Source organism: Eublepharis macularius, chromosome 5 (assembly GCF_028583425.1).
Source record: "Eublepharis macularius isolate TG4126 chromosome 5, MPM_Emac_v1.0, whole genome shotgun sequence".
Taxonomy (NCBI): Eukaryota; Metazoa; Chordata; class Lepidosauria; order Squamata; family Eublepharidae; genus Eublepharis; species Eublepharis macularius.
Genome location: NC_072794.1, coordinates 19,208,109 through 19,274,052, shown reverse-complemented (window position 1 = coordinate 19,274,052; position 65,944 = coordinate 19,208,109). Strand labels below are relative to the sequence as shown.

The 65,944-nt window shown below is 43.2% G+C and overlaps 1 protein-coding gene across 1 annotated transcript; it reads right to left on the bottom strand.

Moving 5' to 3' along the window:
- Window positions 1-5,314: 5,314 nt before the first annotated feature.
- On the bottom strand, window positions 5,315-18,586 carry LOC129330278 (vomeronasal type-2 receptor 26-like). Its single transcript, XM_054980316.1, has 5 exons — window positions 18,315-18,586; window positions 17,070-17,361; window positions 13,766-14,595; window positions 9,826-10,007; window positions 5,315-6,225 (listed from the first exon to the last, which is right to left on the bottom strand). The coding sequence occupies exons 1-5, from the start codon at window positions 18,584-18,586 to the stop codon at window positions 5,315-5,317; spliced, it is 2,487 nt and encodes an 828-aa protein (XP_054836291.1).
- Window positions 18,587-65,944: the final 47,358 nt, after the last annotated feature.

The following is a 65,944-nucleotide window of genomic DNA, read 5'->3' as shown; positions in this document are numbered from 1 at the left end:
GAAATCATGTACGCAATGCTCACAGAAGACCAGCCTGGATCCTCCTGACCTTGCCTGGATTTTGCTCTTTCAATACATGCATTGGAGGGGGGCGGGGAAGAAGGGGAGGGAATTCTCCGACTGCTGATGGTTCCCTTTGCATACTCAGCAACGGTTTACTGCAATGGCAACAGTAGGTGCACCTGATTGGGGAGGGGAGGGGGGGTGATGGGTTCCTCTTTTGAACCCCCCCCCCACAAAGGAAAATCCCCCCATGCCAATGTTATCAAGTTATTAAGACGCAAACAGTCCAATGCTGATGGCATTAAGATATCATTCCCCGCCTTCTTCCTCCTCTCTTTGAATCCTATTTAAAGCCCTGTAAATCCTTGCTAATCTTCAAGATTCTGGCCATTTTTTATCCTTCCTTTCTCACTGCGCCAAAGAGATGCTGCCTTACATTGTGTCCCCCCCCCCCCCCGCATTAATCCTACCTCTTCTAAGAAATGTTTTCCAAATAATTGCGCAGAGGCTCCTTCTATTGAAACCAGAGAATCTCACCTCATTTATCGACTGTCCTCGGCTCTTCACGACTGTAACTGTAGAGGGTGAGGAGGAAGCCAAAGGATGCAGGATTCTGAGTGTCTGACTCCGCTGTGATTACAATTCTTCGCTCTCTGCCGGAGGATGTGGGGAGGTCCACCCCAGCAAAGGCCACCTGCTTCCCAAATTCATCTCTGCAAGACAGATGCACATTGGGGCGGATGGATTAAGGAGGAGGAGGAGGAGAGAAGAGTTAATTTGCCCTTGTGTTCAGTAGCCATAGCAAAAGCCAGTCGAATCCCTGCTTGCAAGGGGAGGGTCTTTGGGATGACAGGCAGGTGAAGGAGTCCTTCTCAGGGCTTACAGAAATGCTTTAAAGCAGGGGTCAGGCGGACTTCATGTCTCCTATAGATGAATTTGGGTCCCTTTGAACAACAATCCCTTGGATTAACTGATGCATTTTTAAAAGTAAAATTGTTTAAGAACATCTGAGCGGAATAATCGTACAGGTTTTAGCTCAATGGGTCAAGGAAACATGCCTACGTTTGCAGGTGAGGGGAAGAAAACATTTTAAAGAATGAAATCGTATTTGCTATGGACTTCTGATGATCTATACCATCCTCAGTAAAGCCCTGAGGATCTTGGATCTTGAAGATCCAAATGGTATGGTGGGATCCATGGAGAGGCAGTATAGTGTAACGGTTGCATGTTACATTATAATAAAAATAATATAATATTAACATTCGACTTATATACTGCCCTTCAGGACAACTTAATGCCCACTCAGAGCGGTTTACAAAGTATGTTATTATTATCCACACAACAATAATCACCCTGTGAGGTGGGTGGGGCTGAGAGAGCTCTGAAAGAGCTGTGACTGACCCAAGGTCACCCAGCTGGCTTCAAGTGGAGGAGTGGGGAATCAAACCTGGTTCTACAGATTAGAGTTGTGGGGTTTTTAACCACTACACCAAACTGGGTCTCAGGATCTGGGAGACCCAGGTTTGAATTCCCACTCTGTTGTGGACGGTTGCTAGGCGACCTTGGGCCAGTCTCCCCCTTTCAGCCTAATCTACCTCACAAGGTTGTTGTGAGGGGAAAATGGAGGAGAGGAAAATGTTGTAAGCCACTTTGTCTATTAGGGAGAAAAGGGGGGTACAAATTAAGTAAAAACAAATCTTCCCACTGGCTTTGAAGAGGCAAGGGTTTAGAGCAGGGTGGCATGACGAGTGTGGAGAGAGGGGGGTTTCACCTTCATTCCTACCATCTTTGAAAGCTTTGCTCTGAACCAGGTCCAGATCTGTGGTCAAGCCACCTAAATTACTGTTTGGGGTGGGATGGCATGAGGGGCTTGCTCCTATCCATTAGGGTTCCAAGGGGCAACAGTATCACCTGCGGCTCTGGTTTCCAAATGAACTCCAGCAACATAACATGTGAGGAGGCAGTGAGTTCCAAGAGGGGATGCCATTGTCTCTTGCATCACTGATGGCTGGAGAGCAAGCTAACCCCCACCCCCCCAGCAACATAGCATCAGTGCTTTTCTCATTGCAGGGGACAAAATACTTCATCTCATTCTTGCTTTGGTTGCCTTGACCTCCTAAAGTATGACAAGCAGCCTTACAAGACAGGGCTTTCTCCGGAGTGGCCCCTTGCTTTAATTTTGCCCTCCCTGTATCTGTCCATTTGGCACCAAACTTGACCTTTGGGAACTCACTGCTGATTTTGCTGTTGTTGGGTATTATGTATGTATATTTTTTCTGCCTGCCTCTATACGATGCCCATGAATGTTTGTTCACCCTGTCCTAAAGATATAGAGGAGTGAGTCCCCACTCCAAAGTAAATGTGTACTGGATTGCAGCTGCACACTATGATTTTTTTAGAGGTTTATGTGGGAATACAGCCCCGTGGCACAGAGTGGTAAGCTGCAGTACTGCTGCTCAAGCTCTGCTCATGATCTGAGTTCGATCCTGGCGGAAGCTGGGTTCAGGTAGCTGGCTCACAGTTGACTCAGCTTTCCATCCTTCCAAGGTCGGTAAAATGAGTACCCAGTTTCCTGGGGGTAAAGTGTAGATGACCGGGGAAGGCAATGGCAAACTACCCCGTAAAAAGCCTGTCAAGAAAACATCGTTATGTGATGTCCCCCCATGGGTCAGTAATGACTCGGTGCTTGTACAGGGGACTACCTTTACCTTTTATGTGGGAATAAGCCCTGCTATGTAAAAATTGGGTCACTGGAGAGTTGTTGAAATTCCAGGAGAATCTGGAGGTTAGCAGCCCACAGGTAGAGAACTATGCAGGCATGTGTTGCTACAGAATCTATCTAGACCTCACATTTACCATTTGGGGTAGGAAATTACCAGTCTCCAGTACCTATTTCCTACCCCTGAGGAACTAAGGAGCTTGAGAAAAAATGGCCTGGAGGTTAGCAGCCCACAGGTAGAGAACTTTGCAGGCATGTGTTGCTACAGAATCTATCTAGACCTCACGTTTACCATTCAGGGTAGGAAATTACCAGCCTTCAGTATCTATTTCCTACCCCTGAGGAACTAAGGAGCTTGACAAAAAATGGCCTCCATGTAGTGACACTGTAGAAATTCCCCCAGCCTCTATGGTAATGACCATAGAGACTAGGGGGCAATCGAGAACATCACACCCTCCCCAAACTCTGCCCTCTGCAGGCCTTGCCTCCCAAATCTCCCACCATTTGCTGAAGCAGTGTTGGAAACCCTAAGTCTGCCCTCAGTAGCAGACATTTCATCCAGGGAAACTGATCTCGATAGTCTGAAATTCAGCTGTAGTTCTGGCCCCACAAGAAGGCTGGCAACCTGAGGAGAGCATGAAGGAAATTTAAATACCACAACCCAGGGAGCTCAAAATAATAATGTACTTGGCTTTTGTCCCCTCCATTTTATCCTTACAATAAGCCTGAGGGTAGGCTGGGATGAAAATGTAGTAGGTCAGAAGTCACACTGATAAGTTCCTGAATCAAAAAGAGTCCAGTAGCACCTTTAAGACTAACCAATTTTATTGTAGCATAAGCTTTCGAGAATCACGTTCTCTTTGTCAGATGCATGGAGGGCAGAAGGAAACTGGCCAAATATAGAGGAGGAGAGGGGGGGAAGGAGGAGAGGGGGGATGTAAACAACTCCTTTGATATGGAGATGCAGACAGCTCCTTTTGGTGTGGGGATCAGTTTGCTTGTGTAAAGATTCAAAGGAGTTTGCCGTGTTAGTCTGTAGTAGCAAAATCAAAAAGAGTTCAGCAGCACTGCAGCACAAGCCCTCGATAACCACAGTCCTCCCCACCAGATGCATCTGACAAAGAGAACCGTGGTCCTCGAAAGCCCACGCCAGGTGCCACTGGACTCCCCCAGACCCCGCCTCTGTAAAGGAAATCAGTTACCTGTGATAATGAGATAACCATTCATAGTCCCTATTCAGTCCCAGCTTGACAGAGTCAAATTTGCATATGAATTTCAATTCAGCAGCTTCCCTTTGGATTTTGTTTTTGAAAGGTTTCTGTTGAACTACAGCGACCTTTAAGTCTTTGATGGAATGTCCTGGTAGATTGAAGTGTTCTCCCACTGGTTTCTGGACGTTGCCATTTCTAATGTCAGATTTGTGTCCATTTATTCTTTTGCGTAGAGGTTGGCTGGTTTGTCCAATGGGTTGAGTAGGGATTCAAATGTTGACCTAATCTGATATTCTAGCTACTTCACACTTCCAGGCTTTCCTGTTTTGTAAGGTGATATTTCAAGGTAAAACTTGTTAACTGCATTAAAAAAAACCTACTAAAACTGGTCCAGTGCAGAAGGGATACATTTACTTCTCAAAAAGAGATAGTAGGCATTGCGTTCTACAAAATTTATTTCCCTCCTCCTCCTCGTCTGTCCACATTCTAAGTGGTAATATTTCTTTTTTTAAAAAAACAAAGTGTCTGAAATGTCAAGCCTTGCAAGAGAGAGGGGATATTTTGAGGTAAAATTTATTACATTCAATTCAATTTTTCGAAGGCAAGTTGCAGTCAGGAAAAGACGTTGAAAATTTCCCCCTCCCAATTCATTTCGATTCTCTAGGTCTATTCCCAGATCTCCCACCCCATCAACCCCAAAATTATACCTCATAAAAGAAAGGAAGTTGTTGACAGGAAGGAGAACAAATTCTAAAAGGGCCTAGATAATACTCCCTCCCCCAGTCACACCATTTGCCTCACATTTTATTATTCATTAATTCATGTAATTCAATGGAAAACGGGCTTATCAGTAAATGTAGAATATGAGATGCCATGTTGGTGTCAGACATTAGAATTTCACTAATATCTATTTACAAGTCTCACCCCCCCACCCCCACAACACATCAGAAATTAAAGATTAACAACCTTCAATGCACACATAACAACAGGCAACAAAATAGCTCTGCTTGGCTTCTTGGTAAAATTAAAGCAAAAATAATCAAGAAGAAATGAATGTAATCCGCCATTTTTACTGGTCAAGCTAGGCTATTTCTACTCATTGGTATAGATTTATTTGAGTGGAAATTCCCACTGACTGGTTATACCAGCAGGAAATCTACTAGTTATTTATTAGATTTTTTAGCCCAGCCTTCCTCTAAGGAATTCATGGTGGCATATATGGTTTGCCCCTCTTCCATTTTATCCTCACAGCAACAATATGAGTTAGTTTTTGGTGAGAGGTCCTAAGTTCTCCATCAAGTTTCATGGCAGGGAATTTGAGCCCAGAACTGGACTTCCCCTTATGTTCTAAACCAACCACTTCCCAACACGCTCTACAGAATTAGAGTAACTGATTCTTTGCTCTCATGAGATGGTCTTTGGTATTGAGATCAGGCCTTAGAAGAATCACATAGCACTTGGGGAGAAAGATGCCACCCAGGAGACCAGCACCAGAGGCCAGGATGGAGAAGACCTCCACGGCCACCATGGACTTCCCTTTGGTGCTCAGGTATGTTGGCACAAAGGAGACCCACACACTGCAGAACACCAGGATGCTGAAGGTGATAAATTTAGCTTCATTGAAGCTATCAGGCAGTTTCCTAGCTAGGAAAGCTACGACGAAGCTGATAATGGCCAGAAAACCCATGTAACCCAGGACAATGTAAAACATGATGACTGAGCCTTCGTTACACTCCAGTATGATCTCTGTAGCTAGGGAATTGAAGTCTGAGTTTGGGAATGGGGGAGAAATGATCAACCAGATGGCACAGATAGCAGCTTGGATAAAGGGACACGTTAGGACAATGGAATTCACCCATTGTCGCCCCAACAATTTTCTCGCCATGTTTCCTGGTTTGGTAGCCATAAAGGCTAGAACCACCGTAACAGTTTTTGCCAAGATGGAAGAAATGGCAATAGAGAAGATAATGCCAGAAGCAGTCTGTCGCAGAAGGCAGGTGATCTTCCTGGGCCGCCCAATGAACAGCAAGGAGCAGATGAAGCACAGCAGGAGGGAAATGAGGAGGACGTAGGAGAGCTCTCGGTTGTTGGCTTTGACAATCGGTGTGTTTCGATGTTTAATGATAGTTACCAGGACTAGAGAAGTGATTAGGAGCAGCACAAGAGCCAGAGAAGCTAAAACAACCCCCAAAATCTCTTCATATGAAAGCACATTTATGCTTTTAGAGATGCACCGGTCTTGGTTATTGTTTGGATATTGATCTTCTGGGCACAGGGCACAGTGAACAGCATCTGGAATGAGTAACCACTACTGAAATAATATCGTACATGACACGAATGTTGTTTATGTGCTGGCAGTTTAGGCTCACCTCCAAGGTAATGGAATGAAAAAAAGCAAAGTACATCCACCATCATCTCTGATTGCTACTTTGAAGGAACTGCTTCCCCCCACTTTCTTGGCAATTGATTTATAATCAAGATACACAACTTTTAAGAGTCCAAAGAAGACGTTCACTTTTTTAATCTTGTGCTTTTGTTTGTCATGTATGAATCAGGCATTGGTGAGGGCTGGACTAAGAAAGTACATATAACAAAACCATCAAGAGATCTCTGTTTTGGGAGGTGAGCAGTAACAGAAAATGTGAGTGGGTGGAAAGGAACGATTGGTGATGTTTCCATTCTGTCCTGTTTTGTTTCTTTGTCTACTATTAGGATCCCCAAAAGACTATCAGGTAGACTAGATACAGGTGATTCTTTTCAAGAAGCTGCTCACGTGAAATAAGTAAGAATACCCGTCTGTATTGTGGTTTGGCAAATTTATGTGTTATTTCACAAGTCTGCAAAATACATTTGATTTGGGCAGACAATGGGATGACAGAAAGATGTGCATAAAGCATACACTATGGAAATTAATGCCTCTCTCAAATAGCAGTAGAAAAGAGCAAGAATCCAGTAGCGCTTTTAAGACTAACAACATTTGTGATAGGGTATGAGCTTTTGTGAGCTGCTGCTCACTTCTTCAGATACAGCCAAGAAGTGAGCTGTGAGTCATGAATAGAGATGGGCACAAACAGCAATATGAACTAAAAAAAGCCATGAACAGCCCAATCAGCTGTTTGCGAACAAGCTGTTCATGAAGCCCCATTCTAAACGAACAGGTGGTCATTGCAAGCCTCGTTCATTGCTGTTCATTGCTGTTTGTCAAGCCAGACAATCTGGCACCTGCAATCAATTCCCCTGGCAACCGGAGGCAGGGACTGCCTGAACACTGTCTGAACTTCTGCTGTTGCTCTGGAAACCCCAATCTAAGCCCAATTTAGCTTGATAGGCAGGTCTTCCTTTCAAGTGTGGAGCTCCAAATTGTTACAAGGAAGCAAAGAGCAGGGGGGAGGGGGGCTCCCAGCTCTGGTTTTGCAGTTGCTGTTGGCATTTTGAGAGAGAGACAGGGAGAGTGTATTGGAGCTTGAATTTTCTTTGTGTGTGGTGGGATAGGGATCTACCTCTTCAAGTTCCAGGGTTGCTGCCAGGCTCTGGGCCAAGCTATTATTTATTACTGGTACCTTTCCTGCTGCCTGCTCAGGTAAGGTTTCTGGGAGTGGTGCGGTAGGGATCTACCCCTTCACGTTCCAGGGCTGCAACCAGGTTCTGCGGCCAAGCTATTATTTATTATTGGTCCATTTCCTGCTGCCTGCTCAGGTTGGGTTTCTGGGAGTGGTGTGGTAGGGATCTTAATGTCTGGAGGAGAACCTGCTGGCCCTCACAAACAACAAACAACGAACATGTTCGTGACAGGATCATGTTCGTCAGTGTTCATTGTTCGTTGTTCATGGATGGCAATGAACAACGAACACCATGTTCGTTTTTTTTCTGTTCGTGCCCATGTCTAGTCATGAAAGCTCATACCCTACCACAAATGCTGTTAGTCTTATAGGTCCTACTCTGACTCTTTTCTACTGCTAAAGACAAACACGGCTGTCCATCTTGATCTATTTCTCAAACAGAAGAGTGAGATTCAGGTTGAGTAGCACCATAAAGACCAACTAGATTTCCAGGGTGTGAACTTTCAAGAGTCAAAGCTCCCTTTGTCAGATACATGGAGTGGCTTTCAGCTCTTTTAACTTTTTGGATCCCACAAACCCATTCCACTAGTTATCAAGGAGTGGCGCCTTGTACCAGAGGGAAAGTGCCACCACTATTGGAATGCATTGATAGATCCGACCCTTGTCTGGGGCTCTGATCTGACTTGTGTTACACATGTGACTAGGAACTCCCTTTAAAAATTGCTTGGAGCCCAATTCCTCTTCACAGCATGGCTTACCAGGAGGAGGGGCTTCAGCCCGTAATTCTGCACTGTTTTTGCAAGCAAAAAATGGCTGTGGGTGTTTATCCCATTGCCAGCATCCATGCCAAAAATGGTGTGGGGTGGAGAATGGGAAAGCTGAAACTTCTCATCCCGCCAGGCCATGCCCTGTGGTGGTATTTGCCCCCCAAGCCATTTTTAAGGGGAGTCCCTTGTCACATGTGTGGCACCAGTCATGTAATGAGAGCCTTACAAAGCATTCCACTCATTCAAGAACAAAAATTCATTGCAGTTTTTCCAGTGCGCCTCAAAGTTTCCCAATTTTTCCATCTCAGAATTTGCCATGCTATACATTTTGAGTGGGCAAAACCTTGTCATGAACATCACCAAGGAAAATATAATGTCATGGTAGGGTTTTTTTTACTGGTGTTCCACAAAATTTCTCAAGTTTTCTATTAGAAAAACTAAAAAAAAAATGTCCTTGGGAAAAAGTAGAGAGGTGAGATTGGAGATGTTAATTTATTCCACCCCCAGCCCCAGTCTTCACATATCTAGTTCATCTTAAGCTCTTCACAGTTTTTCATAAAATTTTATTAAGGCTATTTAAAAAAATGTTGTGGTATAGAAATAAATCATGGGTAACCCTGGCTGGCATCTCCCCAAATAGCTAACTTCTAACCCTAACCAAACTTCTCCCAACTTCTTATATTTTCATTATTACCTTTAGAAAGCTCTGTTGAATTGAATATTGGAGACAATATAGAAAGCCACTGGCTAATAGGTGAATCCATCTACCTCTAACACGTGGTGTAACATTAACATATAAACAAGCAATCACAAGAACGTCACACACATGCCTGCTTATCTCATACAACAGTTTTTCTGATGTGAAATAATAAATGTACTTTGTGCTTCTACTGAAGATTGTCAAGAAACAGCACAATAATACCATTGCCTGAAAATAGTAAGTGCTTACAACTGTACTACTCGACAGATAGAAATTTTGGAGCATTGTTTACTGGAATGCAATATTTCTTGTATTATTAAGGATATGTGGATTATTCCTATTTTTTACGAAGGGCTGTCAATATCAGACAAGGCTAAAAAGCTTTTGGAAGACATGGACTTAGGAGTTACTCTGGCTATTCCCAATTTTTTTTTTGCCTATGTAATTAAATTGAAAGGATTTTTATTTAAAGCATTTTTATTGAAAGGATTTTAATTTAAAGGAATTTAAGTAAATGTTAGGTCATTTTAAAATTGTTTGTTGGTTGTAGTATTTAGTGTGGTATTACTCAAGGCTTGTTGGCCAAATAAGCAGTATCTTTAAAGTGAAAATAGTAAGAGTCACAATGAAATTTCTAGGTGCCATGGTGGCCTGGAGCCAGGGGCTTGTCAAGCCCTCTTCTAGGCTACAGGTAGCCAGAGTCTGAGTTCTCCCTTTACCCTCCCAGACAGAATACAATATATAGAAAAGAATTCTTAGCTAAAACTCAGAACTTCTCTGTCTCTCTGTCACACATACACACACAAATACACCATGCTTCACTCCACTTTAATATGGGTTTGGGAATCATTCTGGCATAACTTGCCTGTTTGGTTAGAAATTGTCCCTTCTGGACAACCAACACACTCATAGCAGCAATTCAGCTTCCCCTCCGGAACTTTTTTGCTGTACCCTGGAAGGCAGCTGTCTACACACCTAGAGGAAGGTAGTGTCTGAAAGACAAGAGGTTCAGCACCTAGAGGAAATACTGGAGGGTCCCCCCTTCCCCTTCAGTTTAATATCTATGTAGAACAGGACTAATTTTGCCCTCTCCGTGATCAAGAGTCATCATCAAGGGGACTGCAAAATTCTCAAAATTACCCACGTCTCTGGAATTTAACTCACCTGGTTTACCCATACGATGGAATCAGGGTTAATCTTGAAATCAGAACCTGGGGGACTCCCTGGATCCATCCTTCCAACTTTCTTTCGAGCCAAAGATTTATTTGAGAACACGGCCCAGTTTAGAATATCAAACCCAGCAGATGTCATTCTGTTTTGCAAAAATGACACTTCGTCTCCAGTGCTGCTGTTAAAGACCATGTTTCTCAAAGAGGCGTGGAGCTGAGTACAAAAGATTTTTAGAATGTTGAGTTACTGGGCTTGAATGGATATAATATCAGATATAATACCAGATATAATATCCTATCTCTGGGATGGATCAAAAGCAGGTAGCTAGCAATTCTGGCAATGCAGATCAGGTGATTTGTTTCTCTTATATTGGTAGTGGAGCAACCAGATTTATTCATGTATGTATGTGCTGTCAAGTTGCAACTGACTTATGGCGATCCCAAGAAGGGGCTTTCAAGGGAAGTGAGAAGCAAGAGTTTCCTTCAGAGTCTTCCTTGGTGGTCCCCCATCCAAGTACCAACCCTGCTTAGCTCCTGAGATCTGATGAGATCGGGCTACACCAGGGCAGGATCTACATATTTGGGGGGGGGAGTGAAAAATGGCGCCCCCTTATATTTTTTCTTTATATATACATATATGATCAATGTTTTTAATATAGATAATAAACAACTCTTAAACAGAATAAATTGTGTTGACTTCTATGAATTGTTAATAATAACAACTTTACATTATCTTATCCATCATTCGCTAAGCATTCCTCCTAGAATTCCTTTTGTTGTAGGGAGCTAAGGGAGTTCATAGGCAGACATGCATGTTAGATATTAGGAAGACAGAGTTTAAGGAACTCAGAGGCCTGATGAGAGCCATTTAATGGCAAAAAATACTGGAAGGGAGAGGAGCAAGTGAAGGGTGGGCTATCCTAAAACAAGAGCTATTGCAAGCTCAAGCTATCAATATTCCAGTAAGATAAATGTGGTAGGGAATTCACAATGATGGGGGAAATTTAAACTCCAACAGTGGAAGCCCACTACCCAAATAAAGAAAATACATTCAAATTCTTTATTCTAGAAAAATAACATTTATTGGTTAGCCAAGGCAAGTTTCTGACACCCCAAAGAATCCACAGCAGATGCAAAGTAGAGATATATGAAAAGTAAACTCTCTTGATAGGGCATCATGTCCTTAGGAGAAAATGCAGGTAACCACTTCAACTAAAAGTGAACTTTTCTAGCTTTTTTTTCTGCAAAACTTCTCATAGCATCATCATAATTTATGGTATTTGCCACATCATTTTCAATGGACAATATAGCCAGGCTTGATAAACACTCCTGATACATTGCTGACCTGAGATAGGTTTTTATAAGCTTCATTTTGCTAAAACTTCTCTCACAGGATGCTGATGTTGTTGGTAGAGTGGCATATGTTCTTAACGCTATACACAAATTAGGAAATGCATCCTGTAAATCGTTTGTGTAAATCACAGATAATAGATCTAGGCAGCTCATTTGTTCTGTATTTTTAGAAAAATTATGAGTTTGATCTCAGAGTGTTTCAAGTTCACATTTAAATTCGTTAATATTTAAGTCCTCTGAATATTTTTTTGCCAAATGTTCTGCAGCCACCGTTAAGTCTGAGCTACTCATTTTCATCAATTTCTTACTACCAAGAAAAGAAAAATCTGTGTTTAGTCTTTTGGTGTTTTCAAGTCTTGTATGCAATTCTGTTAGTATTCTGTCAAAAACCATGTTAAACTCATGCTTGAATCGTTCTTCTGTTGAAAATGTACAAGCCTCATCGCTTGCAACTGGGAAATTTGGGGGGAAATTGATACGTATGCAATACTTAACTTACTTTCCTGTCAAACCACTTATTTTATTTATTTTACAACTTAAAATATATTAGCATATAGAAGTGTGTTATGTGGAATCTCTTTTGGCTGGAGATCAGATCTAATTCTGGGAGATCTCCAGCCTGGAAGCTGGCAACCATACCCATACGGCTGGATGCTAAGGATTGTTCTTGCTAGAGGTGTAAAATGTCCACACATTTTGACGCCATAGGAAAAAGGTCCCTCCTCCTTTTTTTTCCTACAGAAAAATAAACTGGGAAATTGGGGGGGGGAATTGATATGTATGCAATAGTTAACATACTTTCCTGTCAAACCATGTCTTATTTTATTGATTTAACAACTTAGCATATAGAAGTGTGCTATGTGGAATAATGAAATTTAAAAGTATAAAGTATACTAGCATCCCACGCCTCTACCTTCCTGCCTTGGTTTGATCATCTCCCTCCGTGCTGATCTCAGAGCAAATACAGCAAATAGAACGGCCCCTGCCTGCTGCTGGGGCGATGGAGGAACCCCCCCCCCACCTCCATGTGCATGTGCACTCTGCGCCATCCCACCTTTTGGTGTGGCAGCACTTCAAGCTCTTCTTATCCCAGGCAGCAGCATGCAGATGCAGAGATTGGGGGGGGGGGGCGAGGGGAAGCGAGTGAGCCAGGCATGAGCGTCTATGTGCTGAGATCAAAAAGAGTCCAGTAGCACCTTTAAGACTAACCAATTTTATTGTAGCATAAGCTTTCGAGAATCAAGTTCTCTTCGTCAGATGCATGGTACAGAAACTGGTCAAATATAGAAGAGGAGGGGGGAGAAGGGGAGGAGAGAGAAGATGCAGTTGGGGGGGAGAGAGTGGGATGGAACCAAAACATTCCTTTGCTAGTAAATGTAAACATCTCCTCTTGGTATGGAGATTAATTGGCTTGTGTGAGGCTTCAAAGGAGTTTGCCGTGTTGGTTTGTGGCAGCAAAACAACCAGACCATCCAATTCCAATGTAGTATAAGCCTTCGATAACCACAGTTCTCCCTGTCAGATGCATCTGACAAAGAGAACTGTGGTCCCCGGAAGCCCACGCCAGGTGCCACTGGGCTCCCCCAGACCCCGCCTCTGTAAAGGAAATCTGTTACCTGTGATAATGTGATAACCATTCATAGTCCCTATTCAGTCCCAGCTTGACAGAGGCAAACGCGGATCCCCCTCCTTGCCAGTGCACGGGGCCGCCCTCTCTTTGATGGTGCAAATAGAGGCACCTGCTGGCTGCCGGGGCCTGGGGGGATGGCAGTGGAGCGCTCCCCCTTCCCCTCCACATACACATGCCTTCTGCTGGCTGTCCCACCATTTGCCGTGCTTTGCTCTTGAGAGCTGAGGCAGAAAAAAAACCAAGTGGGAGAACTGGGCACGAGCGGCTATTTGCTGGGGAGGCAAACTCGGATCTGCCTCTTTACCGCCCCCTCTTTGATGGCACTGGGGGCAGGCAACCCACCTCCCCCCCCCCAAGATCCGGGCTTGGGCTACACCATACTATGGATTTAATGGATTTATATCCATTAAAAAGTTGTTTTTCGAGTACTGGGAACCAGTATAGAAAATGGCTGAGTAATGAAAAAAATATGGAGAAAGCAGTGAATATATATGGGTGTGTGCATCCTAATGTTGTCTAAGGTAAGCAAGACAAACAAACGAAAAATGAAAACATAACCAGCTTTATCAATCCGCTTTTGCTGTTCTTTTTAAGAGTTGATTCATCTGAAGGGAGATATTACCTGCCAGGGCATTACATTCGGAAGCCCAAACCTCTTGCTGTTCCTCATTTTTGCATGTTTTGATCTTGAAAGGTAGATGGCATGTAACGCATGAGCAATGCCATGGATGGTCTGGTAGATGGTATAGCTGTGGCCCGTCATAAATGCATCAAACACAAAGGATGGCAGTTTTGCCAACTTCTCTTCCCCTGTACACTTTCTTTTGTGGTCTGAACTCGCTGCCAGACCCATCTCCAAAAACTCGCAGTCAAACGCAACCTCCCACCAGTCATGGAGAAAAACATCTCCCTTGGGATTGTGTGGATCCAAAGTCCAGAGAAAATGGCTAAATCCTGGCACATCTCTTGTTTGGGCTGTGAAAGACAAAGTGCCATGGAAGGATTTGAGTTGCCACCACTGACTGCGATATCCCATTGCAGAAAATTCCCACTGGTTTGTTAGGATCCAGACTTTCCCGAAGCGAAGGTTTGTTTGATCTTCGTAGGAATACAGAGCTTCTGCTAAGTTGTGCATGGCACGGAAATCTCCAGATGCAATAACTGCATTGGCTGTACTTCTAAAAATAGTCAAAACTAGTTTTAACTGTCGTATAGTGAGCTCATTGAATATTGAGAAGGTTACGACTGTCCTTTCTGTAAAGGCTACGCAGATGTCATTCTGGGAGAGCATGGCTGTCAGTGTCTGAATGAAATGATCTCCACTCTCATCCTCCAGAGCGATGATCCCAATCCAGTTCCACTGGAAATGCAGAAGTAGTTTTATTATCCCTATGTACAGTGAGACTTCCTTGGGATCGATTTGGTAGAACAGGGGGAAATTGATCGGGTCGTTCAGAACAGGATCGAATGACCTGTAACCTAGCTAAAGGATAAGAGCCGAGTGAATTTTTTAGAAATGATTCAGATAAAAAACAGAGTTATTGTAGAGGATATCCTTGGCCGTTTCCAGACAGCTTACCTGCACCTGGGACGTTGCACCAAGTTGTGGGGAAAATGCGAAATATCGCGTTTTCTTGTGTGAGTTTTGCGTGATGTCATGTGACGTCACACAAAACTTGCGCGAGAAATCGTGATATTTCGCGTTTTCCCCGCAATGTGGCGCAACGTCCCGGGTGCAGGTAAGCCATCTGGAAACGGCCCTTGTGTGACAGTCATAACGCTTGTCTTAGCCCAATTCGTCATCTGCAACAGAGCGATTTCATGTCCTGGCTACTGCTGAAGTATTTTTATTATCTGATGGTACCAAAGCTCAGAAGAGGTTTTACACTGGCAAGAATGAATGCCCTTCCCTTGGCAGTTTTGGAGGGTAGATACAGGGAAGTACCATATGCTAACAGAACATGTAGATGCCCATATGATAAAACTGAAAGCACTGAACATATATTTAATGAGTTGAGGGCTAGCTTAATCATCCCGCTACTGTGGAGGAGGCTGAAGAGCTCTTGCCACCGGCAGAAGAGGAATTCTTGAAAATGTTTGAGGAGGAGGAGGCCAAGGGATCCTTGGAGGAATGGTTGGGGTTCGAGGAAACATCTAGCCTGTCCCCATCCCAAACTACTGGTGCTGTCCCTGCCTGCTGTCCACCCATCACTCCGTCTTCCATTGCCAGCTCCGTGGCACAGCCAGTAACCCTTCATCCCCCCTACCCTGGAACAGAGGGCCACCAGCTCATCTGATCCGGGATCGGTGGGAGGGTCACTGGAATGCATCCTGAGCAAGAAGCCTTGCCCCGAGGCTGCTGCTGGTGGGAGCAGAAGGGTCAGGCAGGCCGCCCTGGGGGTAGTTGTTCCATTGGGGCCGGGGGTGGTGCTGCTGAAAAGGGTGAGGTCTAGGGCTCAGGATGCGAGCATTCGTGTCGTGGCGCAGACTATTGCCCTGCAAGGCTCCCCCCTATTGGTCGTGGAGGGTGTGGGCTTCCAACTGCTGCTCCAGCACTTTGCCCCATGGTTCTCCATGCCGTCACAGTGCACCATTGGGCGTCGAGTCATGCCTGCCCTCTACAAGTCAGTGTGAGACATGGTGCTCAGAGAGCTGTCGGCTGCCCAAGGCAGAACCGTGCATTTCACGGCCAACCTGTGGAGTGGCTGCCATCATGTGTACCTTGCCATCACTGCCCACTGGTGGCAACCAGAGGACCTCCGCTGCCCCAGGGCAAGATCTGGCACCCGTAAAAAGGTGCCCAGCTTGACACCGGGCTACAGGACTATTCTTCTCCAGGCCCGGGGGATAGACGAGGTCCACACCAGGAAGAACATCGCCGCCACCGTAAAGGCAGCTTTGAGGGAGTGGATGTCCGGGGTGGAAGGGTTTGTCTGTGGCTTCATAGTGAACTACCTAATACGGGAGCCCAGGTGACATGGTTACTATGGGATACAAATGATCCCATTACTTTTTCTGTGGCAGAATATATAGGGGCAATAATTAAACATCAGAGACATGATATCAAGTAAGGTTCTTCCCATTTTAATTTCTGCTTAAGGCAATAGCCGTATGAGCAGTGCTACATAGATAGATCTGCAACAGTGTGATTTCATCTCCATAACCGAAGGAAGTTAAGTGTACTGCTAGGATCAGAGTGGGTGGGACAAATTACTTCTGGAAGAGTTCCTGTTCACCATCTTCCAAGAATCAAACAAGTTGTGCATTGCAGTGCTGCAGAGGCAGAGAACTACCAAAGACTATTTGTAGGAAGACATTTTGAAGAAGTTTATCAAATCATGGGGTCTTGCTGCGGAGCAAGAGCCTTAGGTAGAAACTAGATTATACATTTAACACAAGCTGACTTGTAGTTATATGTGTAGACTTGTGCCTTCCCCCTTATATGTCCACAATGAAAGGGGCTAGAGATTTACTTTTTAAAAATTAAAGCTGGGATTTCAAAGAACTTAATACACAGATTGTTATAACATTATAACAACAATGAATTGTTAATTTAAAAAAGAAAACATGCCCTGCCTCCAGTTGCAGGTGTGGAAAATGGCCAATGCAGGGACAGTGGCAGGGAAAATGGCTGTTGCATGGCTGGGATCAGGGAAATCCATACTTCCCCGTCTACATGCGACCATTTCAACTTTGCTGGGATCTTTTCCAAAATCTTGCAGCAAAGCAGGTTTTGGGAAAGATTAGGGGAAAGCCTGGATAAGCCCAGGAGGTACAGGAATGCATCACAATGCTATGGTGAAGCAGGGGGGAAATTCTGCCTCCCGGCAGCATCAAAGCCAGGGCAAACAATCCATATGGAAACGTCTATGAAATGAACTACAGTTTGGGGGCTCTGATGCAGATATATTCTTTTCTGTAGTTCCCCTCCCTCCCCATCTTGTATGCATATCCTACCTGTGGGACTTTTAAAAGGCTCAAGATGGATGCGATCTGCCTTGAGATTTTGGAGTATAGGCTCCCAATGATAGACAGTAGATTATCCTGTTTATGGCATTTATAGTTGGGAACCATTTCTCCCCGTGTGGAAAGCAGAGACAGACTATCCATGTTGGTCTTTTTTGCAATAAAGCTGTCTTCATAGATACGGAAACCCAGGGTGACGTTGGGTAGGAGACCTGGATCTTTGTTGACTTCACTGACGGCGAACACAAAAGCCTGGACAATTTGATAGTTCTTGGGCACAGGTCTGCAATCAGAGGTAAATGGTTAGAGCAGGATTCCAACAGATTGGTAGAATAGCGGGCTGTCTAATGAAGTCCCTCAGGTTCAATCTCCTTTGGACAAAGGCAGAACTTTCTAGAGACTAGATTCTAGCTCCCTTTAATTGGTTAACTATGCACTTCAGATTTTTCTGAAACATACAGACAGAAAATCTGTGTTGTGTTACCATGGGCATGCACATTAATTTTTTTTGTAAACATCATAGAGATAAGGTTGTTAAGTGCCTGTTCTTGAGATACTACTAGATTTTCTTCAAAAGCATATAATAAAAACAACAATATTCGATTTATATGCCGCTCTTCAGGATAACTTAGATCAGTTTACAAAGTGTGTTATTAGTATCCTCACAACAATCACCCTGTGAGGCGGGTGGGGCTGAAAGAGCTCTGAGAGAGCTGTGACTGACCCAAGGTCACCCAGCTGGCTTCAAGCGGAGGACTGGGGAATCAAACCCAGCTCTCCAGATTAGAGTCCCATTGCTCTTAACCATTACACTAAACTGACTTCCATGAAGGAAGACTAAACACCATCCAGCCTTACCACAGTTATGCCCTTGAAGTCTCTATGAGAGTTAAGCATGCGCTCATGTCTCCTCCATAGAAATCACATGGAAATATGCTTCTTTCATTTTGGCTACATAACGATGCAGGAAAATCCTGAAATACTGACAGACTTTCAAACAGCTAAAGATCTTGGGAAAGCATAACTATCTGCCTGTATCAAAATGCTGGCCTGAGATGTGCAAAATTCACTCCATCTGTCTTGCATTTTTTTAGTGTCTACTGCAAGAATTATTTACAGTGATCCAGGTTCTTAGGATTAGCAATTCCCATTTTTAGGATATTCATTTGCACACAGACAAGCATGGTCAAGACTCTACCCCAGGGCAGTTCCCCGAATCAAGAAAGTGGCACTTACTGAGAAACAGAAAAATCCCAGCTGATGGGAGACTCTGTAAAGGGCTGTGGCATAGCTATAGCAATGGAGAGCGGTAAATGCCCACCAATAATGTGATCTCCTGATCTATAATAGTCATTCTGGAGTTGAAAAGGCCTAGTCAAGAGGCACTTGGTTTCCAACAGCATGTGAACAGCCTGAGAGAGCATCCAACACACCACCAGCGGCCAAATCATGAGCAGCAAGATGCGTCTCTGTCCGAGATCAGTAACCAGAGTGGGCAGAAGGACCATGTCTTGAATTCAAAGGGCAGCCCAGATCTTATAGATAAGCAATCAGACTTCAAACTGCCCGGTCCCCAATGGAACCTCACTCCGAAGGATGCAGGCTGTATTTGTAACATCCTTGGTGCAGGTGTGGGCTTGCTTTGTTGACAGCTGAGCAGGTGGCCTCTAAAAATCCACGGAGCTTCTACAGGAATTAGTATCATTGTCATAATTCTAGGGAAGAGAAATAAATCTCATCCCCATAGTGCACCATGGCAGGAGATGGTAAAAACATGTTTATGGGACGACACCTGGGTCACTCTGTGGGCCAAATAATCTCATTTTTTTTTTAAAAAAACAAAGAATTACTTGAAAACTTCTATTGCAGCTTCTTACTTATTGGGAGAATTCAGTGCGGTTTTTATATTATAGTATCCTATATTCTTATTCTTATTCTTATAACTTATAGTCTGCTGTCCCCGTGATCAGGCTCAGAGTGGATGACAACAGAGTTTAAGTCTACATTAAAATTTCTGTTTAAAAACCATAAAAGACATACAACTGCAGGCTGAAATCCAAAATGGAATTGGGTTTGTTTCAGAAGCAAGGCATAAGCAGGGAGACCTCAAAGCAGGACAGGTCCTATGTGGGGGACTGTCAGCAGGTGCATCGCACCAGGGTCCTTGGGCCCAGAGGAGTTTCTTGGATTTCCATAAAATATTTGCCATGAAGACTAGCATTTATATCGTATGTCACTGGCCAACATAGTTACATTGTTGCTTCATTGCATTCTCAAGATCTTCCACTGGGGGCTGCATGAACCCGTTAAAAGATCACATGCCTCTCTCTCCACTCTCTAGCCAGGGAGATAGAATGTTTAGGCTGGTAGCCATTGTTGTAGAGGAAGGGTTGGTGTATTGGTACATTCTAAATCCATATTAAAAGAGCAATGTTGAACATTCTAACCTTTCCCCTTAATTAGCGATCCTAGGCTACATTTTCATTTTAAAAATTTGTAAGTTTGGGCTCAGCATTTTTTGAGGCAACATGGTGATGATAAGAGCTGATCAGGAATTAAATTTTCCCTTTTTGGAAATAAAAGAAGAAATTATAAATCATCCATCGAAAATGTATTCTCACAAATCAGGAGCCCAGAAACAAAAAGAAAAGAAAGGATGAAAGGAACATGAAAAAGGGGACAACAAAACCACTTTTCAGCGGGATTAAGGGCACCTTCGAAAAAATTCTCATTCAACCCACTTATAGAATTAGAACAAGAAAAACCTCTTGAAAGCCTCACCTCCAAACAAGAAGAAGTTCATTTGGGTAATAATGTACAGGATTTTGATAAAGGAGCGTATGCAGAAATGACAAAAATGAACGGAAAGAAACAGAAATACAGGCTCAGGTGGACGTGAGTTTGGAAAATGAGAAGAATACTGTAGCCCTTGACACTGGTTGCATCACAACTGAGAGCCAAGCTACAAGTGATGCCTTACACAGGGTGGACACTTGTCAGCTTCCCTCAAGTTTTGATGGGAAATGTAGGCGTCCTGGTTTTTCAGCTTGGCTCTCCATTACAGCTACAAGACCAGGATGCCTACATTTCCCATCAAAACTTGAGGGAAGCTGACAAGTGTCCACCCTGTGTCAGGCGTCACTTGTAGCTTGGCTCTGAGTTTTCTTCTCAAAAAGAAATAGAAAAGTATGTTACTGATGGTCACATCTTATTGCCTAAAGCATTCCCCAAAGACACCAGCAATCAAAATTTTTCACAAAGCATACGGAAATTTCAGAGTGCCGATGGAGAACAGCATGTAAGAGAGTGACTTGTTCGGAGTCAACAGAAACAAGCATTAAATAGTTTTCTATATTGATTATTTTGGCACAGAACTAGCATCCCTGCGTCTAAATCAGCATTGGCGTCAGCTGAAAGCTGGATGACTAGTGAGAAGTGGCGGAAACTATCCAACAGGATCAGAACATGAAAAAGGCAACAGCTGCAGAGAATGTTACCTAGCTTGCCGAGCGCTAGAAAGGCACTTGCTGTCTGGGACACCATCTTAGAAGCATCAATCAGAACTAGGATTGTCAGGTCCCCTTACCGTCCCGACGTGAGGGTGGGGACCTGGTTCTTGCCTGTCTCATGGACTCAGCATGTTTCTTTCATGCCCTGCACCCGTGTGATAATGTCACTTCCGGTGACAGCACTCTGGATGACGTCACCTCACGGGTGATGGACCTAAAATGGGCCCAATTTGGCCTATTTGAGGACATAAATTTGGACCTAAAACGGGCCCAATTTGGCCTATTTGAGGACCTAAATTTGGACCTAAAACGGGCCCAATTTGGCCTATTTTAAGACCTAAATTGGCTTGCTGCAAAGTGCATGTGCATTCTCAAGGCTGCACAATGATGTCATTTCCAGGAGTGACATTGTCGCGCCACAATGGGAGCATGCCCAGGAGGCCCATTCTTGCGCCCTTCTCCCCCACCGGCCAGGTGAATGGGGAGTGGAGGGTGAAAGCGGGGGATCCCCCACCCCCACTGGGGGAATGGGATCTCTAATCAGAACTGAAGCTGTGAAATGGTACAATATTTTAAAGTGCATCGTCGATGTCGTACTTTTTAGAACGTGGTCTGGCTTTTAATAGTTCATCCGATCGCATTGGTGATTCAAACAATGGGAACTTTTTAGGACTCATAGAACTACTGTCCAGGTGGGACCCCATCCTTCAGGAACATGTGCTAAGTGTACAGGTGTCACAGAAGAGGGGTGAGCGACTTCAAGTTCATTATCTGTCTCCATCCTGACTCACTAAATGAATCTATTGCAGAATGCTCAAATCTTGTGAAACAACATATTTTGCTTGAGAGGCAGTTTGCAAAGTACTTCACAGAAATAGCAGAAGCCACATCAGATCCCTCACATAGAAAACAAACATTTCTTTGGTGATTCATAATTTTAAAAGAAACACAGTATGAAATTCAAGAAAGTTTTCTAAAGTTTGCAGATTGTAGCAACGAAAGAGGGCAAGAAATGGCTCAATTGATAACTGGCGCTTTGAAAGAACATGCTTTTCCTCTCTGTGTTTGTAGAGCTCAAGCTTATGACAATGGACTAAATATGGCTGGAAGATACAACAGCACACAAGCAAAATTAAACAAATGACCTGCCAACATCTTTTCCACACTGTGACACTGAGAGATCTCTGTCTTTTGGTGCTACACCTCTGAAGATGCCAGCCACAGCTGCTGGCGAAACGTCAGGAACTACAATGCCAAGACCACGGCGATACAGCCCGGAAAACCCACAACAACCATCGTTCTCCAGCCGTGAAAGCCTTCGACAATACAAAATTACACAAACTTTGCCCAACAGCAAATTTTTTCACCTTGCAGTTGTAACATACTTAACCAATGTAGAAATGTTGCTACTGAATGCATACCGTTTGCAAAACAATTCAAACTATCTACCACTTGTTTAATTCCAGTCCCAAGCACTGGGAAATATTTGAAAACCACATAGGCTGTTCTCTTCATGGTATGTCTGAAACAAGATGGTCAGATCGTGTTGAAAGTATAAAGCCTTTTGCAGCTCATCAGCCCGGAATTAAATCAGCACTGCAAAAACCTCCCAGAACTAAATTAGACATGTAAAACAAGAAATGAAGTCTAGGGAGTTTTATTCTATGTAACATCTTTTGTCTTTGTGTTAACGTCAGCTGCGTGGTACAAAACATTAATTCGCATAGTCCGCTGTGATAAGGTAATTCAAGAAATGTTACATTGGATGTCGAAGCAGAAAACATTGGAACACTCCTCACAGATCTTACAAAACTTCGAAACTACTGGAAATGCATGTAGAATGAAGCCAAAATTGTTAAGATAGAAATCAAATTCTCTCGTGGATGTGGTGGAGTCACCCAGAAGAGGGCAAGGCTGCATGATAACAGACCCGATGCTAATTTGCTGTATAAATGAATGACACAAATGATTCACCAGAAAAAGTCTACTTCAGAAAAGTCTATGTTTTATGTTTTGCTAGACAGTGGCCGTTTCCATACCTCCTTAAAGGGATGACCTACTCACTAAACGCTAGCAGCTTTCCCCCTTGACTCCAGGTGTCTCCATTTTTAAAATGGTTGCAGGCTGATTGGCTTCCATTTTTTTGGCGCCTTTTCTGGGACTGTAGGGAAGTGTGGAAATGGCCAGTGTTACAACAGGATTAACTGTAAGATTCAATGCTGTAAAGCAATTGGCTGAAAAGTTTGATTTCTTGTGGAAATACCTTTGTCTGGGATGGGAAGCTCGGACACCCCTGGATATGTCACCCCCCCACCAGACTCACTGGGAGACCATAGGGCACACAAGAGGCAGGAGGATGGCATGCCAACAACCAACCAGGCCACCAAGGCAACATGACCCTCAGCAGGATGGGGAGATGATGAGACAGCAGCGTTGCTTTCAGCAGGCTTGGAAGGCAGCACAGCCATAACGAGCTTCACTGCAGAAGATGCCGCCGCAACAATGCGGCTCCCAGAAGGGCCTGAGAGCATCCTGGGAGCTGACAGGCACACTGGCCTGCCAGGACAGAAGGGAGGCAAGGCCAAAGCCCCCAGGAGTATGAGGCAGCAGGAGGAAGAGTCGGGAGCGTCCCTCTAGCCACAGAGCAAGAACAAACCAGGCAACAACCCCTGCAATGGCGAAGGGGCGGGGTCACACACACAGATGGAGGCCAGCCAGCCCCGCCCTACAGGAAATGGGGAAGGTCCTGGGGAGGGGCTGGGGGCTGGCCAGAGCTTCAGGAGACACCGAGAAGCCATCAGCCTGGCAGTCCCAAAGAGAGGGGTGGGATGGTCTCTGACAGGGTGAAGCCTGGAGGGAAGGGCAGGAACCTCCTCCAGCTGGGCTATATAGCAGCTGGGTGCAGGGAGGCTGGTGAGGAGTAGCTGGGAGTGGAGAAGGAGAGAAAGGTTGAGCGTGGCAAGGTTGAGAGAGTGATGGAGAGGCTTGCATGCAGAGCTCACCCAATGGAGGGGGAGAGGGAGCCAGGGTGCTCATAACCCTCCCCCCCCCAGTTCTGAGGGCTACCCTGAACCCAGCCGGTTGCATGGGCCATTCTGGAGGGCAAGCCAACCCCAGGCTCCAATGACCCCGACATAGTCCCTGACAACCTCACGGTGTCTGAAAGTGATTTGAAAGGGAAAAAACTTTTATTTTTATTGAAACAATATCCTGATTATTTTAACGATGAGGATTTTTGACAAAAATGCAGCATTTACCTTCAGTTGGAAATGCACAGTTAAAACCATTGGAGCCGTTGAACATATTAACAGAGAACAGACTCGGTGAATTCTTTTCAAATGTTTGTGTCAGCTTATGAATTTTATTAATAATTCCAGCAACAGTAGCTTCTGCAGAGAGCTCACTTAGAAAATTCAAACTGATTAAGAATTTTTTTTAATGGTCTACAGTCTCTCAAGAACCTTTTATGGATTTGGCCAGGCTGAGTATTGAATCAAACGTTGCCGGAACAATTCATTTTGATGTTGTCATTACAAATGTTTCATAAAAAAGGCAAGGAAAGCTAGTTTTTATGTAAATACAAAGCCTATTTTTAAAACCTTTTTTTGACTTTATGCTTAAAACCGTTGTGGATAAAAAAGGATGACTGATGGAGAAGGGGCCCTGAAAATGTTTTGCATCGCCTCATAAAATTCCTCTCAGAGGCCCAGAAGCAGGAGATAGGCCCCCTGGTGGAAGGACCCCCTTGATTCTAGCAAAAGCATAGAGGCGCTATGTTGGAGGGCTTTGTTGTTTTCAGTATGCTGTAGCCAGCAGTGGCCACGCAGATGGAAACGGGCATGGACGATGTCAACCAGAGCAAGAATGTGATCCCCTCACACATACGATCTTGTTCTCTCTCTCCAACTTCTGACATTCTGAGGTAGACTGCCTCTTAACATGGTCGTTCTTTTTAGCCAGGAACCAACAAGGCTGAGTGGCCAAGGAAATATAAGATATAAAAGAAACATAATTATTGATTGCACAGTTCATAAACAATTAAAAACCACGGAACAAAGTTAAAAAACCTTGATACCTAGTAACATCAGTTACACAGTCGCAAAATTGTTGGCATATATACAAGAACCCGGTTGCAAAACTGATTGCACATATACAGAGACGTTTCGGCCCTCTGGGCCTTCCTCAGTGGTCTAATTTGTTATTACACACATAAAAATTATGACTCATAAATAAAAAATGTTGCTGGGTCAGGATAGGTAGTATAAATATAGATTTTAAAAAGAAAACTGATCTCGAATAGCTGTGACCCTGGTGAGTTAATTTTAAAACTTCATTTTACAGACACTATTTGTTTGTTCATTCCACGAGTTCTAAGTATGTCACATGGCTTGGCATGGCAAGCAAACCCAAAATAGGGTTGGTGGCGTCCAGGGTGGAGGTTGGAATTCTCCCAGAATTGCAACTGATCTCCAGAGATCAGTTCTGGAGAAAATGGCTGCTTCAGAGAGCAGATAATCACACCCCTACTTGAGCATCCTTTCCTCCCCAAACTCTGTCTTTCCCAGGCTCGTCTCCCAAATCTCCAATCTGGAGTTGGCAATGCTACCCAGAAAAGATCATAGTCTATAGAATCATAGAATTGGAAGGGGCCATACAGACCATCTAATCCAACCCCCTGCCCAGTGCAGGATCAGCCTAAAGCATTTCTGACAAGTATTCATCCAGCCTCTTCTTGAAATATGCCAGCAAAGGGGAGCTCACCACCTCCCTAGGCAGCTGAATCCACTTTTGAACTACTCTTGCCATGAAAAAGTTCTTCCTAATATCCAGCTGGAACCTTTGTGCATGTTATTGCAAATGGCAGTTGGAGTGGTGCTGAGGAGGAAAGGTTTGCATAAATCTGTGGCAGCTTTGCAACTGGCTATGCGTATGCAGAAAGGTTGGGGCAGTGTGTGTGTGTGTCTGATGAACTGGTGCGTGAGGTTGATTGTAATCCAACAAGAAGTAGCCCCCAGCCTGACCAGCAGAGGGCAGTAGAGGATAATCACGCTTAGCATTTCTTCTAAAGTGTTCAAAGTATTATTTTGCTATAATCTGTGCAACTGCTCTTCGAGGTAGACAAATATTGCTATTATATTCCCCAACTGAGGCTGAAAGAGTAGCTACTTATACAGTTTGTGGCAGAGGGAAGGTTGCCAACTCTGGGTTGGGAGATTCCTGGAGATTTGTGGCAGAGCTAGGGGAGGGCGTTAGCCGGGATTTGATGTCATACAGTCGACTCACCAAAGCAGCCATTTCCTTCTAGGGAACTGATCTCTGCGGTCTGGAGATCAATTGTAATTCATGGAGATCTCCAGGCCCCACCTGGAGGTTGGCAGCCCTTACTCACAATTAGAGCAAAGGTAAAACTTCTTACATTCATTTTTTTAAAACTACAAAAGCCGATACAGTGCAAAAGGGACACATTAACTTCTTTTAAAAGGCTGAACATTTACACACAAATATAGTTACAAACGTTGTATTCCACATGATTTATTTCCTTGCTTTTATTTTTTCCCATTTTTAAGTGGTAATAATTCCTTTTGAAAACGTAGAGATACTGCAGTGTCAAGCCCTGCACTGCTATTGTTTTAAGCACATCAGAGTATTATTTATTATTTAAATTTTTTATATTACTTTATTCGTTTTTATAATATTTTGGGTATTAGTTAATTATTTTTGTCTCAAACTGTTTGGTTACCCATCTTTTTGGGGTTGTGTTTTTCCCTCTTTCTTTTTTTCTTTATTGGGTGAAGCAGAAACCTGGCCAAGGACTGGAATGGCTCATTCGCTACTATAGTGAATAGTAGCATATTTATTCCCCTGCAATCCAAGGGCAATTCACAGCCTTGAGGGATAATTCCAAGCTTTAGCTGCAAATCAACAGCTTCATAATGGAAGACACAGTCATACACTATTGTGCAAGAGAGACCCACAAGTGACAAAAGGCACAGGTTGGACACTTGTCAGCTTCCCTCAAGTTTTGATGGGAAATGTAGGCATCCTGGTCTTGCAGCTTCGCTCTCTGACTGCTGTCCAATGGACTTTTCAACTGTCACTTGTCCAACATTCCGCCAAGCTGCCTACATTTCCCATCAAAACTTGAGGGAAGCTGGCAAGTGTCCAACCTGTGCCTTTTGTCACGTGTGGTTCTGCTCCTAGAGACAGGAATCCCACTAGACCTCTGGGGGAAAAGCCTTCTATTCATTAGCTAGGTTTGGAGGGACCACCAGGGGGCAGTAGGAAGCCATGCAGCAGCAATATATAGCGAAGGAGATATATTAGCTAGGGGAAAATATGCCATGTTTTATTCCTGTTAGTCCACAACTATCAATCTTCGGCCCAGTTGCAGTATGCACCATGATCACTTGCAGTCTTCTTGATGTGAGGGGAGTGGGAGAGCTCCCTTGGTCCTGATCGAACATGCGAAAGAGATTGGCAGATTTTTCCTGTGATGGGATTTGTGAAGTCCATAGTTCATCTATTACAACAGAAGCAAGAAAGGAAGGAAACGAATGCAAGCCAGTGCAGGTAAAAGAGAAAATAATGGAGAATGGCAGGACTCTCATCTGGAGAACTGGGAACTCCTCTGCTTGAAGCCCGCTGGGTGACCTTGGGTCATTCACAGCTCTCTCAGAGCTCTCTCAGCCCCATCCACCTCACAGGGTGATTGGCTTGAGGATAATAATAACACACTTTGTAAACCACTCTGAGTGGGCATTAAGTTGTCCTGAAGGGTGGCATATAAATCGAATGTTGTTGGTGTTGTTGTTAAGTCCAAGGTAAACATTGGTGGAGATTCCTAGTTCCCCCCTCTAGGGAAATAGCCCCTGTAAACATTGGTGGAGATTCCTTGTTCCCTCCTCTCGCTTGTCTCCTTTAATGCTAATTACCCCAACTAATTAAGGAGACCTCTGTTAAAGTCATAGAATTCTCTCTAAAGATCTGAAGCAAGGTCAGATGCCTTCCAGGGATCTGTGTAGTGCATGCAGTTGCTTAAGAGGCAGAGATTTTTTTTTGTATCTTGGATATGATGTATTGCCTTACCTAGAATGACAGTGGAGCACATGAAGCTGCCTCATACCAAAGCAGGCCATCAAGATCAGTATTGTCTAAGACTGGCAGCAGCTCTCCGGGGTGTTAGGCAGAGGTCTTTTACATCGCCTACTACCTGGAGATGCCAGGAATTGAACCCGGGACCTTCTGCTCGCCAACCAGCTGCTCTAGCGCTGAGCCACAGTCTGCTCCTTATGTTACTATTGATCTATTTCAGCCATCCTATGATGAACCTCTTTTGGGTTTCATCTGAGGCTTTTATAAAGCACATAAGCAATTTTAATCTTGAAAATGTAAAATATGCCAGCTGTGTCAGTCTACGCAATTCTGTTCAAAGACGAGCCTCGGATAAGCCTCAGTTGAACTTTGAGCAAAAGAATGGAAGCAAAAGGGCAACCCGCATGTCATCCACAAGAGATGTCTCCAGCTCTTCAACATCCTTTTGAGATACGGCAAGGCAGAAAGGCATATAGTATCCCTGTCAGATAGGCCTTCAGCATATCTGCCATGCATCAGGTGTGTTGTGATAGTATTGTGCCGCAGTGCCTCTGAGTACATGCAGAGTAAAACCAGTATTCTGTTGCTTTGTTGCTAACTGCTTATCTTCCAGGCAAGGTGTTTTGGTTACCAGTTCCTGCTGAAGCCTGAGAACCTGACCTTGGACTTAACACAGAGACTGAGCAGAGCTCCTTTCTCCACTCTTTCACTTCTTCCCAGGCAATTCACGCCAAAACCTCCAACAGCCTCTCCTTCCCACGGGGTGAGGGGTGGAGACAGTAACCTATAATTGATCCTGCTTTACTAACTTTAGGCATTCCAGTCAATCCCATTGTTACAGCTTCTTGAACTGATATCTTTCCTTAATAAAATCATCTTTAACTCATACACGGGAGTGATGCAGTGAAGTGCTTGGGGAAGTACCTGGCTCAACCTGACAATTCCAAAGGCAGGGACATCATAGCTGTGCATGGTGTGCTGTACATTGGAATACTGTGTATCTCTATGCAGTCAGCAACATCTAATCTTGGACTTTCTGAAAATAATGCAGGGGAAGCTATTGTGTAAAAAGAAATGAACAATCGATTCTAATGAGATTGCCTTAGATTTTTCTGGCATTTACTGCAGTTCAGCAAACCGTGTTAAATTCCTTTGTGTTAAAAATGAAAATTTGTGGACAAGCAACCCTGGCAAAAGGGCTGGGTATGCAAATGGCATCTGAGAACTCAAAAGTTTGTATCTTGTTGCTAACAAAGGAGAACATAGAATGATTAGCTGTAGCCAGGGCTTTTTTACAGCTGGAACGCGGTGGAACGGAGTTCCGGCACCTCTTGAAAATGGTCACATGGCTGGTGGCCCCGCCCCCTGATCTTCAAACAGAGGGGAGTTTAGATTGCCCTTGCGCCACCGAGCAACTCAGAGGGCAATCTAAACTCCCCTCTGTCTGGAGATCAGGGGGCGGGGCCACCAGCCATGTGACCATTTTCTCCGAGGGCAACCCACGGAGTTCCACCACCTCTTTCCCCAGAAAAAAAGCCCTGGCTGTAGCCTTTTGGCTCTGGCATTGGAAAGGTGATGGCCAGTACCATTTATTTGGCAAGGCCTTCATGAGGAATTTGGTTCTGTCCTTATCTACATTCTTCCTTCCCACCCCCACACATGTCCAATCAGAGATCTTCTGGTGCAGTCAGGAAAGATGTGAAAAAACCTGTTTCTGTCTCACCTTCCTAGCATCCGGATTCTCGGACAGCCCCAAAAGGATGGAATTGACAGGTTTCAAGGAATGCCCTAGAATGGGTTGTGTGTATAAAGGCATCCTCAATGTTAAGTTTATTATTTATATTTCATTCACATAAACTGTTAAAAGTTTGTTGTATCCACTTCAGACACACATTTACTAAATTCCATAAGAAGACATAAAAGAGATTTTGTTGCCTTACTGCGTAGCCCATCCTGACTATAACAATGAGTCCAGTTTCTGATATCAACAGACACAATGTAAGAAATACATATCCTTAGAAGTCTTGCGGCGGGACATTGCTCTCCTGGTCAATGGGGGATTCCCTTTAGTGATGCGCCGGCAGAGTATTTTTCCTGTTTAATCGACCCGTCTACCCGAAGGGCATTTATGTTGGCCCGTTTTAATGTGCTCCCTTCTGCTGTGCTATTTGGGAGATTTAAAAAAATCCCATTTGGAGAAAGGTTATGTCCCTGTGGGCTGTTGGAAATTGAAGATACAGCCCATGTACTTTTATCGTGCAGATTTTATGATGACTTACGTGCATTTTATTTGGATTGCCTACTGCAAGCGCTGGAGGGCAAATCTGTTGGAAGTAAGACAGTGAGTCTCTTAGCCTCAACCAAGGTCGAAATTGTTGAAACGGTGGCAAACTTCCTTTACTGTGCATACAAGAGGAGAAGTGTGCTTAGAAAGTTTAACAATTAATTGCTTTCCTGCTTAGACTTCCTGTTTTCCTCGCCTGTTTTTTTGATGCTGTTAAGGTTATGCCAATAAAGGTCTGGAATTGGAATTGGAAATACATATCACAGAGGACTTTAATTCCTTCTGCTAATCAGCAGCTCCTTCTTGTTCAACTCAGGCTTTAGCAGAATAATGTAGCATTTGGGCAAAAAGATGCAGCCCAGTAACCCAGCACCTGAGGCCAAGATAGAGAAGATCTCCACTGCAACCATGTATTTTCCCTTGGTGCTCAAGTAAGTTGGAATGAAAGATAGCCAAACGCTGCAAAAGATGAGCATACTGAAGGTGATAAACTTGGCTTCGTTGAAACTATCTGGCAACTTCCTGGCCAAAAAAGCCACGACCAAGCTGATGACAGATAAAAGTCCCAAGTAGCCCAGGGCAATGTAAAACATGACAACAGAGCCTTCGTTACATTCCGCCACAATCTCTCTAGCCAGTGATTGTCGGTCAAAACCTGGGAAAGGGGGTGAGGTTCCTAGCCACCCCGTACAAATGCCTGCTTGAACGAAAGAACAGGAAAGGAGGATACAGTTAGTCAGTGTTTTTCCCAGCCACTTTCTTATAGCGGACTCAGGTTTGGTGACCATGAAAGCTCCAATCACAGTGACGGTTTTGGCCAAGACAGAAGAAATAGCCACCGTGAAGATGACGATGAAGGCAGCTTGTCGGAAAAGGCAGGTCACCTTGCTTGGTTTTCCGAGAAAGATCAAAGAAGAGAGGAAGCAGAGCAGGAGAGAGACGAGGAGAGTATAGGTGATATCCCGGTTGTTGGCTTTGACTATGGGGGTGTCTCTGTGATTAACAAAAGTTCCTAGGATGAAAGCTGCGGTCAGGGCCAAGGACATGGAGAGAACTGCTGAAGAGATCCCTAAAGGTTCTTCCAAAGCAAGGAAGGTTAGGATTTTGTTGATGCACTGATCTTGATGCTCGCTTGGAAATTGATCTTCTGGGCATCTGATACAGTCAATCATGTCTGAAAAATAAAAGCAGAGAAGTCATCCCTGGTGTGGGACATTTTGACTTCCTTAAATGTTGGATAGGAGCCCCGTGGCGCAGAGTGGTAAGCTGCAGTACTGCAGCCCAAGCTCTGCTTATGACCTGAGTTCGATCCTGGCGGAAGCCGGGTTCAGCCAGCCGGCTCAAGGTTGACTCAGCCTTCCATCCTTCCAAGGTTGGTAAAATGAGTACCCAGTTTCCTGGGGGTAAAGTGTAGATGACTGGGGAAGGCAATGGAAAACCACCCCATAAAAAGTCTGCCAAGAAAATGTTGTGATGAGATGTCCCCCCATGGGTCAGTAATGACTTGGTGCTTGCACCTTTACCTTTTAAAATGTTGGATACCTTATTCATAGTATGATTTCACTGCTAGTTCCATGGCTGTCAAGATGAAGTCTTTTACGCTTGCTGCCACTTCAGATTATGTATTAATGTTCTGTAACTTCTTGTGTCATTTTCAGCATTTACTCTTAACTCATTTTACCAACCATAAAGAATATCTACTTCTCAATTTTCAGGTATTCATATCTCATTTGAACCATGAATGGAAAAGTAAATGTCAAATAATGCATTTCTAGAGGCCACACACTAAGAAGTCTCCATGCCTTTCCTAGCTGGGCTGCATCCAGACACTTCCTCTGTGGGCTATGGCATAAAGACCTGTTTCCAAAAGGTTAGAGTGTTAGTGGTCAGACTTGCCCTCACAATATTAAGAAGGCTTATGAATATGGAATAGGGAGGAAAAGGAAAAGTACTGGAATGTGAGTGGCAAGGTAATACTAACTCTCAGCCCCATGCCCTGGAGATGTGCAAAACCATAGAACAATGGAGGTCTCCAGAAGTACTAGAATGAATCCATTTACAGACCCTACCAATCTCCCCTTATCCACTCTCCTATTTTCAGACGACTCAGGGAGCTGATAGCCTCACCCACCTATCCATTACAGGTCATCAGTCATCATTGATAACTTTAGTTCTGCCCAGGAAGACCTTATCAAACCTTTGCAGTTTTATTGTCTCACCTCGGAGACAGTTTCCCAGTTCTTTGTCACACCCAGGAAACATCCATTAAGTCATTGTTTAGTGATATGGTTGGTAGATACCAGTTTTTTTTATTTGTATCCTGTATTTTTGTTGTGTGTATGTTTCTTCTTTTATATATGTTTACAGTCTGTTGATAAATTTATTTTTTTTAAAGGTCATTGTTTTGGGGCAGAAGATGCAATCTGCCCCAGGGTATGTTCTGCAGTATAATTGGATAGCCCACTGCCTGATTCTCTGTGTGTGGCTTGAACCCACTCATGCTCCCTCGGACTGCATGTCTGAGCTCCTCTTCCTCTTCTTGCTATGAAGTGCTGGTCATTGAAGTGGCTGTTCCTCATACACCCTCTTCTGAAACTGGTAAATAGAACCAACTCTGCAACTCTCTCCAACTTTCTTCCCTGTTTTCTAGTTAGCTCTCTCTCTGTGTTGTGTGTTTTGTATGCAATTGATTTTTATTATTTTAAATAAAAACCCTTTTTGGATTGAACACCTGCTTCTTCATTGAAAGAGTTCTCTAGAGGAAGGGATCCTTGTATACACAGGTACAAAAGATCCTTATGTTACCCCTCTTCTTGCAGCCTCTCCTTGTAAGCTAATTCCCCCAATTTGCAAGGAGACCTCATTGGGTAACAAGATCATTTCTCAAACCACCAAAAATATTAAGTACATGTTTCTGACCCAATGATGGGCCCAGAGAATCATAGCCCCTTTAAAATCCTTAGTGCCCTGACCTGGATAGTCCTGGCAAGACTGATCTCATCAGATATCAGATAAGCTAAGCAGAGTCAGCCTTGGTTACTAGTTGGATGGGAGACCTCCAAGGAAGACCAGGGTTGCTATGCAGAGGCAGACAATGGCAAACCACCTCGGTTAGTCTCTTGCCTCGAAAACTCCAGCAGGAGGTGCCAGAAGTCAGCTTGAAGGTACTTTTCAGCGCCACGATCACCAAATCTAAAGTTTCAATGGGCTCAAATCCCATTGTCTCAGTTTTCAGATATTTTGATTTCATTTGAACCAAGAGTAAAAAGGTAAATATCAAATAATGGACTGCCCAGTCCATTACAAATAAATTACTTCAAATTCTTCTTAGGAAAAGGATAATTGCATTCACGTTGAATGCTGGAAACTTTGATGCGTTCTTTCACCTACCTTTCCTGTTTGAAAATTTTCCTTCAGGACAGGGCACACAATCATAGCAACAAAACTGTTCTCTTTCCTTCATCTTTTTGTGATAACCAGGATAGCAGTAATCATTGCAAATTGACAGGGGTATTACCTATGGGGACAATAAAAACATTAAAGGGGTGAATAGCTGGAGGATTCAACCTCATTTTTGTTGTTCATAAAATACAAATAAATGAGCAAGTGAAAAAGATTTTTTTTTCCCCCTTGCTTGGATAAGGAAAATTTAGGTACAGGAAGAACTTGATTGTTCAGTACCTCATTTTGGTGTTTCCGATATATGGAAAATATATTTCAAATATTTTGGAATAATGAAATAATTCATGGCTCTAAATATACATGATTTCAGACTGCTGACATTATGCCTCCTTCACTATTTGCCCCTGCGTCATTATAGAGCTTATCTTTTTTCCGGGTCAAACCCAAAATGAAAGGGAAGTCACATTTTTTAAAATAAAAAATAAATTTTAAACATAGAGTATAAATATTGTGGAAATAATGACAGTAGTTTGGATCCCACACATCATTTCCACTGGTGGAGGGAATTTCTGTCAGCGGACTTCTTTGCCTCCTCCTCTCAGTGCTTTTTAAAATGTTCCCTCAAACGCTGCTGCTGTGGGGTCGGGTTGATAGGCACTTCAGGAGGGTTGTGGAGGGGGGCATAATGTTGGCTGCAGTGCTATATCACTTCCAGTTAAAACCATATGGGTAGAGTTTCTGTAGAGTTTCTTGTGATTCCTAGAGCCACACTACATCATTTCCGGATTTTCCCCACAAGAGACTCAGTCCTATGTAAGATGCTGCTGTTCTTAAAGATTTTTCTCCTATGGCCATTAGAAAGGCAGTGGGCAACAGGAGCTTCCACTCCCACTCCCCTCCCACCCCCACTCACCTGACTGGTGGGGGGAGGCATGAGAACAGGTCTCCTGGATGCACTCTTGGGGCAGTGTGATGATGTCACTTCCCAGAAGTGACATCATTACACAATCCTGAGAGCGCTCCCATGCTTCACAGCAGGCCAATTTGGGCCCCAAATGGGTCAAATTGGGCCCATTTGGGGCCCAAATCAGCACACTGCTCCTACGCCTGCATGATGATGCCATCTGGTAGTGATGTCACCAGAAATGATGTCATCATGTAGGCATGGGGGTGCACGCATGAGGAGCATGCAAGAAACACAGAGAAGGTAAGTGCTGGGTCCCGCCCTCCCACTGGGAGAGTAAGGGAACCTGGCAACCTCAGATCCAAACCAATGTAGACAAATATTTAAGCTAAAATTTAGTTCAGCCATATTTAATTATGATCTGGAATGTGTTTCCCCCATTTTTCTGGTTTTTCATGTTTGGAAATGCATAGATTACATTGTTGAAGTCTAGGGTTCCTACAAGGTCTCTCTCAATTGCTAGCAATGGCAGTTAGGCCAGAGACATTGCTGAATGCAGATGCTCCTTTCACATGATACACAAGACCCTGGTACAGTCATGATAATCTTGTAGGCTGCCATAAAGTTCACAAGGCTATCTTGTAAATCTCATTCAAATAGATGACTGCCTGTACGATTACTTTGTGTCTCCTTTTTTGTGGTTTTTATGGTATACTTTGAGATAACCAAGCTCCGACCTGGTGGAACTCTCTGTCTGAGGAAACTAGGGCCCGGCAGGATTTGTTATTTTTCCGCCGGACCTGCAAGACGGAGATGTTCCGCCAGGCATTTGGTGGGGGCTAGGCTGTCCTCTCACCAGCCATACCACTGTCCACCACCCATGCAGGAGTTCATAAGTGTGACGCAGGTTGCTAATTGTATTACTCAGTTATTTAATCTGGCTTCTAGTATCTTTTGAAAAACTAAGCAATCATTATACTTGCTAGTATACTGCTAGTATAACTAATCTATCAAGTTTAATAGGAACTGATCACTAATATTGTACTATCACAAAATTAATAATCTGTTATTTTTACTACATTCACCGTTTAATATGTTGTTTGTTTATGCAAAATTAATAAAAATAATTTTTTAGAAAATGTGACGCAGGGCTTGACGTAAGAGCCGAGCCCTGCGCCTAAAATGCTGTATTTTAATATCTATAGCCGCTAATTGAGAAATTTTTATTGTATATGGAATGTGTTTTAATGTTTATTTATAATGTTTTTATTGTTTTTAACCTGTATGTTATTAATTGTATGTTGTCACACCGCCCTGAGCCTGTCTGACGGGGAGGGCGGTCTAGAAATGCAATAAATAAATAAATAAAACCTTTTCGAATGAATAATATTCTGGTACAAGCTCATCTATATGATTTCACACATGCAATTGCAAATTTACGTAAACTTTCAGTGTTCTTATTCTCTCACAAGTTGACTTAGCCCTTGGCAAGCTCTTTCAATAGTAAAATCAATAATCTGATCAGGGTCTTCAATAAGTGCCACCCTGCAAACTGGCAGGATCAGCAACTGCCCCCACACATGCATTATCTATTGTGCCCCCTCCCCACTTGATGGAACGGCTGCCTGAGGAGGTCAGGAAGGCTCCCACACTTCTGTCATTCCGCAAACTGGATACAACAGGATTGTTCATGAGGGTATTTTTATAAAGGCATTAGGCTTATATTTTAAGAGAATTTGGGGAGATTTTTTAAAAAATGAATTCAAAATTTCATTTTTTTAAATGAACACTGTGACCTTGTACAGGGCTTTTTTTCTGAGGAAAGAGGTGGTGGAACTCAAGAATGCACAATGACATCACTTTGGGTCAGCTGGAACAAGGGGGAAGTTTTTTAAAGTTTAAATTGCCCTCGGCAAAAATGGTCACATGGCCGGTGGCCCTGCCCCCTGATCTCCAGACAGAGGGGAGTTTAGATTGCCCTCCATGCTGAGCAGTGTGAAGGGCAATCTAAACTTCCCTCTGTCTGGAGATCAGGGGGTGGGGCCACCAGCCATGTGACCATTTTTAAGAGATGCCAGAACTCCATTCCACTGCGTTCCTGCTGAAAAAAAGCCCTGACCTTGTACTTCTTCTGGGGGGGGGGGCACTTGTGCTCCCCACCCCCGCCCCCCTTAATTACAGCCATATAAAGTTGTTCTACTTACTCTCTCATAATCTTTGGGATTAGATGGCTCTGGCTTTTTATAGAGCTTGATCGTCCACAACGGGAAACTTCCAACCTTTAAGCTAGACAAAAAATAGAATTGCCCTCCAAAATAGCATGGTATACCCATACCTGGTTAAAACTTCTCTGCCAGTCGATCATATCCTCTTGAATGACAAACGGTTCTCCTTCAAGAGCATTAGGATCTACCCTTCCAATGTTTACTCTTCGAAAGGACTTGTTTGGGAATATGATCAGGTTTGTTATGTCAAATCCAGTCCCCGTTTCCTTGTTCTTATTAAAAAAAATTGTTTCTCCAGCTGAGTTATTAAATGAAATGTCTTGAAGAAATTGGTGGAGCTGCCCAGAGATAAAGAAACAGTGGTGGTTTTGACAGGCTGACCCTGGAGGTCTTTGAAGTGGAACCAGCTTCTCCACATGAGGTCAAACAGCGGGTATGCAAGCCAATTTAGGAAACATAATACAAGGAAGAGCAAGAGCCAGGTCCAGTGGCACCTTAAAGACCAACGAGATTTCCAGAGTATGAGCTTTCAGGAGTTCTGCTTCTCAATGTGTCTGAAGAAGAGAGCTTTGACTCTCGAAAGCTCATACCCTGGAAATCTAGGTGGTCTTTAGGGTGCTATTTGAGCTGGATCTTGCTCTTCTATTGCGGGCCAATGTGGCTGCCCTCCTGAAACTATAATAGCAGGAAAATGCCCATAAGTACAATGTTTGAAGCAGGTGTTGGGTGCCTTCCTGTGATACTCCACCCACCCCACATGTCAAGAGAGCCCAAATCCCCTCTTTACTTTCATTGCCAGGCTGGCTTCCATGCCCCAAGGGGTGGAGGGTGGGAGCAGGGGATCCCGCACCCCCAGCGGTGGATTGGCAACCCTAGGCACATAACACATGGAGCTGGTTTTATGATAGCACTAAAAGGCTAGAAAAATATTCTCCACCACAGGGTGACAGTTACAAGCAAATGGCTATGCTCAGGCCTCTTTATGGCCCCTCCTTCCTGAGAGCCAAGCTACAAGTGATGAATTACACTTGCCTGGCAAGTGAACAAACTCACGTCATGTGCATTCCTCCCTGTTTAATTCATCACTTGTAGCTTGACTCTGAGAAGAGATCAGCTTCCCCAGAATCTGAGTCACAGGTAAGTGAAAGACTAGCTTGGTATCAAAAAGCCTGTCTGATATCCCCTTAGCATGAAAACCTCCCTGTCATTTCCAGCCAGATTTCCTGTCCTCTCCCAAGGGGTGATGGGAAGGAGCTAGTGACTGACTGATTGACTCCTTTTAGCTTGGAGGTTGAAGATGGGAAGAGGCAAGAAAAGGTCAGCAGGCCAGATGAACCAATAGCCAAAGTTGTCTGGGAGGACAAAGGAGGAAATCAGTTAGAAGCTCTCTAGAGCAACGATCCTACCCCTTCCCCTTATTCTTCCATTCTTGCTGCTCTGAAAGAGGATCCAAGGGCTGATTCTGGAAGAAATCCTCAGAACTTATGAAAGCGATGAAAACTGGGGCTTCCCCGACTGCCTGACCACTGGATGAAGCAACAGTGTCCATCAGTCCCATATATATAGAAAAGCCTTCAGGCACGATCTGTGTTCAAAGTACTGCTTAGCTGTGTGGAATGTCAAAACTTTACTCTCTGTAGTTAAATCTAGATTTTTCTTCTGAGTATTGGAGGAAATGGGAGAGACACTTAGGGTGGAGATATACATTATGAAGTACCTAGGGACACACAAGTGAACTTCATTTCACATATCCCCCCCTCCAACTTCCCATGCACTTGCTCAGATGGTCCCCTCAGAAGGGGACATCAGACACTTCCATTTGCTCTGTGTGTGTACATTCACATTTTCAATATTTCCTCCACAAGGAAATTCTCTGTTTAAAACTGCCAAATTCCCAGTTTCCCCCACCTTCCACATCCATTCATTGAAACGCAGATCTTGACACTTCCTCAGGCCTTGGAGGTGGTAGAGAGTGCCTTCAAGTCATAGCTGACTTATGGTGACCTTTGCCAGTTTTTCATGGCAAGAGACTAACAGAGGTGGTTTGCCATTGCCTGCCTCTGCAACCTTGGTCTTCACTGGAGGTCTCCCATCCAATTACTAACCAAGGCTGACCCTGCTTAGCTTCTGAGATCTGATGAGATCCAGGGGTCATTTTGTAGAAAAAGAGCTGCAGGAACTCATTAGCATAACGCATTAGCATAACACATTAGTATATGCCATGCCGCTTGACATCACCGGAGCAGCTCCACAGACAACAAAGCCAGCAAAGCACAGATTTTTAAATAAAAAATTCCAGTGCACACTGCACATCTGGGGAGGGGGGACATACAGCAACATTCAAGAACAGAGTGTTTCTATGCATTTCAAGACAGGTTAGAGCAGCTCCACACAGACAACAAAGCCAGCAAAATACACAGGGGGGGAGGGAAGATATACTCACCGCTTGTAGGCCAGGAGGATGGGCTCTGGAGGCCGCCGTGGGCCGCAGGCCACCTCAACCGGCCTGCAGGCCAGGAGGATAGGCTGTGCAGGTTACTGCAGTGCCAGCTAACCATGATGCCGGCTCCCAAGGCGCCCCCTGCGGTGCCCCCCACATGCCCCCCGGCTTCCTACTTGCTGCTGCTGCCTCCGCTGCCACCTGCTGCTAAAGACACGGGCAGCGGAGAGGCAGCGGGGAGAAAGAGGAATCACGTGGGCAGGGCAACCACCCACGTGATCTCTTTTTGGATTTCCCAGAAGGCCGTTCCGGCACATTCCCCCCCCCCCCCTCAAATGAGCTCTGGATACAGCTTGCCTGGGCTATCCAGGTCAGGGTTTCTCACACCTTAAATAAATGCAAATTGGCAAGTCAGAGGAGCCATCCACCCCTGAGAGTCCTCGTTGTGAAAAGAGAGCTGAATTGGTGTTCTGTCCTCTGTACTCACTTGCAAATGCCCCAAAACATCTTGGAATCCTCGTGATAATATTCACAAACACCTTTCCTTTTTGATACATTTTTTTGTATTTTCCTTTACACACAACCTGAAAATGCAGCTCTTTTGCAAAGATAGAAGACAACAGATAAGTAGAGCGGTATCCTGCCAGCTTTTCTCCTAGTAACACAAGGAAGGGACTCTTCTTGATACTCTGAAAGATTATACCCAGGGCTTTTTTCAGTGGGAATGTGGTGGAATGGAGTTCCGGCACCTCTTGAAAATGGTCACATGGCTGGTGGCCCCGCCCCCTGATCTCCAGACAGAGGGGAGTTTAGATTGCCCTCTGTGCTGCCGAGTGGCGCGGAGGGCAATCTAAACTCCCCTCTGTCTGGAGATCAGGGGGCAGGGCCACCAGCCATGTGACCATTTTCACGGAGGGCAATTAAAACTTCAAAAAAACTCCCCCCTTTTTCCAGCTGACCCATTTTGACCCATTGTGACGTCATTGTGCGGTCTTGAGTTCCACCATTGAGTTCCACCACCTCTTTTCCCAGAAAAAAAGCCCTGGTTATACCAGTAATGTATAAACATTCCATGGGACCGGAGTTATAACGGAAAGGGATGGAAGAGATTGAGTAGAAAAGCTGGTAGGATGCTGCTCATGGTTTGCCATATATCCAGCATTCAAAATGAGCAAGAAATATGAAACAACATGTTATCAAAATAGCTTCAATCAGATTTTTCCATAGATATGCATGGAGAACAAAACTGGAGATTTTCTGAGCATGTACGGACATGTTCTAATCTTGACAATAAAGGCGATTTTACCTGCCAAGGCTGGAGATCTTGAGGTCCAGTTCTTTTGCCACCCACAATTGCTCTGTGCTTGGATCGAGTATTGGACATGGCATGCAAAACATGACCCACGGCGTAGGCAGCGTTATAGATGCTGTAGCTGTGGCCAGTCATGTGCATTTCAAAAAGTGGCCCAGGGAGATTCTCCAGTCTCTCTTCCCCAGTACATGTCTCGTTGCCCTTCATCGACTTCTGGTAATTTTGCAATGAACAATCGAATGCTTGCCCCCAGAAATCCTTGAGAAAACCATCTCCCTCTGCCCAGTTTGGTTTGATGCTGTGAAGAAATTTCTGGAAGTCGAGAACTTCAGGAGAATGAATTGTGAAAGAAAAGGCCATTTGAAACAAGTCCCAGCTGAAGTCTCTTTGAAAGCCAGTTAATGTGATATCAGCCTGGCCTGTCATAATCCACACTCTTTCCATTGATACATTTTCATTACATACATAATGTCCTATAACTATCAATGAGTTCATACTGCCCATGGTCAAAGGTTCTCCATAGAATATAACTGTCTTGGCTGTTCTGTCTGTCAAAGCTGGATATATATTGGACATTAAAGCATAAAGGTCTTGTACAGTATCCCATCTGGCTTGTTTTTGGATTCTTCTTGTGAATGCCAGACAGATTCCATTCTTGAAAAGCAGTGGTTCCAGACTCTTCAAGAAGTTTTCCCCATTCTCATCATCCACAATCAGGAGTCCAACCCATGTCCATCGGAAATGCAGAAGCAACCAGATAATTGACAGATACTGCAGGGCTTCATCTGGGGACATGCGGTAAAAGGGAGGGAATCCTGTGACATCCTTCTCCTGAAAGGCAAATGATCCATATGTGAGCTGAAAGAAAAAGTATGAAATAATTTAGAGAAAGTTAATTATGGGTGTCTGCATATATATGTCTGAGAGCCAGGCCGTTTTCACACGTCTTAACCGCCGCACAAAATCGGGCAAAACTTATGGAACGACAGCGTCTTCATGGCACGATTTCATGACTCCATTTCATGGTGCGATGATGTCAGAAATCATGCCACAAAATGGAAGCATGATGGGAAGTCGTGCCATAAAGATGCTGTCTTTCCATGAGTTTTGCGCAATTTTGCGCAGTGGTTAAAATGTGTGAAAATGGCCCAAGTTTGGTGTAGTGGTTAAGAGAGGAAGGACTCTAACTAGAGACCTGGTTTGATTCCCCACTCCTCCACTTGAAGCCAGCTGGGTGACCTTGGGTCAGTCCCAGCACTCTCAGAGTTCTCTCAGCCCCACCCACCTCACAGAAAGATTGTTGTGGGGATAATAACCACTCTGAGTGGGTGTTAAGTTGTCCTGAAGGGATTTTATACATTGAATGTTATTATTATTATATTATTATATTGTGCAACTAATATTTTCTGAAGGATTTCTTTTTCATATGATGGGCATATGATGAATTTCTTAGAAATGGTCAACAGAACAGAGAGGGCCAGATACAAAGACATACTGAGGCCATAGTTTGTGTTAAATTTTAAAGGCTCCAAAACATTGCACAAAATGTTAAATTAGTAATTTTGTCTTTCGTGTTTAATTCAGAGACCCCTCACATTCTCTGGATTACTGACCTTGTCCATAAATTCCCCAAAAGAACTGAATATGGTCTATCTACTCTGTCATACTTTGTGTTTTGTTTTATATTTTTCTTACGTAGAGCAATGCTCTTGTGTGCTTTGATGATTAATCATCATGTAGTAATTCATAATAGCCCCTCCAATCTGAGCCACACAATAACTGCTAGAAATAAAAGAGTGAAATCTATCAAATCACTTAACATGCTGTGCATGGATTTTACCTGTGGGATTTTGTAGAGACCTAAGATGTCTGCCATACGGAAAGAGCTCTCTCCATCAAGCCCCCCAATGACCGCTATAAGATTTCTGTTGGAATCGCATTTGTAATTCAGGGCAGATAGATATGATTTGAAGAGCAGGTCCATGGTGCTGCGATATGTCGTCACTGTATTGTGGTAGCTGTCATAGATGTGGAAACCAAGTGTAGCATTGGGCAAAATGTTGGGATTTTCATTTATTTCTTTTACCGCAAAGGCCAAGGCCAGGACATGCTGGTATAACTTGGTGACCATTCTTTAAAAATGACACAAACACTCTTTTATTCAAAAAATTTAGAGGGCACCAAGTGAGTTTACAATAATAATGGTCCACCTTGGTTTTGTAAAATGAAACTGTATCATTCAGAGTACATTTATCTGCTCACTAAGCTAGCATCTGGACCCTAAAAGTGTATTCGTTTTCCAAAGATGTCACAGAACTTAGCGTCACTTGTATCAAATTGGAAACGCAAGCTGGTTTTTTTACCTCTCTGTTCACTTTGAAGATCTTTATGTTGCCTTTTCAGAATGTGACCGTCTTGCTCAAAACTTTTATCCATTCTATTAAATCATTGTAATAAAAGAAACCGAATATGTGAAAGTGACAAGATTTTAGAAAGATGAGGAAAGAGTTCAAAATAGGTACAACATTTAAAAGATGAAAGAATTGTTGAAAGCGGAGATAAAGCTATATAAGTGTTCTGAATTTTTATCCTCATTAGAATGTAAATCATCACACATGACAATTACAAAAATGGTGTGGCTGTTATTGAGAAACAGTAGGAAGAATACTCAGATTTAAGTTGGGCAGCTGAAAAAAATGCACCCAGGAAAAACAGAAAATCTGAAAGCGGACACAGATTCCATATAAACAACAAAGCAAGTGAAATTTGAACAACTGAAATACACTTAGGGACACCATACTGAGTCCCATGAACTAAATATATACCTAATACTGTCAGTTTTCTGTAGTATATCTGCAGTAAACAACGTATAGAGTGTACAACTAATGTGGACTGCTATATTACATCTTTAGCACACAGTTGCCATTTAGGCACAACTTTCATAATTCCTTGCATTCCATTTCTCAATCCACATTCTGATAGCTACCTTTATTGTTATTTTAGGGTTTGTTTTTTAACATTAGTTTAAAATCTCATGTTCCTAAGCTGTAACAATTTTTTTTTTTAGACTTCTTTGGGTGGGGGGCAAGCTTTCTTCCATTAATATTCTTTTAAAAGCTTTCTTCCCCTTAATTTTGTGGAACTTTCACACCAGTTCGATAAAACTTCATTGGAGTCTGGTATATGGATAATGTTGCAGGGTTCTATGGTTGTTGTGGGTTTTCCGGGCTGTATTGCCGTGGTCTTGGCATTGTAGTTCCTGACGTTTCGCCAGCAGCTGTGGCTGGCATCTTTAGAGATGTAGCACCAAAAGACAGAGATCTCTGTCTTTTGGTGCTACTCCTCTGAAGATGCCAGCCACAGCTGCTGGCGAAACGTCAGGAACTACAATGTCAAGACCACGGCAATACAGCCCGGAAAACCCACAACAACCATCGTTCTCCAGCCGTGAAAGCCTTCGACAATACATTGCAGGGTTCTGTCTGGAAAAATAAATGAATCCTTACTCTGGAACCTCAGACAAGTCCTCCGAAGGCTGTCCTTTGAAATCAAAACTGTGAAGCTGGAAACATATCTGAGAAGTAATCTCACCAATGAGAAAATCCCCTGGTTGGTACAACTGATGGGGAACAAGGAGGGGATTATTCCCAGGGCACTTCAGAGTATCCACATTGAACACCATGAGAGACAACAGAGTAAGCAACACCCCCAGCCTCAACATCCTGGAAGCAAACTCTATCTCTGGACACAATTTCTCTAGCCTCTAAAGTATCATAGAGTGGAAATACATGTTGCAAATTACCTGGGGATGCTCAAGTGCAGGATTTTATGTGTGGCCCTCAATTCATGTGCAGGCTGTCTCTTGCTCGGTGCATATGCATGTCACTTTCAGGGGGAGCTCCCTTTGTGTGATCGCATCTGCAAGTGTGTCCAGAGGGCAGGGTGCTAATTCAGCTCTGTTTTCCCTGGGAGAACAAGTACTTGCCAATTTGCATTTCTGTAAGGTGTGAGAAAGTGTCAAGATCTGCTTTTCAATGAATGGATGCAGGAGGTGGGGGAAACTGCAGATACTTTGAGGAGGAATTTCTATTGAACATGTGAATATATACTGTCTTGGAGCAAATTGAAGTGTGACTGTGTGAGCGACTGCATGGAAAGTTGGAGGGGGGAAACGTGAAATGAGGTTCACGTGAGCATCCCTAGGTACTTAGTAATGTATATTTCCACCCACAAACTAATTTGGCTGGAAGCTGCCTGTGCCAGTATTCTTCTTAACTCAAAATATGCCATCTTTTTGCCACTTGCAAATGAATGGCTTGAATGCTAGTTGAGATTGCAGGCCCTTCAGTCTCAGCTACGGCTTCTCAAAGCAAACTGTGAGAGATCAAAACGCTGCCACCCCTCCTTCCCACTCCCCATGGCTAAGGAGGTTTCTAATAAGCTCTTTCACACTTATTTACTCTGTGTTTGCTGGCACCTGCTGGAAAATCTCTGGAGTTTTGGATCAGGTGAACAAAAACAATGCTGATAATTACCAGGGACAATAATGATCTTTGAAGAGTTTGGACTTTTGAGTGGAAAGTGTTTTTTACTTATGTTTTTTAGATTGCAAACTTAAGAACAGTTTCCAGGAAGTAAGCCCTGTTGAATAAAATGAGAGCCAAGCTACAAGTGACACCTGACACAGGTTGGACACTTGTCAGCTTCCCTCCAGTTTTGATGGCAAATGTAGGCATCCTGGTCTTGCAGCTGTAATGGAGAGCCAAGCTGTAAAACCAGGACGCCTACATTTCCCATCAAACCTTGAGGGAAGCTGACAAGTGTCCAACCTGTGTCAGGCGTCACTTGTAGCTTGGCTCTGAGACTTAGTTCTGAGAAGAACTTCTGAAGATGAAGCAATCCTTGGATGGTCTACACAGAAGTCAATCCCAGTTTATTCTTACTCCCAGGCAACTTAGCAGCACAGCTAGCAAGAAGTGTTCCAGTTTTCCCCCCAACAGAGTTAACAAACAAATGAACGAACGAACGAATGAGCGAACAAACAAACAAACAAACAAACAAACAAACAAACAAACAAACAAACAAACAAACAAACAAACAAACAAACAAACAAACAAACAAACAAACAAACAAACAAACAAACAAACAAACAAACAAACAGGTAAATCTTCCATTCTTGTAGTGAACTATTAATTGGATTGGGAACATAAAAATATTTCATTTATTTAAGGCATTTATATGTTACTTTTGAGCATTGCTCAAGACAGATCAAATCACTACAGATAACTGTGAATTCTAATTGGATCACATCTCACAAATCAGGATTTAAATTCTGATTGATGGGATTTACAATAAGCAGTCTGAAAATAGTAAAGTTCAAAGAACATCTTTCAATAATTTTCCATAGATATTGAGTAAGGAGTTATGGGAATACAACTGCTATGATCTCTCGACCGATGAATTGCAGTAAACATGCTCCATAGGCAATGCAAGATTATTTTCTTTTGATGGGAGTACTCTAAAACATGGTTTGAATTTTCACTCTACCATGCCCTGAAGCTGACTGGCTGACTGTGGGCCAGTCACTCTCTCTTAGCCTAGGCTACCTTACAGGCCCTGGAAGGTACACTGGCCCCCCTGCCAACCCTGGTGACACCACATGCTAAGGTTTCGCAGAGCCCTTCCACCATTTAGAAAAGCTGCTACAAGACTTAAAATTGCTCTTTGCATCAATGGACTCTCTGGACGCTAAAGAATTGCTTATTTCTGAAGCTCTGAGGTTCAACAAAGAGAAAAATCTACCAGACTCTCTACCAAAGTTGCATGACGGAGCCATATACATGCATTCCACTTTGTTACTTCTGGGTGAAGAGGTACACAGCGGTATGCAGAGGCAGATAGGCATAGATAGGCGTAGATATAGAACACAAAATAAGTGTCAATTGGAATTTTGTAGATTTTGACATTTTAAGTTTGCTCATCAGATCTGAACAAGCTCCACCCAGGATTATTGGCCTCGGTAGGGAAGGCCTACAGTTTCCGAGGCAGGCACCCTATGTTACCCAGATAGGGATTCTCCTTAATTAGTTTGGGGAATTAGCATTAAGGAGGCAGTGAGAGAGGGTAACTGGGATTCTCCACCTATGTATACCAGGATTATTCCCTTAGAGAACTCTCAAATAAACAGGCAGATGTTGAACAGGAAAGGGTTTTTTATTAACAGAAAAATAAAACAAAATGGGTAGCTGTGTTAGTCTGTCTGTAGCAGTACAAAAGAGTAAGAGCTCAGTAGCACCTATAAGACTCAAAAGAAATTGTGGTAGGGTAGGATAGAACACCTTTCTCAATATCTATGGAAAATTATTGAAAGATGTTCTTTGAACTTTACTATTTTCAGACCGCTTATTGTAAATCATAGAATCATAGAGTTGGAAGGGGCCATACAGACCATCTAGTCCAACCCCCTGCCCAGTGCAGGATCAGCCTAAAGCATCCCTGACAAATATTCATCCAGCCTCTTCTTGAAAACTGTCAGTGAAGGGAAGCTCACCACCTCCCTAGGCAGCTGATTCCACATTTGAACTACTCTGACCGTGAAAAAGTTCTTCCTAATATCCAGCCGGTACCTTTGTGCATGTAATTTAAGCCCATTGTTTCGGGTCCTACCCTCTGCTGCCAACTGGAACAGCTCCCTGCCCTCCTCCAAATGACAGCCTTTCAAATACTTAAAGAGAGCAATCATGTCCCCCCTCAATCTCCTCTTCTCCAAACTAAACATTCCCAAGGCCCTCAGCCTTTCCTCGTAGGGCTCAGTCTCCAGACCCCTGATCATCCTCGTCACTCTCCTCTGCACCCTCTCGATTTTGTCCACATCCTTTTTGAAGTGAGGCCTCCAGAACTGGACACAATACTCCAGGTGTGGCCTGACCAAGGCAGTATAGAGAGGTGCTATGACGTCCTGCGATTTCGACGCTATGGCCCCTTTGATACAACCCAGGATTGAATTGGCCTTTTTTGCCACCGCATCACACTGATTGCTCATATTTATTTATTTTATTTTTATTTATATTTCAATTTATATACTGCCCATCCTCAGGGGCTCTGGGCGGTGCACAAGTTAAAATCAATAAAAACAAGAAAACAACAATACTAAAATCAACATGCAAAACAATAATGAAATAAATTAACCAAGTGCAATGGTGGGGAGAACCCCCCCACCCCAAAGCTGGGAGGCCGACATGGCACTGCCCTCTTCAACCACCGAATGCCTGGCAGAACAGCTCTGTCTTACAGGCCCGGCGGAACGATAATATGTCCCACTGGGCCTGGGTCTCCATTGACAGAGTGTTCCACCAGGCTGGGGCCAGGACTGAAAAGGCCCTGGCCCTGGTTAAAGCGAGGCAGGCTTCCTTAGGGCTGGGGACCACCAGTAAACATTTATCCGCTGATCGAAGCAGTCTCTGGGGAACATACAGGGAGAGGCGGTCCCAAAGATATGCCAGTCCCAACCCACTCAGGGCTTTAAAGGTAAGAACCAATACCTTGAACCTGATTCGGAATTCAACCAGACGCCAGTGCAGCTGGCGCAGGACAGGTGTGATATGTGACTGGTAGGATATACCAGTCAGGACCCGCACCGCCGCATTCTGGACCAGTTATATATGCCAGATCAGGCCCAGGGGTAGCCCAGCGTACAGTGAGTTACAGTAATCTAGCCTGGAGGTGACCATTGCATGGGGCACTGTAGCCAGGTCCTGGGGCATCAGGTAGGGGGCAAGTTGCCTGATCTGACGAAGATGGGAAAATGCAGACTTGGCAACTGCCGTGACCTGGGCCTCCATTGACAGGGAGGCATCCAGGAGCACGCCCAGACTCTTCACCACTCGCAAAGTTGCCAGTGGTGTCCGATCCAGGGCAGTTTACAGTCCACTCTTACCACAAGATCTCTTTCACATATACTACTGCCCAGAAGTGTATCCCCCATCCAGTATTTGTGCTTCCCATTTTGGGGCCCAGATGTAATACTGTGCACTTGTCTTTATTGAATTGCATCCTATTCACAGCTGCCCACTTCTCCAGAGTATTCAGGTCTTGTTGAATTTTAATTCTATCTTCTTCCCATCAATCAGAATTTAAATCCTGATTTGTGAGATGTGATCCAATCAGAATCACGAAAGTTCATAGCCTACCACAAATTTTGTGCTACTGCTTTGAAATCAGAGACATGTGGAGTGAAGGAGAAAAGCCACCAGCGTTTGGTGAGTGGTCCATCCCTTTAAGGACATGTAGAAATGGCCTGTTTGTCAGTATACTTGGGACTGCAGCCCTTTTGATTCAAAAGTTTTTATCCAGATTTTCCACAGTTGCTTAATGTAATGCAAAACATCATTCCTGAGAGAAAATCCACTGTTGAGGCCTTCATTTTTATCAAGCAGAGAAATTATTTTCAGATTGTTCAGACAGCAGAGTAGCATTGAGACCTGGATTACTAATTACCGGTTACTAATTCTTTCTACCTTGTGACTTACAGCCCTTGGCCCCAGCTCCAGCTCCAGCCCCCAGCCCCAAACAGTTGTGGAATCATACACTTGAGTCACTTTCTCTCTCATAAGAAAACACAATGGCAAAAGGCACTTCATTTCCACAGAATGAGAAATGAATTGCTGCACTTATGGAGCTGAGTCATTCCCTCAAATCAGGAGACCAGAAAGGGAGAGTGACTAGGGGTAAATGGAGAGATTCTGCCAAAGCCTCTATAGTGTTCACTCAAGAAAGAAGGGGGGCCCTTTGCTCATTAGAAAGTGAATCAGTGTGAGGAACACTTCAGCCCAATTCAAAACATGGGTCCAGTTTTTAAAAATCCTAGCTAAAGTAGCAGAGCAGGCTGGAGGTTTCTACGTTTGCAGGCAACCTAATGGCCATTTGCCCAACGAGCGCCTCCAAAATTTGATATGAAAGCCTTAGTTTCATTCATTCCTTGAATACGTGGAGATACAGTCTAATGAGTTGGGCCATTGGTCTTTCAAGGGCAGTGTTGTCAACTCCAATTGGCAGAGGTTCTTCAGGGCATCTGAGGTCTTTCACATCACCTAACACTTGAGCCTTGGAACTGGTGGATCTAGGGACTGAAGTGGGGACTTTCTGCTTACTAAGAAGGTACTCTACTGCTGATCCAAGGCCTCCTCCGTTAATTCATTTAATTAACGCCTGTTCATCAACTGTCTTACAATATTATGGGGACTTTGTCCCTGCATGTTCCACAGGCTGACCCCAACAAATAAGAATAAATATACACATTAAAAACTAATCTTTAAATTTGAGTTCTTCAAAGTCCTATACAAAATAAGAGACACCCAGCCAGCATCTCATCTGGACTTTCAGACAGGTCTGAATTTTTCTGATGATAGAGCATGCCACTTATCTCCATGTTGTGATTCGCAAAAGGTCAATTGCCCCGATGGTATAAGGATTGCAGCGATGTCATCAATATAGCTAAATTTTTCTCCTATAATAATAAGCATTCTCAACACATTTTGTTTGACAGAAAATAACTGTTCTGTAAATGAAATCAGCTAGAATACCTGGATTTAATTAAATGTAGTGGATGATAATTAGTTCAAATATTATGCCTTTTGGGTATAGAGAATAACAATGATTCAGCTTAGTAGTGAGGTATGGAGGAGCAACACACAACTCCGTCAGCTGGGCTTTCTTGCCTGCAGACAGAGTGGCAGCCGGGGAGACAGAACTTCCTCTCCCTCCTGAAGAACAAAAATCTGAATGCTGAGGCAACACCTCAGCATGCACTTTGGTGAGCGCGTCAAATGCTCTCACTAACTAAACTTGACTACTGCGTTTGGACTGCATGATCCAGCGCAAGCGTTGTCACCACATTTGCTCCTTACCAACATCTGCATCACAGTTAACACAAACAGCTGTTGTATTGCACTTGATGAGTAGCAAAGCTGTTTTCAGCTGGATCACCTTTTGTTGGAAGTATGTGGAAAGAAACTACTTAAACTGACTTTTTAACCATCTGGATTAACTATATATTAAGGACAGAGTCCCTGATGTCTGAAGATGCAAGCTCTGACTCTTACACTCTGAAAATCTTGTTTGTCTCTAAGGCACCGCTGGACTCAAATCTGGCTGTTCTATTGCAGACCAACAAGGCTTCCCATCTAAAACTGTTTTCAGTTGGATCATCATTTCTTAGATGTGAATAAAAAGAAAATACTTAAATTGACTTTTTGACCACCTGGATTCACTATCTGTTAATACCCACACAGCTGCATTTAAAGAAAAACTCAAGAGATAAGAAAGATATTGACATCTACATATCCCTGATGGAGGAAGACTCAACATATTTTGTGGGCGCACTATTATTACTTGTAGTACAATCATTCAGAATGTTTCCACAGCTTATTTCCTTTGCTGGCACCTTTACCTGAATCTATAACAATAAAAGGATCTGTCTGTCTGCCTGTCCAGTTTTGGCTCCCATAACTCCTCAGAAAATGAAATTTTAAAAAATTGCTTGCCCACTTCAATATGGTCACAGGAGTTTCTGGTGATTGTGCAAGCCCGAACATTCTGATTCTCTTCATGTTTGGCACTGCAATTCCTATGATCTTCCTGAAACAGGCAGCCGATATTGAGGCGCCAAACTTAATTTTCTTGCCACCCACCGAATAATGGTCAGATGGATGGACAGATGGAAAGTCAGAAGGATGGGTCCTTTTATTATTACACAGAAGACCAGAGGTATGCCTCTTGACACCCCCTTAACTTCCTGTGCTCACAGTCATTAGCTATAGTTTGAATACTGAATAAGCAACGGAAGAAATAACAGGATGCTTAGTTTCTTTAATTCGTTACTTCATTCTCCATATCATCTGTTCCCTTTTATTCAACTCAGGCCTCAAAACAATAATGTAGCTCTTGGGGGAAAATATACAGCACAATAAGCCAGCGCTGGAGACCAAGATGGAAAAGGTCTCCACGGCTACCATGTATCTCCCTTTGGTGCTCAGGTAGGTTGGAACAAAACACAACCAAACACTGCAAAAGATCAGCATGCTGAAGGTGATGAACTTGGCTTCGTTGAAAGTGTCGGGCAACTTCCTGGCTAGGAACGCCACAGTCAAGCTGATGAGGGACAGAAGTCCCAAGTAGCCCAAAACACTGTAAAACATGATGGCAGAACCTTCATTGCATTCTGCTATCATCTCTCTCCTCAAGGACTGCTTGTCTAACTCTGGGAATGGGGGAGAGGTTCCTAACCACACGATACAAATTCCTGCTTGAATCAGGGTGCAAAGAAGGACAATGGAGCTGGACAGTCTTTTCCCCATCCACTTCTTCATGCTGGACCCTGGTTTGGTAGCCATGAAAGCTGCAACCACTGTGATAGTTTTGGCCAGGACACAAGAAATCGCCACTGAGAAGACAATGCCAAAAGCAGATTGTCGGAGGAAACAGATCACTCTTGTAGGTTGTCCGAGGAACAGCAAAGAAGAAACAAAGCAGAGCAACAGAGAGATTAGCAAGGCGTAGGTGATATCTCTGTTGTTGGCTTTGACTATGGGCGTATCTCTGTACTTCACAAAAATTCCCAGCACCAGCATCGTGATGAGGGAAAAAGAAATCGTAACTGAGGCTAAACCAATCCCTATGGGCTCTTCATAAGACAGAAAACTGATTGTCTTGAGAATGCATCCATCTTGGTCCTTGCTTGGATAGTAATCTTCTGGGCATTTGGTACAGTCCTCCATATCTAAAAAAGAAAAAGGAAAGGAGGTCTTTCAGTGCCAACCCATATCTGTTTTATTTCCAAATGAACTTAGATATTGTAGAAGCCTCTTAGGCTTTCTTGACCTTGTTTTCTTACTGCTGGTTCTAGTTCTGAAGGGCATTACATAAAAAGGCATACCCGTTTGAAATGTTGTTCTTATTGTTAATGTTATGTACATGTTATACATTTATGTTTAACCCATTTTTAATCAAATATATTTAAACATTTACAACACATGAGGTATGTTTACTTGCATTTTTCATTTCTGTATGCCAAATACTGGGAAATGAATAAACAAACACACAGGGAGGCCCTCATAGGCATCTGTTGGTTGTGCGTGCCTTTCCAAGCTGGGCATTTTGGTACTTGGAACAGCGAAGAAAATGTCAAATACATAATAATAACTGTAAAGTCTGTACCCTGAGGCTCACTTCATGAATTTTAGATGGTCACAATCCTTTCTTTCTTTCTTAAAATGAGCCTCATTTGCTTTGGGTTGTGATCTAAACTAGTTTGGTATAGTGGTTAAGAGTGCGGGACTCTAATCTGGAGAGCTGAGTTTGATTCCCCACTCCTCCGCTTGAAGCCAGCTGGGTGACCTTGGATTTGTCACAGCTTCTAGGAACTCTCTCTCAGCCCCACCCACCTCACAGGGTGATTGTTGTTGTGGGGATAATAATAACATTGTAAACCACTCTGAGTGGGCATTAAGTTGTCCTGAAGGGCGGTATATAAATCAAAAGTTGTTGTTGTTGTTGTTGTTATCAGAATTCCTACCTCTCCCTTCTCTTCCTTTTCCCTAATCCCACCTACTTCCTTTGATGTTGCATAGGGGTCCTCGAGCAAAGGAAACTGAGCCCCCTCTGTCCCTTCTAGGGTTGCCAGGTCCCCCTAGCCTCCCTGTGGGAAGCAGGAGACATGGTACTTGCACTGGTATTCAGGGCAAACTGAAGTAAGGCTTAGGATCCCAGCCAATATATCTATGATTTAAAAAAAATATACAGGCAAAAAAAATTGATGACTATTGTTCCATGAGAAACCGGAACACTCAAAACGGGACGGTATTCATGAAGTTTGTTTACATTCTTACTGATTATCAGCTGAAATGCGATTGCCCGTGCATGCACTTCACTTGATTTCTAATTACTTATACTCCTCAACTGAATGGCTGATCTGACAGCTGTGAAAAGTATGGTGCTTCCCACATTTTTGACCATGTTTAATATCATTAATAATAGCATAATAACATTCAATTTATATACTGTCCTTCAGGACAACTTAATGCCCACTTAGAGTAGTTTACAAAGTATTTTATTATTATCCCTACAACAATCAATCACCCTGTGAGGTGGGTGGGGCTGAGAGAGCTCTGAGAGAGCTGTGTTGACCCAAGGTCACCCAGCTGGCTTCAAGCAGAGGAGTGGGGAATCAAACCTGGCTCTCCAGATTAGAGTCCTGCCACTCTTAACTATTATACCTAACTGGTTTAACTACTCTTCGAGCTGGATGACACCAACCCTTGGCTCTTGGACACATTTATTAGTTACTGTTTGAGAATTAACTTCATGTGAAGAAAAAAACTGTACTTCATGACGTCCCTTACCTTTCTGGTTCGAAATCTTTCCTTCTGGGCAAGGAACACAATCATAGCAACAAAATTTCGCCCCTTCCTTCTTTTGCTTCTGAGAACCAGGATGGCAGTAGTCATTGCACACTGAAACAGGCACCACCTGTCCAAAAACATGAAAGGACTTTAGGATGGAAGATGTGAGACTTTAAAAAAAAAACTGTTCATGGTTAGTGTTGTTAAGAAGAGTGGATTTCTTTTTCCAAAATCTCCTTTTTTCAGATGGAGCCAATAATTCCTCTTACTCTCCTTTTCTCTTTTAAAAGAAGAATTTCTCATTAATTTCTGTTTTATTTCTCTTTATAGTTTTCTGTTACCCATCTCTGCATCCTGTTGTAATTTCAGCCTTTGCAGGGTTTTTTAAAGACATACCATGCAATGCTTAGCAGAACAGTAGGAAGGTTAAGGTAGACATTGTCACTTCTGAACATCTGCAGAATGAACATCTGAGATTTTGTAGAACCTCCCTCCCCTTTCTCTCTTCCAATTTCTTTTTTAATCAAAGCAGAACATATTTGAAACATACTTGAAGTTCCTAAAAAAGGAAAGGAAATGAATGGCTGGATTTCAGGGAGAAACTGGGTAAAGGGGAATTTAGAGAATCCCTCTTAACAATGCTAAACATGGCAAATGTATTTCTGGAGTCTGATTTTTGAGAATGAGATTGACAATCCTGTTTAGCACCTCATCCCATAGAACAAGCCAAAACATTTATCTCCCCAGGCATATAAACAATGCACCCTGAATGTAGACACAACATGGGTTATAGTGAATAAATAATAAAAGAATGCAACACCAAACTCTGGGGGGACATGGTCCTAGAACCACTGGACAGCTGACATAGCCACAGGCTAGCAGTCAAGGGCCCTTAAGCTCTTGCTCTTCAGCTAGCAGCAAAGGACTTGCATTTCCAGCCATGCAGGCAGCTGCAAACATGAAGGGAAAGCGAAGCTCAGAGTGAATGTTTTAACTACTGGCAGAGATATTCTGTAATACATCTGATTCTCTCATACCCAGCAAATTTAGAGAAATATATGAAATATAATTAACAAAGTGTACAGATATAGAACATTTGTTTTCAAATAATTAAGACTGAAGATACTTGACACATAATTGCAATGCTGCTTTTGTAGGTGAAACGCAGCCCTGAATTTATAACTTAATCAAATCATCCATGATAAGAATCTGGGTATGCAAAAAGGAACTCCCCCAACGTTGAATTGCCCAGCCCAGCATAGGAAGACCCTCTGAGAGTATTCCAGAATACCCACCTGATTAAACCGGCTCGGCCACAGAATTCTTTTCTCATCGATGATCAATTCCTTTCCTTCCAAAGCATCAGGATCCACCTTTCCAATTTTCACTCTACCGTATGACTTGTTGGGGAATACGACCAAGTTCATGACATCAAATCCACCTCCCATTTCCTTATTTTCATTAAAAGACAGGGTTTCTCCTGCCGAGTTGTTAAATAAAATGTGTTGAAGAAACGGGTGGAGCTAGAGAGAACAAATGTTGGAGATTTATTCTGAGACTACAAGAAGCTTTCTTCACTGACAAACTTTCATTGAGACACCGCTTGACAAACTAGGGCTGAATCCACACGTCCTTATATGAATGCCACTATATCGCTACTGTGGCACTATACTCACTGCTGTTCACATGTTCTCGCAATTGTTCCACTCAATCCCATCATTGTCCCGTCACTGTTGCGCTTCAATTGAGAACGGCTTTTTAACACTTTTCCCTCTTGGAAACACTTCTTTCACGCCATTTTTGTATGCATGAGAACGTTTAGAAACGCCTCTTTGGAGAATGTCCACTCAGCCACGCCTCCTTTTTTGGTTGGTGCTTCCTCAGCACAGTTGCTCCCACCCACAAACTGGAATCCTGCAAGCCTCTGTGGACGCCTGTCAAAAGTCCCCCCCCCACCTTTTTTAAAAAAACATACGTTAGTTGATCTATTGCAATCCCTTGCTTAAAAGGAACCCATTGCCTTTCCTGCCTAAACCAATTAACATCCTGGAACAGAGGGCCAATGAAACAGAAAGGAGAGAGATGGCTTTTACCAATGTCGCTGTTGATTTTAACAGAGACCAAGAGAGGGACTAGCATAAAGCTTGTAATGTGGAGTATAAAAAATGGAAGCTTAATTCACGGCTTGGTTTTAATTAGGTTAATTCATTAGATTTTTCCTGAACAATAAAAGGGGGGGGGGAGAACTGTTAACTTAAGATCAACAACAACAAAGTTTATTAGCCAGAGGCCATCACATTCTTGAAATCAATTCAAAATTACATGATTGCACATCAGCGAGACACACGCCATTTTAAAATAAATATTTAAAAGGTACATATTTCAACAAATTACCACCTTTAGAAATGTACTTATAAAATTGATCGGTCCTACTCATACTTACCTGGCAGGGGAGACACCATGATCACTTCAGATCTTTCTCCCTCCAGCCTGCCACTGTTCCAAAATAGTGTTTACTACAAAGAAAAGTGGGTGATTCTTTTTCCCACCTCCCTCCATCAAAACACAAGCAAAACAGGCGGGGGTGGGGAGGGAAGCAGCTGGGGCAGGCAGTCTTTGTACAGCTTTACCACTTGGCGACAGGGAGTTACGGGGCAAACCAGGCTTCCCTGGATGCCGAGAATAGAGGGAGAGAGACAAGAAGTGGAACTGCCAAGCAAACTGGTGGCAGGAGACCAGACGGAAGGGGAGCCCGCGACGAGCAATTTAAATGAAATTGGCGGGCAAAATGAGAGCCTATCACAGCCTCCCTTTGGGCAGAGCTGGTTCCAAGATTACACACTGAAACAACGATATCATGCAAATCTGAATACGATTTTTTAAAAAATAGAAATGGTTGTTAATGTGCTTTCGTCAGCAGAGACAGTAATAATAATAATAATAATAACATTTGATTTATATACCGCCCTTCAGGACAACTTAATGCCCACTCAGAGAAGTTTATAAAGTATGTCATTATTATCCCCACAACAAAACACCCTGTGAGGTGGGTGGGGCTGAGAGAGCTCTAGAGAGCTGTGAGTGACCCAAGGTCACTCAGCTGGCTTCAAGTGGAGGAGTAGGGAATCAAACCCGGCTCTCCAGATTAGAGTCCCGCGCTCTTAACCACTACACCAAACTGGCTGGTAGGTAATGTTCTGCCCTATATCACACTTTTTCACAGGCATGTGAACTAATGATAGTGCCACACAGATGCTATTTGAGCAGGAATGTGAACGCCTGCTCGGTGATAGCGGGACCAAGACGAACGCCATCATTGCACGAAAAAAGCGGAAAGTAAGTACATGTGGATTCAGCCCAGATCTTTCAACATTGTCCTTTATTGTATAACTCAGTGGTCCATCCAAACCTGTTTGCATTTCATTCTCTGTCTGTTCAATCCTCTGCGAAAAATGGCCACATAGCTGCACGAAGGAAGAAGCCAGCTAGGTATTTGCCCTGCGTGGGCTAATTCTCAGTCTGAATTACACTCCAGAAGTGACGCAAAGAATAAATTCCTCATATATTTAAGCCTTCTGATGGAAACAACAATTATAGGCCAGGTTCACTTTAGATTAATTGCTGACTTTTATATGGAGACGGCCATTTCCCTCCTCCTTCTCTGATAGTTTAGGAGCAACTTGAAACAGTTCGACGCTGTACCACTCCATCTGTTTGCATCTGCAGTGCAACATATACATGCAAAAAAGCATCTCAGCACCATGGCCTGAAACATGTCTCCCACCCACATTTTCTATTTGTTCTTTAACATTGAGCCAGGATGCTTCTGACGAACTGGAATGCTTCCACACCATTTTGTGATATTTATTCCCAATATAAAGATTTTCATCATTTTTGAGTTAGGACTCACTAACGCTTAGCCATCTGGAGAAAGAGCTAAAGTCAGTATGAGTACTCAGATCAAATGCCAAAACAGATTCGTTGTTTGATGGACGGGGATTATAGGCTGGGTTGGCTTGGCATGGAATAAATTTCTGCAGAGAACATTAACACTCATTCATTTAGTAGAACACTTGGAAAAAAATAAAATGAAGCCAATTGAACCCTTAGCTGTAGAGTCCTGGACAAAGGTGGCAAACTTCCCTTAAGGATACTCACATAGTCTATTCATACTACAATTTTATAGCAAAATGTGGTCAGCATTTTTGAATGATGAAAAGAAAGTTCAGCAGTATTTTAAAGGATTAAATATACCCAGAATGGGATCAGCTTGTATAGGGCACAAGGTTTGCTTTGCTGTGGCTGTCTCCTTCTTCCAAGCATTTTCCGCTCCCAGTGCAGGGAGACCTTATAAAATAAACCATTTCTCAATAATGGATGACTTTTTTGCAACCTGGAACCTATTTTGGCAGCTATTCTGTGTTTCTATAGGCCTGGGTCAGCTTCCTTTCAGGTTCTAAGGAGCTGTATCGTTCCGAACTAATAGCATACATTGAAAATGAAATTGACTATGGTTTCTTGCTGTTTCTTAGCGCCTAAAAAGAGACTGTTGCCATCAGGGGTAGAACTTTATTTCAGTCCAAAGGAAAGTTCGAACACTGACTGCATTTCTGTTAATTTCTCAGCATCCCTGATTTCCAAGCTTGACGAACAGAAGAAAAAAAATTATCTAAGAAAAGATTGAAGTGATGACCATGAAGTGAGATTCCACAATTCCACCCCAAAGAATAATGTATACAATGTAACCATTTTAACATCTCTTTGGGTTGAAGAAAGTTGGAAAAAGTCTCACTTTGTGTTGACATTCATAGCAAAACAGCCATTTCATTGAGAATGTGTTACCTGCCATGGATGGAGAGGGTGAAGGCCATCTCTTTTGCCAACACCCATCACTGACCTGCGGTTGGAGCGGGAGAGGTACATGGCATGCAGAGCATGTGCTATGGCATAGACAGCATTATAGATGCTGTAGCTGTGGCCAGTCATGTGCATTTCAAAAACAGGCGCAGGGAGGCTATCCAGCTTCTCCTCCCCGGTACATGTTTCATCAACTTCAGATGTTTCCTGGGAATTTGGAAGTGTGCAGTCAAATGCTAGCTCCCAGAAATCCTTGAGAAATCCATCTCCTTGTGTCCGATAAGGCTTTATGTTTCTAAGAAAAGTCTGGAACCCTAGAAGATCTTGTGAGTGAACTAAGAAGGAAATGGCACCCTGGAAAAATTCCAGACCCCAGAACCTTTGAAGGCCTCCTAATGCAAAATCAACCTGGGCCGTCATAACCCACACCCATCTAAATGAAGTATTTCCCATTAATTCATCGTTTAAAAGATACAGAAATGAGGTCAGAGACATAACGGTCATAGATTCTCCATAGAGGATAATTCCATTTGCTTTACAGTCTGTTAAAGCAGTATAAACACTGGAAAATAAATCTATAGTATTCCCAATGGTATCCCAGCAGGGTTGGTTTATAATCATTTCTTTGAAGGCCGTGCAAATGCCATGTTGGGAAAGCAATGGTTCCATTTCCTGCATGAAATGTTCTCCACTATCATTATTCACGGCAAAGAGCCCAATCCATGTCCACCCAAAATGCTGAAGTAACTGGATAATCCCTACATACTGATGGGCTTCATTGGGAACCATGCGGTAAAAGGAAGGGGGCTTTGAGTTCTCCCTGTCCACTGGGGGAAATGACCCATAGGTGAGCTAAAAGGAAAAAGAGAGAGAGATATTTGAAAGGTGTCATCATGTGTACCAGTGACTGTTTATGGCAGAATGTTCTGAAATCACTGGAATGTGGTGCATTTTCTAAGTTTGTCCACCAGAACCCCATCTCCCAGTTTGAAGCAAGTCTTCATTTGACTATTTCTTTTTGTGCAGCACAAATTTTCCCTTTTCTCCTGATAAATCTCTCTGTCCCTCTGAGCCATTCCCATATACTTTTGCAAATCTCTCATTCTTCTATGAACAGAGCCTACCTGCGGAATCTTGTAGCGAGCTAGAAGCTCTGCCATGTGGAAGGAGGTGTCAGAGCCAAATCCCGCTACGATGGCCATTAGGTTTTTCTGGGTGTCACATTCATAATTGGGATGATGTCTATGCAATTTACAGAGCAGATCCAGAGTGGCCCGGTAGGTCATCTTATCATCATTGTAGGTGTCATAGATGTGGAACCCGAGAGTGACGTTTGGCAAAATCTTGGGATTCCTGTTGATCTCGTCTACAGCAAATGCCAAGGCCAGGGAGTGCTGGTAAAACTTTGTTGCCATGCTTCAAAAAGAAATAAATGTTTTTGGCATTTTTAATATATTCTGCTTCAAAGTTAATAATGCCATTAGAAGGATACATGTTCATGTTACTGATTTGTTTGAGGCAAAACAATTTCCCTTTCTTCAGCCCAAATAATTCTAGTTATGCATTGGCACACAATTTGAGATCCAAAGAGTACTGTGAAACATTGTGGGAGTAATTTTAGGCAGGTCTACTCAGAAGTAAACTGCATGTTATTTAATTAGCTTTCCCAGGCAACTTTGCCTAGGAGCAAAGCCTTAATGGCCAGGGATAGTAACTGTTGCATACTACTTGTTATAATAAATTAGTTGGTTGTTGTGGGTTTTCCGGGCTGTATTGCCGTGGTCTTGGCATTGTAGTTCCTGACGTTTCGCCAGCAGCTGTGGCTGGCATCTTCAGAGGTGTAGCACCAAAAGACAGAGATCTCTGTCTTTTGGTGCTACACCTCTAAAGATGCCAGCCACAGCTGCTGGCGAAACGTCAGGAACTACAATGCCAAGACCACGGCAATACAGCCCGGAAAACCCACAACAACCATAGAACCCTGCAACATTATCCATATACCAGACTCCAATGAAGTTTTATCGAACTGGTGTGAAAGTTCCACAAAATTAAGGGGAAGAAAGCTTTTAAAAGAATATTAATGCTTTTAAAAGCTTTTAAAAGAATATTAATGGAATATTAAACGTCAGGAACTACAATGCCAAGACCACGGCAATACAGCCCGGAAAACCCACAACAACCATCGTTCTCCGGCCGTGAAAGCCTTCGACAATACAATAAATTAGTTTCCCAATTTCTTTTATTTTTCTCTTCTGATAACAGTAATTTACAATCATCATTTAAATGTTAGTTTGTGCTATGGTTGTTTTTCAGGGTTGAGTTCCCTCCCCATATTCAGATGTTAAATTCTATAGTTGGTAGCAGATGTGTATCTTAGCAGACAACCATGTAAAAACATGTGCAAAAACATCAAGGTGCCTCTAACCCAGGGCTTTTTTTCAGCAGGAACGCAGTGGAATGGAGTTCCAGAACCTCTTGAAAATGGTCACATGGCTGGTGGCCCCGCCCCCTGACAGAGGGGAGTTGAGATTGCCTTCCGCACCCCTGGAGTGGTGCGGAGGGCAATCTAAACTCCCCTTTGTCTGGAGATCAGGGGGCAGGGCCACCAGCCATGTGACCATTTTCTCCAAGGGCAACCAACCCACTGAGTTCCACCAGCTCTTTTACTAGAAAAAAAGCCCTGCTCTAACCCATTTCAGTTTGGCTTCACTCTTATTTTTGGTACAGTGAAATCAGTTTGTCTCTTGGTTGGGTGATCTCCAACCCTAAATGAACAAGGGCAGTGCGTCACTTTTATTTTATGTTTTTATTTTAAAGAACAGAATAATAACAAGAGGGGATACAGAAAGGAAAAAGGAATTATATAGCATAATTGTGTAAATCAGAATTAATGATATACAACAGAATAGGCAAAACAAAGTATTTCTCCCCAACATCCCCTTCGTTAAATTTTTAAGATACTATCGATGTGATACAATGATACTTATTTATATTACAGTACATTTATATTCAACATTAGTTTCATCATTGTTACATATTCAATATTACATACTTTTGACGCTTCTGCATAGCCAATATAACTTTTAGCAGATAGATAATATATCAGAATAGTGTATCACTTTTGGTTTTACGTGATCTGACTGAATTCTGTGCTACAGACACCGCTGGATCTTGTTAGATCATTAAGAAACTCACATGAGGTAAGAGGAATGGTGCTCTGGTGGTTTTGTCGGAGACACCGAGTCAACAAATTTATCCTGCTTATAACATCAGTGTTATAACACTGAATGAGATCATCCATTCCTTCAGGGTTGGGTATTGACATGCAATATACCATCAATACCTAGCTATACATTTTCATAAAGATGCCTCCAAAAAAGCTCCCTCTGCCAATGGCCAGTATTTGAATACCACAGATGTGTCTGGAACTGAATCCAGAGAAGTCAGAGGTGATGCCTGTTGGGGAGGAGGCTGATGGACTAGAGGGAGGTGGGTATGGTGGGTTTTACTCTTTCAGAGAAGGAGAGAAGACTTACAGTTGGTATTATGACCAGAGTAGGGGACTTCGCATTCCCTCCTGGTCATAGTTCTCTTTATTCCCTACCACCAACAAACATATAGGTTCCAATCCTCACCAGCCCTTTGGAAACTGGTGAACCTCAGACCGTGCACAAAGTACTAGAAAATGGCTGAGCAGTAGGCCAGTTGGACACCTTTTAGCCACAGCTTGTTCTTAACCAAAGAAAGATTTTCTTGGTCTACAATTGAATATATATAAAACATGAGAGAGCACACAACATGTAGGAAGATACCGCACGCTACAGAGGACAGCTAAATGTGGAAAGGAAAAGAAAGTTACAGCACTTGAAAATTACAATGATACTTTAACGTCCTTCAGGATTGGTGCACATCTTGTTGAAGAGTCTAGAAGCAGAGACAAGCCTCCTCTACCTTCTGTGTTTCTCCATTGTGGATGAATCACACACAGAGAAGACTGCAGATCTTTTAAAATTCTTCCTCAGAAAGGTGAATTTCCCCCTCCCTCCTCATACAGTAAGACCCCCAGACTCCACAGCCAGGCTGAATACTAGTTACGTCACCCATGGAGTCTAGGTTTCATGTTGGCACCAAAGGGCTAAAAAATCCATTCTCCATTATAGGATGACAGTTGGAACAAACAGTGATGTCAGATTCTCTTATGGTCTCTCCTTCCCGAGAAGAGATCAGTTTTCCCAGAGTAGAGTAAGAAGGGGAACAAAAAGACTCGCTTGATATCTAAAGACCTGTTCTATATCTCTTTAGCATAATTGTTGGAGAAGCAGGTTGGAGTGGCAGGGAATATTTTCTTAATCAATGGCTTCTGGTGTTCAAAATGCTTCAGAGAGCAACCTTAAGTAGAGTTACACCCTGCTAAGTCCATGAACTCAGAGTGGAACTACAAGTGACAAAAGGCACAGGTTGGACACTTGTCAGCTTCCCTCAAGTTTTGATGGGAAATGTAGGCATCCTAGTCTTGCAGCTTGGCTCTCTGACTGCTGTCCAATGGACTTTTCAACTGTCACTTGTCCAACATTCCACCAAGCTGCCTACATTTCCCATCAAAACTTGAGGGAAGCTGACAGGTGTCCAACCTGTGCCTTTTGTCACTTGTAGTTCTGCTCTCAGAAGGCTGCAATTCTTGTACTGACTTTCTGGATCATTGCTACTGTAACCTTCAGGCTTGATAAGTCTAACATTCTCCATATAGCTGAGGTGTATTATTGGTGGTGAAGCTCTCAGGCAATGATCCTTGGCATGAAAAGAAGGGCATGATAGAAGCATTCATACCTCTCAAGTTCGACATTACTTCCTGCCCATTTACCCGTTTACTTTCTTAAAGCTAGCCAATACTTTCACTTTTCTCCTCAGTCAAGTTTTAAGCTAAACAACTTACTTGACTACTTCACACCTCTCTGGAATTTGTTCCTGTCTCTGATAGGAGATGCCACCACAGATGTGAGATTTTCAAGTGCGACCTCCTGGTTGTTGGTTTTGCTGCCTTGAGAAGGCGGTGACATATACCATATGGTTTTTCTGTCCACACTTCAGACACATTGTTTCCTTCTTTTTATAGTAACGATCACATTTTCAAAATCAGATAAAAACATGTTGTTTTATATTTTTTTAAAAAATTGTTGCGCTTCAAAGGTTAAATTGAGATTATTTGAGTCTAATGTGAAACTGTACAATGAAGAAGAAAATGGTAGCTGAGATGTAAGGGAAAAAAGCAGGAAAAAAATTAAAGGGCCAGAAGACCATAATGTAGGCTGGTGCAACTCTGTATAGGTGTGGAGAGAGAGTATGTCAGAAAGTAATGGAGATGTATATTGTTAAGAAAGAATTATTACAATGGCTAATTCCGCACACGTTGGATAATGCACTTTCAATGCACTTTATCAATCGTTTGAGGTGGATTATTTGTTCCACACACACAAAAATCCATTCCAAATGATCTATGAAGAGGATTGGAAGTGCATTATCCAACGTGTACGGAATCACTCAATATCTAATAAGGAATGAATATTTCATTTAAAAAGGCACAGCAAGAAACATTTTTTGCAACCCACACATATTGTAGGAATGCCAATTTGAATCCAAAGGACAATCCTGTCTAGACACATTTTCCTTACATGATGTGCAACAAGCGCCGGGTCTACTCTTGAGCAAATCTTTGTTTCTGGTTGATTGATTCACAGCACTGGGAAATCTGTAGACCAGCTTCCTATTGTTCGATAACATTTTTAGTGCTAACTGACAAACAAACTCAAACACATATCTTTAGAACTTTGAATATGTTTGAGTTAATATTATTACTGCAAGAGCCCTGTGGTCAGAGTGGTAAGCTACAGTTCTGCAGCCCAAGCTCTGCTCACGACCTGAGTTCGATCCTGGCGGAAGCTGAGTTCAAGTAGCCTATTCAAGATTGACTCAGCCTTCCATCCTTCCAAGGTCAGTAAAATGAGTACCCAGTTTCCTGGGGGTAAAGTGTAGATGACTGGGGAAGGCAATTGCAAACCACCCCATAACATAAAGTCTGCCAAGAAAACGTGATGTGACATCCCCCACATGGGTGAGTAATGACTTGGCACTTGCACCTTTAATATTATTACACCTAGATAAACAGAGAAGGGTAGTGGCCACTGTTTATGTTGCTTTTGTGGACGTAGAAAGGAATGAAAAGGGGGTCTGTTAACACAAATTTTCGAGAGTCTATGCATAGAAATATTTTAAAAATGTCAATGAACGAGGCTGTAAAATAAAATATTCTCAAACAGTGCGATCTTAAGCAGATCTACTCAGAAACCTACTACAGTCAACTAAATGGGGTTTACTCCCAGGAAAGCATTCTTAGGATTACACTATTAAGTTATGTACTGTTATGTACTCTTTGGTATTTGACACCGGCTAGGATAAGGAAAACAACACCTTCAGTTTCTGGCAAACATGCTACTAATAGAGAGAATTAGTAAGAACCAGAAAGGAACTGAAAAAGTGGTGTGCTGAACTGGATGAATTCTACAGATTCTTTGATAAGTCCGTCAACAATTTTCAGAGTCTAGGATCACAGTAAGTATGAGAAAAATATAATTTCCTTACTCTGCAGCTTCAAACATCTCTTGAGAAATATATTTTTCAAATTTTAGTTCATGCACATGGTAACTGAACTGAGAGGCCATCCCACCAATGACGAGGTCCCCTGGCTGGTACCATTCATGTGGGATAGGAAGCTCCTTGATGGTGCACTCCTCATCTATTTTGCATGCCAGGCAGGACAGAAGCAGCAGCAACATCCATAGTTCCAACATCTGGGCAGCAACCCTTGTTTCTGGATCTAACCTATCCTCTCTTTGTCTATAGTATCTAACTATCTCAATCAAATTTCCTTAGAGAGTGGATGATTCTGCCCCTGTATATCTGAAGGGAAGCATATGTCCCAGTCTTAATTTCAGGTCTGTGGCACAGCCGATACTCTGATTTCAAGGCTGGGTTTCAACAAAGCATAGTGTCAGAGATCCAAATACAGAGACCCTTCTTCCAGCTTTCAGTTGCACACAGACGTTGCAGCAATCTCTATTAAATTTGGGTTTTTTTAAATTGTTTTTGCACTATCTAAAACATCACTGTAACTTGGGTCAGATTGATAAATTATAGTAATCTGGGTAGTTCCGGCGGGAAATAATTATGTCTGCTGAGTCTGGGCTCTACGGGGCAAATTTCGTAGCAAACATGTTTTTTTCCTCTGCATCTGACCACACGAGTCTCTTCTGCTCCTCAGTGACTGAAACTTGCCTCTAGCTTTCAGATTTTGACAGTGGGCAAACACCAACGGGATTTGTAGCGTTCAAGAAAAAACCTTACTTTGATTATCTAATACACAATGCCCTATTTCTTTTCTGTGGAGTCC

What these genes read in the sequence shown, in the direction of transcription:
- LOC129330278 (XM_054980316.1), bottom strand. Translation starts at nt 18,586, where the DNA reads ATGGTCCTTCTGCCCACTCTGGTTACTGATCTCGGACAGAGACGCATC. An exon ending in GCCTTTTAAAAGTCCCACAG is followed by an intron (nt 14,596 to 17,069) that starts GTAGGATATGCA and finishes CTTATCCTTTAG; the next exon opens with CTAGGTTACAGGTCATTCGA. An exon ending in AAAATGAGGAACAGCAAGAG is followed by an intron (nt 10,008 to 13,765) that starts GTTTGGGCTTCC and finishes ATTAAACTGAAG; the next exon opens with GGGAAGGGGGGACCCTCCAG.